Source organism: Prunus mume, linkage group LG7, assembly GCF_029339155.1.
Source record: "Prunus mume cultivar Tortuosa linkage group LG7, ASM2933915v1, whole genome shotgun sequence".
Classification (NCBI taxonomy): Eukaryota; Viridiplantae; Streptophyta; class Magnoliopsida; order Rosales; family Rosaceae; genus Prunus; species Prunus mume.
Window position 1 is genome coordinate 19,428,742 of NC_142704.1, and position 72,089 is coordinate 19,500,830.

The 72,089-nt window shown below is 36.5% G+C and overlaps 2 protein-coding genes, 1 long non-coding RNA gene and 7 pseudogenes across 6 annotated transcripts; 2 read left to right on the plus strand and 8 right to left on the minus strand.

Annotated features, from left to right (window-relative positions):
* LOC148915679 (labd-13Z-ene-9,15,16-triol synthase, chloroplastic-like) overlaps positions 1-602 on the minus strand; it is a 2,482-nt pseudogene extending 1,880 nt beyond the window's left edge.
* Positions 603-1,241: 639 nt separating this feature from the next.
* Positions 1,242-5,218, minus strand: LOC148915680 (flavonoid 3'-monooxygenase CYP75B137-like; annotated as a pseudogene). The gene is made up of 2 exons (XR_016121995.1): positions 4,053-5,218; positions 1,242-1,984 (listed from the first exon to the last, which is right to left on the minus strand). The product of XR_016121995.1 is annotated as a flavonoid 3'-monooxygenase CYP75B137-like (transcript).
* A 15,023-nt stretch (positions 5,219-20,241) lies between these two features.
* Positions 20,242-20,928, minus strand: LOC148915681 (flavonoid 3',5'-hydroxylase CYP75B138 pseudogene; annotated as a pseudogene).
* A 1,301-nt stretch (positions 20,929-22,229) lies between these two features.
* Positions 22,230-23,402, plus strand: LOC148915682 (protein FAR1-RELATED SEQUENCE 5 pseudogene; annotated as a pseudogene).
* A 22-nt stretch (positions 23,403-23,424) lies between these two features.
* On the plus strand, positions 23,425-24,543 carry LOC148915683 (protein FAR1-RELATED SEQUENCE 5-like). Its single transcript, XM_089041976.1, has one exon. It carries the CDS (start codon positions 23,425-23,427, stop codon positions 24,541-24,543), a length of 1,119 nt encoding a protein of 372 aa, XP_088898102.1.
* Positions 24,544-25,510: 967 nt separating this feature from the next.
* On the minus strand, positions 25,511-26,718 carry LOC107880486 (uncharacterized). The gene is made up of 3 exons (XR_016121997.1): positions 26,437-26,718; positions 26,010-26,063; positions 25,511-25,899 (listed from the first exon to the last, which is right to left on the minus strand). It is a non-coding gene; the product is annotated as an uncharacterized LOC107880486 (long non-coding RNA).
* Positions 26,719-45,691: 18,973 nt separating this feature from the next.
* LOC148915684 (cytochrome P450 monooxygenase 76AD94-like) lies at positions 45,692-46,063 on the minus strand. The gene has a single exon (XM_089041978.1). The coding sequence runs from the start codon at positions 46,061-46,063 to the stop codon at positions 45,692-45,694; it is 372 nt and encodes a 123-aa protein (XP_088898104.1).
* A 3,325-nt stretch (positions 46,064-49,388) lies between these two features.
* Positions 49,389-59,332, minus strand: LOC103337309 (flavonoid 3'-monooxygenase CYP75B137-like; annotated as a pseudogene). Its single transcript, XR_016121996.1, has 3 exons — positions 56,267-59,332; positions 53,550-53,592; positions 49,389-50,020 (listed from the first exon to the last, which is right to left on the minus strand). The product of XR_016121996.1 is annotated as a flavonoid 3'-monooxygenase CYP75B137-like (transcript).
* On the minus strand, positions 50,103-52,560 carry LOC148915685 (uncharacterized; annotated as a pseudogene).
* A 2,577-nt stretch (positions 59,333-61,909) lies between the features above and the next one.
* On the minus strand, positions 61,910-66,094 carry LOC103337255 (flavonoid 3'-monooxygenase CYP75B137-like; annotated as a pseudogene). Its single transcript, XR_016122159.1, has 2 exons — positions 65,088-66,094; positions 61,910-62,628 (listed from the first exon to the last, which is right to left on the minus strand). The product of XR_016122159.1 is annotated as a flavonoid 3'-monooxygenase CYP75B137-like (transcript).
* Positions 66,095-72,089: the final 5,995 nt, after the last annotated feature.

The following is a 72,089-nucleotide window of genomic DNA, read 5'->3' on the forward strand; positions in this document are numbered from 1 at the left end:
CCTGCAGCGTCCCTCCCATATCATGCGCTTGAGGTGTTGATGCTGGCCAAAATGCCACCTCCTAAATCAACTGCGCTGCCAGCTTGCTATGAATATAATTCAGAGACTTAGAACCTCTTCTTCCTCAGAGCATAGCAAGCATCAATGTTGGCATTGCTCAGCATGTGGCTCACGAACACCTTGCGCAACTGCCTCCAATCCGGCCCATACGTTCCAAACGCTATGTCGATGCCACCATGATGCAACCTGTGCAGCAACAGTAGCATCACGGTTGAAAATATGGTGTCGTGGTCACGAACCACTTGTTTGACAAGAGTTGGTGATGTGATCACAGCATAGTTTGCTACCAAGTTTTAGCTTGTAAATAGGCTGTAGGTTTTGCCAACTTTGGAAGTCGTGAAGGTTGGGGCCTAGAAAGGGAAGGTACTTAGCAGGGGAACGCCACAAGGGCCTGGTGGCATTGGAGGGGTTGGTTTCCTTGACTTTTTCCAAGGCAACAGGAACCAGAAGAGAGTAAACAGTAGGGCTAAATGGGTGAGAAAGATGAAGACTGCTTCATCTTTCTCAATGCTAGCAACAACATCCCAAAATGGTGACCACATTGTCTTCAACATTTTAATTGGTTTTTTCTAAATGAAAGGTCCCAACACACACACACACACACATATAGGAACTTTTTGTTTTTATTTTCAACTCCACCGGATAAAATAATGGTTAAAAATTTCAGATAAGTGCTGTATATCAGACAGAAATGGTTTTAATGATTCAGATAAGACTTTCTAGGAAAAGATGAATAATAATCACAAGTGCCAAATAGTTATGGTCAATATCTGAAAGTTTGGTGGAGGTTAGCTAGATCGGCTACATAAATATTTCTGGCATTATTTGTATATTTTTATTTATTTATTTATTAAAATTAGGACCATTATTCGATTTATGGCGGTGTGTTGATTCTTTGAACTGCAGATAAATCTGTTTCTTTATAGCGAGGCCACATTTACGATTGCCACGTGCCTATAGCAGCCCAACTGACAAGATCGATATGAAATGATATGCCTACATAATCTGAATATTCTTAACATCAACAAATTCGAGTGTTTTATCTTGACTTTTGTGCCTAGTTCCGGATATACATGTGCTCATTTATCATTGGGATCAATAATTCTTTGGTATGTGTAGAAGCTCATAGGCCTTGAGGCTTTCCATTACCAATGCTATACATGAATTTTCGAGAGAGGAAATAAAATTTGAATTAGTTCTCGATGTTAGACGGTCAAGTTGCTAATCTTAATTATTGATCAAGTTCATATAAACCGTAGTTTAAGTACAACTTCAATCATCAAAAGCATTAACATCTTTAAATATTGTAGGCTACTCATAGAGTGCTGGCTCCGATAGCCTTGGAGTTGGGATGAGAACCAGAGGTATCTTCTCTTCATCACAATCCCAAACTGGAAAGATCCAGCTCATCCCCCTGTGGCAATTTCCAGTCAAAGGAATGCAAGAGTGTAGCAAGTGTATACACCATCATCCTCTCAGCCATTGCTGTCCCAACACATATTCTTCTGCCTGACCCGAATGGTAAATAGTTGAAGTCACGTCCACTATAGTCCCATTTGCCATGCAAGAACCTGTCTGGATCAAAATCCAATGGGTTTTCCCAGTTAGAAGGGTCCCTATGAATAGCCCATGCATTAACAAGAACCCTAGAACCCTTTGGAATGGTGTAGCCTCCCAATGTGCATGTTTCACTTGGGCAGTGAGGGATTAAAAGTGGTAGGACTGGGTGCAAAGCGTAGAGTTTTCTACTGCTGTGTAAGTATGGTAATTTGGAAATATGAGTTTCTTGTACAATGTTGCCTTTGCCAACTACATCGTCCAATTCTTGCTTGGCTTTTCCCATCACCACTGGTTTGTTCATGGTTTCAGCAAATGCAAACTCAGCTGTGTTGGAGGATGTGTCAGTCCCACCAAGCATCATATCCTGCCCTCAATCGTATTGTTAAACATCATGTTAATGTGATAGTTTGTTTACAATTCACATGAAACAAGAGAAAGATATATATGCTTACACTCCACAAGGCACATTATTATTTTGCTAATCTTTTTGGTACCCTAAGATTTCAGGAGATTGTGAATTGAACTCAATGATCACATTAATTTGTCTAAAATTTGGTACCGTAAGATTCTCTTATCCTAAAATTTGTTATGGACACATCCTAATTCTAGTACCCTAAAATTTGTTATGGACACTCAATTACTCATTGTACCATTATTGTGTTTTTAAACTATACCTTCCCCCCATTGTTGTCGCACTTAAAGGAAGCTTGGATTTATTATAAAAGTTGCTCACTACACCAAGTCATTTTCAAAATATTCCAACTATAATCCTTAAAAATTATATTTTATTTCTTTGATACTTCAAAGGAAAAACTAATAATTATCCCAAAATAATGTTTTCAAATCCCAATTGAATACCCCCTAAAACTACTACAAATCAAAGCCAAAAAAAAAAATGACAACATAATATTTTTCAAAGTTGGTTAACTGATGAGAAATTGGAAAACTAACAATCATAAGTTTGGGCGAGTATGCTGCCAATCATTTTTTACCTCTTATCATAGTGTGTGGTTCTGGAGGAGCATGCATGCAAAAAGGAAGTTTGAGCTTGATGCAAATGGCCAAAATATCTTATGCTTTATATGATTATCAATCAAATAAAAAGTTATTTTATGTATCAATCCTTATATCTCCTTCCACATGAGAAATTATAGAATAGTACCGTATCACCACGTCAGCTTATAATACTCCTAATTAAAATTTTCCATGTATCAATTTTAAAAACAATTAAAACTTTATTTTATAGTTGGACATAAAACCCAACTATAACCCTTTGATATTAAATGGAGGCCTCCTACGGGTAATTGTTTCAAGTTGAACGTGGATGGGGCCACTGACATGGAGACGGGAGCTAGGGGAGCGGGTGCCATCGTCCGCGGACTCTCATGGAAATCGTTGGGCTCTAGCTATGCGGCACCAAGTCGGATCTCTCAGATTAGCAACAGAGCTGTATGCTCTAGTGGAATCTCTTTATGCTGATGTCTCTCATCATCCGAGATTGAATCATTCTGCAGTGCGCTTATGGTCAATAGTAGGAGGAATGCCTTGTCCGAGGGAGGTCCGTGGATGGAGGCGACGCTTCGTCAGTCCGCGTACTGCTGTTCGACATGTTCCTCGCCAAGCGAACAAGGCTGCCCATCGCATTGCCCGCTTTCACCGCGCGCGATCAAAGTTTGTCGCTCTGGTTGGATGTGGGTCCTTTGTGGCTTATGGATGCTGTTTATGATGATTGGCACGAGCCCACTGCACGTTTGATTTAATATCTTCATGCGTAATCGGGCATATGTGGCACTCTTTTTCCTCCTGAAGTTTTTCCCATCGGGTTTCTTTAGGAGGTTTTAATGAGGCCATACTACTACCATGCCGACATTCCTTTGTCATGTTGATTAATTGAATGAAGTCTTTCCTTTCAAAAAAAAAAAAGATATGTTGCATGTGCTTCCATGGGTTCCAGAGACCTTTCAGTTGTGTGTGAGAGAGAGAGAGAGAGAGAGAGAGAGAGAGAGAGAGAGAGAGAGAGAGAGAGAGGCAGTGCATGGTAAGGGGTTGTCGGTAGTAGGGCTCGAATCAGGATTCCATTCCATTCCAAAAAAAAATTCGAATGAAAATTCTTTCCAATTCCATTTCAAAAAAATTCGGAATTTCGACATCCATTCCAATTCGGAAAACTCGGAATTTTTGGAATTATAGGAAAATTTCGGAACTCACATATTTTGGAATATTTTTGGAAAGTTTTGAAAACTCATTGAAAATTTTAAACATGCCTGATGATTCATTATGTTAAAATTTTCCCAAAATTGAAAAATCATACGGAAAAACTCAAAAAACTATTATATAATATCACTTATATGTTGTTATCCATTACGAAATAGTTCATCTAGGTCTATTTGATCATCAAGTCATATAAATTCAATATCTAGTAGTTCACATACCATGAGCAGAGCTTTGAGGTGAGTCATGGTTAGAGGCGTCTTGGAATCTCCTCCCTCCTCTTTCAATTTCAACAAAAAAGTCAAAAAACCTTGACTCTCTTTCGCGCCTTCCTCCTCCATCTTCAGCCGTCGATCAATCATCTGCTCAAATATCCCATCAAACCTCCGGACCAGCCCCTCCATCTGCTTCTTTATACCCTGCAAATCGAACTGACCCAAACCCGGAAAAAAATCCGAAACATTTGGCCGACCTATGAGCCCTGTTATCTCCGACACCACTTTCCGAAACTCCGCCCCGAGCCCGGCCCTCTCCTCCCCGTCCTCCGCCGCGATGCAGCCGCCACATATCATGTTAGAGATGACGTTAAGCGACGTCAGGAAGATCTGCTCGCCCACGTTTACGGGCGACCCGGCCCGACCGTACAAGTACCTGACCGTCTTTCGGACCTGGTTTTGGCGGATCGATTGGAACCAGTCCAGCGCGGCGCCGCCGAGCATCTTCAGGATGGAGACCTTTCTCAGCATCCGCCACTCCGGCCTGTGCGGGGTCCACACGACGTCGGCCCCTCCGTAGAAGGCGATCCGGGCAGCTACGGGGACGTCACGGTTGGCGAAGGTAACGTCACGGTCTTTGAGGACCTCGCGGGCGGAGGAAGGGGAGTTGATGACGACGCAGGTCATGGCGCCGAGGCGGAGCTTGAAGATTGGGCCATAGGTGTGGGCCAGGCGGGCGAAGTAGGAGTGGAGTTCTGGGTCGAGAGAGAGAAGGTTACCGAGTAAGGGCATGCCCAATGGGCCTGGGGGCAAAGGTGGGATTTTGTTACGGGACTTTTTCATGCACAGCCATGCACACCAGGTGCTTGCGAAAATGGCTGAGAGAGTGTAGAGAAGAAGCCAACTCTCATAATTTCTGGTACTAGTTTTGAACCAATTCATGGTAAGCTTCAAATTGGGATTTGAGTTTTGTGTGAAGAAATAAAGGGAGAAGGGGAAGGACTCAGTGTGTTGCTAGTGAATATCCAGCGTACGATTAACTCAGTGGGGGCTACCAATGCGGTGGTTTTAATTTAGACCACATATTTTTGCATGCAAGTTGAACCTAAAGCACGGTTGCAAATTGCAATGCAATCAACTACCTCTTTATTTAGTAATAATTTTTTGTTGATTAAAAGAAAACCACATGATTTAAGGAAATTGGCAAGATAGTGATTAACTTTTCCATTAATCCTTGCTCAATTATTTTATATATTTGTCGTGGCATCATTTTTCCTATTTTATGTATCTGTAGCCCCTCATTTTGATGGGACTTTCCCACATACTTGGTGTTGAAGAATACACGAGTCCCACATTGGAAACTTAACAAAATAGAAAGTCTCATATAATAAATGGTTCAACTCCTAATAACACCGAGACTTTTTGTGATAAAACCTCACACCTATTGGGCTTTGTAGGTGGTTAAGTTGAGGACAATATCGGTGTTGTTGGTAGTGTTGGAAAAACAACAATCAGTGACTAATTAAAACAATTATATAAATAGAATTTATAATAAACTGTAATACAGAATACAATATATAAACAATAAATGAAACTGACTTGAACTCGAGATAGAGGCTTGCAGATTTGATACAATGTCCTAAAGACAGTAATTTCACCCCTTCTAGGTGCTTGAAGTTCTACAGGTGACTGCCTCCCAGAATTCAACTATCTGTATTCTAAGCCCTAGCACTCGGACTTAGAATCTGGCGAATGTTGTTTGTTTTCCTCTCAGACAAGATGAGATGCTTGTGAATGCTTTTTCTATATTGAACGTATGAGGTCTTATTTGATTTAAATAAACTTCTGAAACCTTATCAGAAGAGTCACAATTGTTAGAAAACAGTTAATGAAACTAATCCGAATTAATAAAAAAATTATTAATTCGAAACCCAAAAAATAATTTTAAATCTGAAAGTGCCCCAAGGCCCAAGGCCCATCTTTTTGACCATTAAATATTATATATTTTTATATAATATTCAAAGCCCAAATCATTTTTGAAGCCCAAATTGCTTTTACTTACTTCCATTTATTTATTGTGGCAGACTTCCACACTTATAAGAACCTCACTCTTTCTACTTTCTACCAATGTGGGACAAAGGTTCTTGAATTTCAGTCAAACTTCCAATAGATAGTGGGCCGATGACCCGTCTCTTTGAAATCTTAACATAGTATCAGAGTTAGGTTGGTTGACTAGGCCCGATTAAACCCAAATAAAAAACAAACTGAAATCAAACAAAAAAAAAACCCCAAATTGAATCAAAATCAAACAAAACCCAAATTTATTAAAATAAATAAATAAATAAATAAATAATAAAAAAGGTTGACTGATGTGGAATTAATTGCACGTGTGGTCCAATAAAAAGTGGTCCCACGTGAGGAGTATTGAAGAATACACGAGTCCCACATCTGAAACTTAACAAAATAGAAAGTCTCATATACTAAATGGTTCCACTCCTAATAACATCAAGGCCTTTTGTATAAGACCCCACACCTACTAAACAGTGGTTAAGTCACGATATCAATGTTGCTAGTGGCCAAAAATCCGCCCCTCCAAATCTTAACACTTGGGTCTCTTTGATTGGCCCAGATGTTTAGAAAAACACTTGAACCTTTTGGTATTATGTAGCCTCCATGGTGGTAGATTGAGTTACGCGACGTGGCACTAACAGGCAAAGGTGGGCCAAGCTTGCTGGGCAAGTCATGCGGTCCCACTTGACCGAGCCAACCCCTGTGGAACCAATGAGATGGAGCCCAATGGCATCACCTTAACGCCCGCCAACGGTAATAAGCCATGTGGCGCGCTCGTCGCTTCCGATCTTTTAAATCCAACAACTCGCTTTTTGCTTAATAAACTGGGAAAAAATTGAATTTTTTAAAAAAAAAAATTACCAAAAAATTATGGAATTTTTTTTCTATAAATACTTACTAATGTTGTTCACTTTCAACACCAAATCCTCATACATTTTCTTCTCCTATTATTTTTCACTTTCTACACAAAATTTTCTTCACTTTCAATTTTCATTTTTATTCACCATCTTATGACATCTTCCATCGAAGCCGGAGGAACGTGGACAACCATGGATGATGTTCTATTGTGTGAGTGTTGGGTCAAAGTCATTCATTGTCCGGTCACGGGCAATGAGATGAAATTCTGTGATATGTAGAAAAAAATTCATGCCGTATTTTGTGAAAGATCGGGTTCGACTCGTACGAAAATGGCCTTGGGTAGTAGATGGAAAATTTTGAATAAAGAGTTGGAGAAATAGAGAGATGAGTTGGCAAAAGCAAGGGACAACCATCGAAGCGGCAAAAATCTTGGCAATGATGTAAATTATTTGTAATTTCCGTTTTATTAAATTTAATGTCCTAATTATTTGTAATGTTTCTTGCATTTCCAATATTCTTTTTTTAATGTTTCTTGCATTTTGACTTTTTTTATTTTTTATTTATGTTTCTTGCATTTCCAATATTCTTTTTAATATTTCTTGCATTTGCAATATTTTTGTAATGTTACTTGCATTTCCAAAAAAAATTTAATAGATTATGCAAGCACAAATGTGGTTCGGTACCATTGGACAAGGCAAAAAATCTTTCAACCATCAACAATGTTGGGAGGTGGTGAAAAATTGCAAACAATTCAGAATTATTCCCACGGGTCCGACCGTTGTGTTGAACGAGACACCACTCTATAATTCAACAGCATCAGATTCACCTTTGGATTCCCCAGTGAGTCAAGACTCACCAATCCAAAAGGAGCCGAGGCCTATTGGTCGAAAGGAGGTGAAGGCGAAGAGATGGAGTACTTCCAGCAATGATATTGCAAAATTTTTGTAGCAAATTGCAAGGAATGGCACCATTATAATTGAATTAGACAAGAATAAAGATGTGGACGAAAAGACAATGAATGAAGAATATGCAAGAGAAAGAGAGTATGTACACAAACAAGACATTGAGAAGAAGGATGGGGAAACCATGGCCATGGATACAAGCCATATGTCCCCTGAAACAAAACAATTTTGGAAGCTAGAACAAATAGATGTTATGAGAAGAAGACTTTTCCGTGACGATGGACCTAACAACACCAATTGGTTAAATGATCAAAACCATTAAGTTAGTTTGATTGCCTTTTATTTAATTGTATTTTAATGTGTATTAAAGTAGTTGTAATTCTTGTCTTTTATTTAAGTAGTTGTATTGCTTTTCTTTGAGTGAATAAAGAAATCATTCAATAAAATACTTTGATATTCAACATATTGACATCAAACAAAACATAATAAATAAATAAAACCACAACCAAAGCATAATTAAAATACCTATATCTATCCACGCTCGAGCCATGGGTGACTTGTAAACCATGGCGGCAGCCTTGGTTCGATAGATAGAGCAAACCCACTACCATGGCAACTTGTTTATCTTCTTCTTGCTACACCCTTTTTCCTTCAACTTGTCTACGCATTCTTTCTTTAATTTCTTGCTTCGGCCTCTCCATGTATCTCCTCATGTCTGACATTTAGAGTGGAGTATGAAATATAAAATCTGAGAAATTAAAAGATAGAGATGATCTGGTGTGAGATGTATGAGCTGAGTCTCTGGTTTTATAGAGAGATTTAAAAGATTGGGATGACATGTGGTACGATTTTAGGGGATGAAAATCTTATCCGAAATATGAGATTTATATTTTATAATAAATATCGACATGTGGCATCTAAGAATCTGGTCCTAAAATCTTATCTGAAATTTAAAATTTAAAATTTACAATAAATATCGACACGTGGCAATCGAGAATCTTATCTAAAAAATTTATCTGAAAAATTCATTCGAATTATGAGATATGAATTTTATAATAAATATTGACATATGGGAACTGAAAATCTTCTCCAAATTAAAAAAAACCCCTAAAAATGAATAGTATTTGCCATTTGTTATTGCAATGAGTAGAAATGCACCTTGACTTTTGCAAGGGCGGCCACTATTCACATAAATAGTAACAATCATTGCCTCCCCTTGCCCTTTACCATGACAAATAAGTGAATGTACTCTTACATTGAACTTATTAATGTCATCGATCCCAATGTTACATAAATTGTAATGCCTCGTATATCTGCATCAACATAAGTCGGAGTGTATTTATTTGATTTAGCATTTTTAAAATGTAGGCATATCATTTCGTGTCGATCTTGTCAGTTGGGCTGCTACAGGCACGTGGCAATCGTAAATGTGGCCTCGCTATAAAGAAACAAATTTATATGCAGTTCAAAGAATCAAGACTCTGCCATAAATCGAATAATGGTCCTAATTTTAATAAATAATATACAAATAATGCCAGAAATACTTATGTAGCCGATGTAGCCGATGTAGCCGATGCCAGAAATACTTATGTAGCCGATCTTGCCAGAAATACTTATGCCAGAAATACTTATGTAGACCAAAACTATTTGGCACTTGTGATTATTATTCATCTTTTCCTAGAAAGTCTTATCTTAATCATTAAAACCATTTCTGCCCGAAATTCCTGCTATTTTCTTCTGGATATATAGCACTTATTTGAAAATTTTAACCAATCCGGTGGAGTTGAAAATAAACACAAAAAGTTCCTATATATATATGTGTGTGTGTGTGTTGGACTTGTTGGAGTGCAACACTCACAATGCAAGAACTCAAGGCCTTGCTCACGGTGCCTACTATATCCATTTCGTTTTTTTCTTTTTTCTTTTTTCTTTTTTCTTTTTTGGGGTAGAGATAAGATCCATATCTCATTTATGCCTATAGGTAGTTTAGTTTTATTTGAGAGACACATTGTAGGGTCCGAAACAACAATCCGAGCCGTTCATTCAAAGAGTATTCTTACAAGAAATTAGTAAAATTGAAAACCATTACGACATCTAATTGTTTGTGGTCAACAAAATAGTTGATTCAAGTGGTTCAAGAAAACACTAAAACTCCAACCATCAATTGAGTAGTCAAATGATATCAAATTCAAGTAATTTTTACAGAGATAATATTTGAAGAAATAATTAAATACTAGACAGATCGGATTATAAAAATACAATCTAGATGAGCCCCACAAAGGTGTCCCTCAAATAGAAATCTCTCCGTTGAAACTCTATGCATGTACAAATACCAAATACGTGATCAAAACTTCAAGTATATTGGACCTTTTTTTCTTCATATTATTCACTTTCAAGAAAAATGTCGTACTAGAATAAATGTTTTGACATTCATGAATCATATATATTAAGTTTATTAGGGTGACTAACAAGCTTGTCTTGTAATTGTGTACTTCTCATTACTAAAATTGAAAGAAGTTGAAAATACTTATAGGATGACTAAAAATGCCTAGAGGAGGGTGAATATGCCAATTTAATATTATAATCAATAAACAAAAATTAAACTTCAGTAGCAGGATTGATATGGCTTATCAATCCTGAAACGTGCTGGGCATAAAATAAAAGAACATGCAGAGAATTATTTTACGTGGTAAAACCCCACCTTTAGGGAAAATCCACGAGTCTCCACAGTCCAACACAAATCCACTATAGAACGATGATTACAAGAAGTACTCACACACTTATCCTAGATACATTCTTGATAATGTTTACCGACTTTTTCGTAACTCAACTTCTGTCATGAGGATGATCTTCGACACTCCTTATGTTGAATGCAGTAGGTCACGATTGTTTCAAGCTCGCCAGAGAAAAACCATCACCACAGTCTTGGTGCCCTAAACCGTATGAGTTACCGACATGCATATGAATGCAATATGAATGAAGAAATGATTTGATAAATCACCAAGTAGACAAGAAACACTTGATGACTTATATAAGAAAATAAGCACATCAGCTTTCTCAAAATAGATTCAATATTTTCAAAGAAAAACCAATATGTTGAAAAGCACCTAATCAAAAGAAACAACAATGGTTTTATTCCATACATGTTTCTCTCAATTGAGAGAAACCAAATGAGTACACTTCCTATGCAACAAGGATTCACAAAACCAATTCAACTAAGACTTCTAAACATCATGCAAAAAGGTCTCTTCATTAAGACGCCAACATAGCAGCCAAACAATTATCCAATTATCAATATAAATTCTAATTCCATTCACATGTTATGTGATGACGCCAACTAACGCAACATGTGAAGAAACCTAATGACTTTCCATTACAACCAATCTTTTAAAACAATATCTACCTAAACAAATTAATTAGACCAAACAAGTAAGAAATAATATCAAGAGATAAAATCTAATCCTATTAAAAATATGATTAAAATAAAAATACTTGATTGAAAATAACTCCAACTAGGAATCCTATATTGAATGCATGATTATGTTAGGATTTACCTGAAGTAAAGTTTCTCATATCGGTCAAGTCATGCCTCGGAAGTATGAGGTTGAACGAGTTGTGTCAAAACGTATATTAACAATTCTTCACACACTAATTTTCAACCTATACTAGAGTCTAGGAAATGATAATACAAATTTCATACTAACAGAAGTTCTAAATTCGAATTCCCCTCTTTGATTACTAAGTTGTTTTGAATTGTTTATAGGACGTTATCGTGGGTGGAAGTGATACCACTACAACAACAATGGAATGGGTGATGACTGTGCTGATGCAAAATCCAGAAGAAATGAGAAAAATTCAAGAAGAGTTAACAGAAATTGTGGGGTTGAACAACTTGGTGGAAGAGTTGCATTTGCCTAAATTACATTACTTAGATGCTCATCAAGGAGACAGTCAGATTGCTAGAAACGAGCCATTCAGAGTGAGGGCTTTTAAGAGATACAATTTACACTTTCAGTTTTCAAAGAGTCTCTCTAAACACTCTTAGAAGAATCATCTTTGTAAACACTGAGAATTTGTATTCGAGAGTTGCTTAGTTGCTGTTGTGAGTACTTTGTGAGTATATAAATAAAATTGCTATTTTCAGTTATTTCTATTTTGACTAAATTCATATAAGCATTATTTTAATTGCATCAGTTGCTTGCATTGCATTCCTTCCTTTGTTCTTCTTCTATCTCTTCTTCCCCTTTCTTTTGGTATAAGAGCCGTAAGAGTTACGGTCGTTTGTCTAAGTCTGCTACTCATCCCCGCCCAAGTGGCTGGTTTAAGCTTCTGAGTAGAATTTCTACAGTTGTCTTCTTCTTCTTCCCTTTTTCTTTCTGAGTCATTTGTTGATCTTTCTCTAAGGTCTGACCCGTGAGTCCTTTTTCCTGCTGTAAGTCCCTGTGGTAGTGGGCAGCGGGTGGGAGACAAAACTGAGAGAGGTTAAGAAGTTTCTTGTTGGGAAAACGGTTAAGTCTAGGAAGCCACTGTTTATCTTCTTCCTCAGAGTCTAACCCAGTTATTTGAGTAGTCATGAGTCGTCTATTTAGAACAAATTCCTGTAGTTCAAGCAGTTCTAAAACCAATATAAGTCGACTTCCTGAGATAGTTAATGAAGAACAATTTGAATTTGAGTCTAATAGCAAAGAACAATTAGATTTTAGAGATTGGAATATCCCTAAAGTCCCGAGTCAAAAAATTTATAAGAAACATTGGTTGCCTTCAAGTTTTAATAGTACCATACACGTCAAAACAGTTGAACAAGTATACGCCTTAAGTAAAGAACATGAAACCTGTCAGTTGCTTAATCTTGAGTCTGTAAGAAAACATAAGTCTGATGGTAATAATTTCTTGCATATAGGTCTAGTTCAAGTTGCAGTCCAAACCACTAACCAGATTAGGATTACAAGCCTCTATCCTTCTCTGCTTATGCGATGCCCGGTTCACTAAGTTCAGTGATAGTGCTCTAGGAGTCATTGAGTCTAGTCTGTGTAATGGTCCGGTTCATTTTGATTGTTACCCAGATTTCACTGTAAGTCTTAGTGATCCACACATCTTAAAAGCCCTCACTCTGAATATTAAGACCGAAGGTTACGATGTCCTCCCAGGCACCCAACCTTTAGCCTTAGTATACAGAATCTACTATAAGGTTACAGGCACTAATATAAATTTTCAAGCCCTAAATAAAAGCCCAAAAGACCAAACAGTTCTAATCCAGAGTCACACTGCAGATGCCCATATCCAAGTCCCTCATACCATCAAATGGTCAGAGGTTGCCCTTCCAAAAGATTGGACCCTAGTTGCCGAGAGCCAACCAGCTCCCATCCAACGTAGTCTAAGCAATTTAGACTACATCCAACAATACCTAGACGGCACAGTTAAAATTAAATTTGAAAATCAGCCTTTAAGAAAGTCTAATGTCCAGTTGCAACAGTTACCAAACCCTCGTCGATCGTAAGGCATGCCCCACTCGGCATTCCTTTACTGCCTCGTCTTCCATTCTAGAACGAGACCTAGAGTTAGAAAAGGCCATGATTGATTTTAAGCTTGAATCCCTGAGAAAATCCTCTCAGGTAAACCAACCTTGTTACGGCAAGGTACCAGTTGACCAAGAAGATAAGTCTGACTCACCCGAGTCACCAACCCAGTCCGATTTCATAATTGATAATCAATTAAGAACCCTTAATAAAAAATTTGTAATTAATTGGAAACGCCTTAATCAACACCTTAAGTCCCCAGAAAACCAGCATAGAAGAGATAGTTACCACCAAACCTACCCTGATAGAGAAGTCCGCGACAAAATCTTTAGTGAATGGAAAGATTACATGCGGTCAGCCAAAGTTGAAATTTTCTACCTTGATTTTATTGAAAGCCGATATATGTCTAATGAGTTAAAAACTTTAACAAAAGAAAAGTGGAAATTGATAGACAGAACGGTAGTTGAGTTTAGCCACCCACCAGTTGACACCATAGTTATCAGTCATAGAAACAGCCTTATACCCACTAGTCCTTTTAAAGCCGTTGAGAGCAACGATGAAAGTAGAAGGTTAATTGAGCAAAACAATTACACCAACCAGAGTCTAGTTATCATAGGGAAACAATTGGACACAATTGAAACAAAAATTGATAAAATTGTTAGTTCCCCAGAAGTCAAGTCTAAGCTAAAAGTTGAAAAGCCGTTAGTTCAATTCCAGGATCTTAAGTCGAGCCCCACTCTTAAGATCAAACCAACAATGAAGAAAATAGAAGAAATGTTAGAACAGTTGACACCAAAAGCTGAAAAATCTGGTCTTAAAACACTAGATTCTTTCGTCAATCCCTCTGAGTCTGAGCCTATGTCAACAGATTCCGAAACTAGTAACATTTCCAAAATAGAGCAAGCCTTTAGGAACCTAGAAGTCCAAGTTGAACCCAGAATTAAGAAAGTAGAACGACATATAAGCCCTACCAGCCTAACTAAGAATGGTATCCCAGACCAACTCCTCCAGACATTCAATTTGAAGAAAGAAACTTTCAAACCCAGTTTTCAAAGAAACTTTCAAACCCAGTTTTCAGTTTCTTCCGACAAATTATATGAATGGAATATAGATGGTCTGTCCGAACAAGAAATCTTTAATAAGTTGCAGCACATGTCCATGGTCGCCAATAGTTACATCACCAATCACGTTTCAGACCTGAAATTGTACCTGTTAGTTACCGGATTTACCGATACTCTCAGGTATTGGTGGGATAAGCATCTTACCCCTGAGTCTAAAAATTTGATCATACACGCCGTAAAACTTAATGAAGACGGTCTCCCTATCTTTGACGAACAAATAGGTCAAGGTATAGAAGACGGAGTCAACACTTTGTTTTACACGATTATTGAGCACTTCATTGGAACCCCTAGCAACACCACTGCTAGAATCCATGATCAGTTGAGTAATCTTAGATGCCCTAAGTTGTCAGATTTCAGGTGGTATAAAGATGTCTTCATCTCTAGAGTCATGCTTAGGGATGATAGTAATCAACCATTCTGGAAAGAAAAGTTCGTTAACGGTCTCCCAAACCTATTTGCCCATAAGATCCGAACCACCCTTAGTAATGAGCAGGGTCATATAGATTGGGATAGTTTAACATATGGTAATATTATAAGCACAATTAATCAAGTTGGCATGAAAATGTGTATAGATTTCAAAATTGGTAAACAGATACAGTCCGACAGGAAATCCGCTAAGTATGAGTTAGGAAATTTCATGCGAACAGATGGTCTTACCAGTCTTCCCCCGTCTAGAAAGAATAAGCCTAGTCATCTCCGTAAGAGTCGCCATTATTCTCGTAGAAAACAGTTTTCTCGACATAATGATGATTCACGTGATTTTTACAAGCGCAAGAAATACGCTCCCAAGAAAAATTGGTCTAAAAAGCCAAAAACTCAAAAGAATAGTCGCTCTAGTAAAAGTAAAGATAAAAGCAAAGTTAAATGTTTTAAATGTCAAAAATTTGGTCATTATGCGTCTGATTGTAAAGTCAAAGACACCATTAAGCAGTTGAAAATCACGAATGAAGATAAAGAAAAGTTAATCAAAGTTTTGGAGTTGCGAGACTCTGAAGCAAGCCACACCGAGTCTTCAATTGCGTTCTGAGACCGAGTCGACCAGTTTGATTCACAGTCAAATTCACCCACAATTCAAATTGGTTGCACAGATAAATGTTGTAATAGGTTAAAGTCCATTTCTGTTCTAACTAAACAAGAAGAACAGGAAGAATTGTTAATCTATTTAATAAGCCGAATAGAGAATCCAGAATTAAAATCTGAATATCTGAAAAAGTTAAGAAAAGTCATCAGTCAGGAAAGCCCGAGTCCTTCTACCCCCCAGCCTGTAAGTCTAAGTAATACCTTAGAAAAATTTGCCAAAAAGAAAGAAATTACCTTGCAAGATTTACAATTAGAAGTAAAAATGATAAAGAAAGAAATAGTTGAGTTAAAACAGGTCAGCCACAAGTTACAAACTGAAAATTATACGATTAAACAGGATTTAGTTCGCCTTCTAGAAAAGGAATCTTCTGAGTCTAGAAGTCAGTCAGAAAGTCCTCATCATTCCGATGATGAACCCTCTGATAGTAAACAAGCCGTAAATCTAATTCGCCAAGTCAACTTTAGAAAATGGTATTCTAAAGTCACCATATTTGTCCAGAAATTTGAATTCACCACAGTTGCCTTGTTTGATTCAGGAGCCGACCTTAATTGTATCCAGGAAGGTCTAATTCCTACTAAGTATTACCAGAAGTCTAGGGAATCCTAAGTACTGCTTCAGGAAAATCCTTTCAGTTGAATTACGAAATACCAAAAGCCCATGTATGCCAAAACAAAGTCTGCTTTAAAATCTCATTTGTCTTAGTCAAAAATATCACTGATGAAGTCATTTTAGGTTTACCCTTCATCTCCTTATTGTATCCCCTCCAGGTAGATTATGATGGTGTCATATCCACCTACTTAGGAGAAAAGGTTAAGTTTGAGTTCCTTTCTAAGCCTGAGTTGCACAACGTAAGAGCCTTACAGAAATAGTCAGTCTCTAAGTCCGTTCAGGTCATTAGAAAAGTCAAACAGTTGAATTTCCTAAAAGAAGAAATTAAGTTTAAATGAATTGAACAACAATTGAAAGATGAGTCTTTACAGTTGCAAATTCAACAATTTGAAAATAAGTTAAAAAATGAAATTTGTTCTGATTTGCCTAACGCTTTAGGTATAGGAAACAGCACGTTGTCAGTCTCCCCTATATCAAAACCTTTAGTGAGAAAAATATTCCCACTAAAGCTAGGCCAATCCAAATGAGTCAAGAGTTAATGGAATTCTGTAAAAAAGAAATCCATGAGTTGCTTCAAAAGAAAATAATTCGTAAGAGTAAGTCTCCTTGGTCGTGTCCTGCTTTTTATGTCTAGAAAAATGCTGAACTAGAAAGAGGAGTCCCAAGATTAGTCATCAACTATAAGCCCCTTAATTCGGTCTTAGAATGGATTAGGTACCCCATACCTAATAAACGAGACCTAATTAATCGATTAGAAAAAGCAGTTGTCTATTCTAAGTTTGATATGAAAAGTGGTTTCTGGCAAATCCAAATAGATGAGTCAGATAGGTATAAGACTGCATTTGTTACTCCTTTCGGTCATTATGAATGGAATGTTATGCCGTTTGGTTTAAAAAATGCTCCTAGTGAATTCCAGAACATCATGAATGAAATATTCAATCCTTATAGTCATTTTTCTATTGTCTATATTGATGATGTTCTTATCTTCTCTGAGTCTGTAGAACAGCATTGGAAACACTTGCATAAGTTCCTCCAAATTGTCAAACAAAATGGTCTAGTTGTCTCTGCCAAGAAATCAAGTTGTTTCAAACCAACATTCGATTCCTTGGTTTCAACATTTGTCAGTCGCAAATTTCTCCAATTGATCGAGTTATCCAATTTGCTGATAAGTTTCCTGATCAGATTCTTGATAAGAGTCAACTCTAGAGGTTTTTAGGATCTCTTAATTATGTTTCTGACTTTTACCAAAATCTGAGAAAACAATGTAAGCCCCTGTTTGATAGGCTGCAGAGTAATCCTCCTCCGTGGTCAAACACCCATACAAAAATAGTCAAACAGATAAAAGCCCATGTCAAGACACTTCCCTGTCTTGGTATACCCTCAGTTGATTTCTTCAAAATAGTTGAAACCGATGCCTCTGACATAGGTTATGGTGGCATTCTTAAGCAAAGAGCCTGTCCAAATTCTCCAGAACAGATTGTTCGTTTCCATTCTGGTGTTTGGACTCAGTCGCAATATAATTATAGTACTATTAAGAAAGAAATATTAGCTATTGTATTATGCATCAGTAAATTTCAAGATGATTTGCTAAATCAAAAGTTTTTGATCCGAGTTGATTGTAAATCTGCAAAACATGTTTTAGAAAAAGATGTCCAGAACATTGCATCTAAACAGATTTTTGCACGATGGCAAAGTATTTTGAGCATATTTGATTTTGATATTGAGTATTTGAGAGGGAGTGAGAATTCCATTCCTGACTTTCTTACAAGAGAATTCTTGCAGGATACACAATGGCACCTAAAAAAGATAAGCAGAAAGAGTCCACCAAAAAGCCAACCGAGTTGCCCAACAAAAGTCGTCCCACACCCAGAATCTTCCCCTTCCATGAGTCAGCCTAAGCTTGAGTCTCCCGCAAATAGTTCCTTTCCCTGTTGCACCCCAATCCAAGTTGCCTCTCAATCTCGATTGCCAATAAGTTCTCCGCCTTGGGCTCAACAATCGGTCAAGTCGGTCCTAGTTACAAGTCCACATTAGTCTCCAGCTATGACCCATTTGCAGGTCCTTCAGTTGCATTCAAGAAGTCGTCTCCCTATCTGCCTAAGAGTAATTCCCATTTATTTATCATCGAGCCAAATTATGATATTCATTCTGACCCAGTTGCCATTGCTAAGCATTATTTTCCTCCTGGTTTCCATTATATGCCTCCCAGCCCATATAAGTCCCTAAAGTATTATAGAGATATATTGCTTGAGACCTAATCAGTTGAAATCAAGCCGATAAGGGATCGAGATCATCCTGAGATCATCCTTTATCATTCCCTTTACATACACGGAGTCATAAGCCAAGAGTCCTTCAGTAGTCATCCCTACCAGTTGAAAACCCTCCAGTCGTCAAAATTACAATATAATTATTCTGATTATATTGAAGCCTGGTACACTATCTTCCTCCACCAGTCCGAGGATTTTAGCCATTCCTGGTTCATTAATTTTGACAATAAGTTTAAAAGTCCTTTTCCCTTCTGGTTCCTCCATTGGTGGGAAAAGCACGGCCCTTGATGAAATTCTCGATTCTGGTTTTGGCGCTCATCCGCCATTTCACCATAAAGCCAAGTTCACCAAAGTTGATCTATTCTTTCCTAAGCAGATGTTTCGCTTTCGGTACAAGGTTCCTGATACTCAAATGGTCTTACAGGTCACTATTGATACAGAGTTCTTGCCCGCCATAATTTTCATCCAAATGGTGGGATAAGTTTGAGGTTGTGGTACCAAATATGTCTACAATGACCTTCCAGCTTGATCCTGCCCACGCCTGCTCGATTCCGATCTCCCCCTGGATCTGTCACTTGCGCACTTAGTTAAAGGAAAGTCCAAAGCCGACATCAGAGAAATTGCCCTCCAGTTGCTTCATCAAGCCTCTCAAATGGATGATGATGAGGACAATGATTCTCCCTCGTCATCTAGTTGCCAGCCCATGCAAGAGCCAGAGCGATAAGCCCAAGCCCAAGAAGAAATCTTGGTATGAAGACACCTATATGAAGGCAACAGCCCTACGATGCCTATGACTTAGGTCCGACTAAGCGATTGCCGACACAATAATTGCCCGGTGGAAATGATTGCAGATCTTGTTAAAGCAGCCTCGCTTTCCGTGACGCCCGGTCCAGATTCCCGACAGTTCACCCAAGTTAAAGCAAAAGTTGCCAACAGAGTAAAAGTAAAGCAAAAGTTGCCCCGACATTTCACCCCAAGTAAAAGTTGCCAAAGCAAAGTAAAAGTAAAAGTTGCTCAAGACAAATTTGACAGCTGAATTGGGTTGTTCCCACGCTCTCATTATTGCCTTCACCACCCGAGTTACTTTCGGTTACCCTAGTTACTTTCTAGGTAACCATAGTTGCTTTCCCCTATATAAGCTGGCTTCGGCCTCAGTTGTAAGCAAAATACAATTTACACTTTCAGTTTTCAAAGATTATCTCTAAACACTCTTAGAAGAATCATCTTTGTAAACACTGAGAATTTGTATTCGAGAGTTGCTTAGTTGCTGTTGTGAGTACTTTGTGAGTATATAAATAAGGATGGTGGTATCTCTTGCCTAAATTACATTACTTAGATGCTGGGCTTGGGCCTTGTCCTGCCTTGGCAACGAGCTATTGCTAGAAACGCTCTAAGGGATGAGAGATTAAGTCTTTAAATACTATGCTCAGACTTCTCAAGGCAGTTGTTGAGAATTGAAATTGAACACAAAGAGAACATTATCTTCTTGTCTCATAATATGAGGATTCTTAACATCAATAGATTTGAGTGTTTTATCTTGTCTTTTGTGCATAATTCCAGGTATACGGAGCTTGCCCTTGCACAAGCACCGTTGCATCACATGTGCTCATTTATCATTGGGATCAATAATTCTTTGGTATGTGTAGAAGCTCATAGGCCTTGAGGTTTTCCATTACCAATACTATACATGAATTTTCGAGAGAGGAAATAACATTTGAATTAGTTCTCGATGTTAGACGGTCAAGTTGCTAATCTTAATTATTGATCAAGTTCATATAAACTGTAGTTCAAGTAGAAATTCAATCATCAAAAGCATTAACATCTTGAAATATTGCAGGCTACTCATAAGTGCTGGATCCGATAGCCTTGGAGTTGGGATGAGACTCAAAGGTATCTTCTTCTTCATCACAATCCCAAACTTCTCTAAAAGATCCAGCTCATCCCCCTGTGGCAATTTCCAGTCGAAGGAATGCAAGAGTGTAGCAAGTGTATATACCACCATCCTCTCAGTCATTGTTGTCCCAGCACATATTCTTCTGCCTGATCCGAATGGTAAATAGTTGAAGTCACTTCCACTATAGTCCCATTTGCCGTGCAAAAACCTGTCTGGATCAAAATCCAATGGGTCTTCCCAGTTAGAAGGGTCCCTATGAATAGCCCATGCATTAACAAGAACCCTAGAACCCTTTGGAATGGTGTAGCCTCCCACTGTGCATGTTTCACTTGGGCAGTGAGGGATTAAAAGTGGCAGGATTGGATGCAGGTGCAGAGTTTCTTTCACCACAGCTTGTAAGTGTGGTAATTTGGAAATATGAGTTTCTTGTACAATGTTTCCTTTGCCAACTACATCATCCAATTCTTTCCTGGCTTTTCCCATCACCGCTGGTTTGTTCATGGTTTCAGCAAATGCAAACTCAGCTGTGTCGGCGGTTGTTTTAGTCCCACCAAGCATCATATCCTGTCCCCAATCACATTGTTAACCATCAAGTTAATGTGATAGTTTGTTTACATTTCACATGAAACAAGAGAAAGATATATATATATATATATATATAGGGGGCGGATCCATGGCACCATATTTTTGACACAAGTTTTGACACAATTTTTGGGCCATTAGATTACTCCACTTTTAATGGTTGAGATTAAATCTGACATGACAAATAGTTTTAATGTTTTAAATAAACAATCATTAATTTTATTTTCTCTCTCCTAAAAATAAAATAAAATAAATTTCTCTCTCCTCCCTTTGTTTTTTTGGAAACGTAATCTCTTTTCTTGATACTATCCTTTTTTACTTGGGACTCTAATCTCTCTTCTTTATCACGCATACCCCTCTCTCTCTCTCTCTCTCTCTCTCTTCCTGCGACCAAAAAAAACCTCCACCTCTATCTTTTTTCCTTGTAGGCTCAATTGCATTGAGAAGCCATGACATGACTAGAGGATTTGTGGAACTCCAGTGAGCCATCTTGGTCTCACTTGTATTGGGGATTAGAGTACTCAGTAAATTATAGACCACTTCAAATCTTCGCCTCTCTTCAGAGCTGTGAAGCAACTAAAACTGGATTCTATTCATAGTTTCCAGAGTTAGCTTCCTGTGAGTTAAAGTTTTATGATTTTGATGTGATTTCAATTATGGGTACTTTCATTTTTGTTATTTATGCTGTTGTTTCATATTGGTTTTTGACGATTTTCATGCTAACTTTATATTTGCAAGGGACTATAAAGATATGCTGACTGAAGGTATGCTTTCTCTCAACACTATGACAGAGGATGGCAACATCGAGGAGGTAAGCTTTTCAACACTTGATAATATCTTAATAGATTATATGAGAGACTTAATATGCTATGCTTCTGGTAGAACTCAAAATTTATTGCTTGCTCCATATATATTGTGTGACTCTTGTTGGCTGGCTTTGCCTCAACCCAATTCATACTGTCATATTATCTTTAATCGATTTTCTATATGCCTATATTGATCTTTCAAGTTCTCAGCTCTTTGATTGAATCAGATGCTTGAATTTGAGATGTCAAAATAGGAAGATAATAATTATATTTTAAAATTAGTATGATAGTCTACTCCATTATATTTAATATTGCATTAACATATGTATTAATGTTTTTCTAAGTTGCATCATTAAGAAAGATTAATATGTTCAATAGGTAGAGCAGATAATTCAAGTGGAGAATGGTGAAAAAAGTACTCCAAAACAGAAAGTGGCACAATTAAAAGTACCATATGTTGGGATGGTATTTGACACAATGGAAGAAGCAAGAAACTATTATGAAGAGTATGGCCGACAAGAGGGATTCTGGATCAGAACTCGATCTTCCTCCAAGACACGAAGGCGTTTAGATGAGGTAACGAGTAGACAATTTGTTTGTGCACATGAAGGGAAATACATGCCCAAAAATACGTCACATAAGGCTTCAGAAGGGAATGATGAGAGAGACGCAAGTGATATTGAGAATATGAAGAGAACGAGTAAAAATTGTTCTACAGTGAAATGTGGATGCAAAGCAAGTATGAGAATTAAGCTTGATAGATGGTCAAACAAATGGAAAGTTTCAAGTTTCCAAGACTCTCACAATCACAAGCCAGTTACACCGGAAAGAAGAATGAAAATGAAGTCAAATAAGGTTATGCCAAAAGTAGCTAAAATTCTGACTGAAACATTTCATGAAGAAAATTTGCCAATTGCAAAAGTTCCTTCAATCCTTGGTGGCCCGCATATTGGTTTTAACAATAGAGATTGTTATAACCACTTGAGAAATGTCCGACATAGACAATTGAATGGAGGTGATGCACAGTCAGTCCTTACTTACTTTAGGAAGAAGCAAGCTGAGAATCCTCAATTTTTTTATGCCATTCAGTGTGATGAAAATGGAAGGGCTTCTAATTTCTTTTGGGTGGATGCTCGATCACGCTTGGCGTACCACTATTTTGGAGATGTAGTCACATTTGACATAACTTATAGGACAAACAAGTATGATATGCCATTTGCACCATTCACAGGAGTAAACCACCATTTGCAATCAATACAATTTGGATGTGCACTTTTACAAGATGAGACAAAGGTGACATTTTTGTGGTTGTTTGAGACATGGCTTGAAGCAATGGGAGGACGTCATCCAGTTTCCATTATTACTGATCAAGACTTGGCAATGAAAGGAGCAATTGCCAAGATTTTTCCTAACACTCATCATCGGTTATGTCTCTGGCATATTAAGAAGAAGTTTGCAGAAAAATTGTCACATGTGTATTTCAAGAAGTCCAAATTCAAAATTCACATGAAGAAATGTATTCGGTCAACATACAAGATAGAGGAATTTGAAGAAAAGTGGAAGGAATTGATGAAAGAATATGCATTGGATAATGATGACTGGTTGAACAATTTATATGACATACGTTCTTCTTGGGGTTCCTGTTTATAATCGTAGCATATTTTTTGCAGGAATGAACACTACTGGACGTAGTGAGGGTATTAATTCTTTTTTTGATGGATTCATTACACCAACAACAAATCTTAGAGAGTTTGTTGTCAAATATGACCAAGCATTGAAGAGAATCATGGATAGAGAAAGTGATGAAGATTTTGAATCAGAACACAAGTATCGCATTGTGAATGAAGGAGAATTCCTTTTGAAACATGCTGCGAAGTTGTATACTAGAAATGTTTTCAACAAGTTCAAGGATGAATGGAGTAAAGTTAATCTCTATAAAGTTGAAGAAATGCCATGTGACAACGAATATCATGCATACCTAGTGAAAACAAAACTTGTAGAGCATGAAGAGTTTGTGGTGATGTTAAATTTGCAAACATACAAAGGTATGTGTGAATGCCAAAATTTTGAGTTCGTTGGAATACTTTGTCGACATTTATTGAAAGTATTTGTCCGCCTTGATATAGATACACTACCTGACCATTTTATTCTTCCAAGATGGAGACAAGAAGCAAACAAATTTAGGATAATGGATTTTAAAATTTTGGTGACAAATGATGGTAAAGAAGAATCAGAGGCTTTGCGACTTAGCCATATGTGTCATCAAGCAACAAAGTTGGCTTGCATTGTAGCATCTTCAAATGAGGCATACACAACTTTCATGGAAGCTATAAAGGAATTGTCCAAGAAACTGTCAGAAAATTCTACTCAACATGCAACAATTCCTTCCTCAACAACAAGTGATCCATGTAGTACTAATATTGATTCCTCTCAATTGTTGCTTTTGGACCCCAATATCTCACAAACTAAGGGTAGAAAGAAGGATAATATTAGCGGTTCCAAAAGGATAAAAAGTGGAATTGAGTTGGCTCAAAACAAGAAGAAAAGAAAGTGTGCATTATGCAAAAAGATAGCACAACATGACAAAAGAAATTGTCCATCAAATCTGAAAAGAAGAAAGAATGAATCAACAAATCCATGTAAGTTTGTGCACTTTTTATTGTTGCTATTTCTAATAATAAGGTTTAAAAAGCTTATGTTTAACTTGATTATTATGAATCTAAATTCAAGCAATGAAGAGTTAGAAGACTTGTGCCAAGATGTGGAGAGTGATGACCAAGAATATTGTTAATGGTGAGTTTTTTTAATTTATAGCTTTGATCAATGAAGTATTTCACGGAATAAATTATCTGTTAAATAAGTATGGTTTGAATGAAAACATAGGTTAAAGTTTTTAACTTGTCCCTTGTATGATTATTTTTTTCTTCCCAGCTTCAAAGTTTCAGTAGATATCAATGTTTCATACTTGAATTCTGCTTACTATGGTGAGGAGGTTGAAGTTTAGGCCAAGGCTTTATGAGTTGGGAAGGCTGTTGGTGTTGCCAGTGTTGAGTTAAGGAAGAAGAAGACATGCAAAATTATAGCTTAGGGCTGTCATACCAAGTATCTTACTCTCACTAGCAAACTTTGAACAGCTTGGAAGTTGAAATTTTCCTCAGACTTGTATGGAATATTAAGAAGCCTTTTTTGCTTAGACTTGTGTAAAATATTGAGAAGCTTTTTGGTGTTGTCTGTATTGAATTTAGGAAGAAGAAAACAGGGGAAACATTGTTGTCAACTGGTGCTTCTCTCTACACTCAATTTCTTATGCTTCTGGATTCTTAAAAACTTTAGTTGGTGCTTCTTTCATACCCTTGATTGCAGCAACCAAAGAGACTCCGCCAACAAGAAAGGCTGGAAATTTCCTGCAAATGGTGAACACAATAATGATGGATGCTCTGTTACAGGCTTACAGCAAAATAATAACACAACTCTCTTCAAAAGACCTTATAGAATGACTTGCTCGGTGTCACACAACTGTGCACTCTATTGATGAATATCCCAAAATAGAGTGCTTTTTCAGCTCTCTAATTTCCTTCTCCATCTGTAAAAATGTGGCATGCCATGTGTTGGTTTAAATGCATTGGATCCAACACTTTCTTAAGTGTGAACTTTGAACCAACAATTCAGTGTTCCCATTTACAAATTTTGCTCATGGTTATAGTTCGAAGACACATACAAACAATGCTCAATAGCATCTCTCCTCGGACTGATACCAATTTGAAAAAGTTGTCAAAAACCATAAGATTCAATTGCTTAACTTATAGATCGGAACATGATACAATTGATTAATGAAAAAAAAAATCTAAATCAAGATAATTGAGTTGACTATTTGAGTCATAATTCATCAAAATTGTATTTGTCATCGTAATTCTACCCATTAAATCCGTCATTTGCAACATTTGTCATCTTGGCCTTGTCTGGCTCTAACCTCTTCACTGTATCCATTACTGTCATGCTCAAACTCTTCATCACGACTTTTCTTCTCATTTGACTGTTGCATATCACCATGACTGCCACATTTAGACTTTGTGCCTTCTTCAAATACAGGTGCATAACCCTGATTTTACATGCTATTCGATTTGTTTGGCTTTCAGTTGCTTGTAGTCTGTGCATCAGTTAACGAGACCTAAGATGTTGACAGAACATAATATGAGATTTGCACAGCATGAATAAAGCAAGATTGATTCTGAAATAAGAGATATAAAAGATGCTTACAAGCTCTTCATTTAGTTTATCCAAAGCATCATACTTGGTTTTTGAACTCAACCTCTGCAAGAACAAAATGTCACATTAGCAATAGAATTCTCAATCACCAGCAACCAGAAATAGATATTTAAGCATATCATTGAGCATACACACTAAGCTAGCCTCCGAAACAATATTGAAAAATATCAAAATTTACAAGCATACTAGCTGAGAGCCAATAGAAGCTGAAGGAAACTATCAGTCCAATAACTGCAAGCATAAAATTTCTCAACTTTGACTGTTGAGTTTAAAAATGAAACATAAACTAATTCATGCCCCTTGCAAATATAAAGTTAGCATGAAAATCATCAAAAACCAATCCAAAACAACAGCATGAATAACAAAAATGAAAGTACCCATAATTGAAATCACATCAAAATCATAAAATTTAACTCACAGGAAGCTAACTCTGAGGGAAACTATGAACAAAACCCAGTGTCAGATTGCTTCACAGCTTTGAAATTTGAACAGAACCCAGATTATAAAATCTGAAATCTTCACTATTCAAATCCAGATCTCAATAAAATGGAATGATTCTCAACTCTGTAATGAGAGACAAGGCCGGTTGACGTTGATACCGCCCAGACGGATGTTGAACATGAAAGGCCTATTTTTTCTTGTTAGAGAGAGAGAGAGAGAGAGAGAGAGAGAGAGAGAGAGAGAGAGAGAGAGAGAGAGAGAGGGGGTATGCGTGAGAAAGAAGAGAGATTAGAGTCCCAAGAAAAGAGATTACGTTTCCAAAAAAAAAAGGGAGGAGAGAGAAATTTATTTTATTTTATTTTTAGGAGAGAGAAAATAAAATTAATGATTGTTTATTTAAAACATTAAAACTATTTGTCATGTCAGATTTAATCTCAACCATTAAAAGTGGAGTAATCTAATGGCCCAAAAATTGTGTCAAAACTTGTGTCAAAAATATGGTGCCACGGATCCGCCCCCATATATATATATATATATATATGCTTACGCTTCACAAGGCATGTTATTTTGCTAGACTATTTGCCATGTATCATTTTTAAAAAGAGTGCTGCTAAACGAACCCTATAATTAATTGAGTACACCCTATGATCTAAGTACACCCTAATATTTTAATTAAAACGTAAAATTAACTAAGTACACCCTATTGAACTACCAAAAATACCCCTAGTACACCATAATACTTACTTGTAGCATTATTTTATAGTTGATTTTCAGCTTGATTTTTTTAATAGTGTTTATAAATCTTTGACTTTTCATATGGATTTATGCTTCTACTAAAACTGTTGACACTTTTTTTGCAATTCCAAGTTCTTGCAATCACCACCTCTTTCGATAATAGTGATCTTTTCACTACTACAAAAAGTGACAAAGACGACTAGAAAAAAACGACGGTCTAAGTGAAAACCGTCGTTGTTTTTTAAAAGACGACGGTTCTATAAAACCGCCATGTAATAACACCTTATACACCTAAAAAATGGAGATTCAAATGGTTGTTCATAAACAACGACGTACCTAATTAAAAAACCGACGTCTATTTGAAACAGGATTTCCGCAGTGTAAAATCAAAGCAAATAAAGAACGACGAAGTTATGAATCGACCGACGTAGAAAGTAAAGACGACGATTTCAAAAAAAGCCGCCGTTTTTATGCAGAAAATAACACGACCAAGTTTTCGTATAAGGCGCCATATAATTACAAATAAATACACGGCGGTAAAATACAAAATATCGCCGTATTAAATTAATGTACAACGACGGAAAATAAAAATATATCGACGTCTTTCTTGTATAGTTCTACGACGGTATCTTTAAATCTCACCACGTTTGTTTTTCATTTATCGACGTATTATAAAATTTAACGTTGTATTTATTCCCTTTATATGTCCTACCTTATATTTAAACCGTCGTCTTAATACGAATTTTTTTAATCAATTTATTTCTTTGATTTTGTTATCATACGTCATACTATATGTAAAGATGACGCTTTTTATATAAAAAAAACGTCGTCTATTATATGTAAAGATGACGATTTTTATAAAAACCGTCGTCTATTATGTGTAAAGATGATGATTTTTATAAAAATCGTCGTCTATTATATGTAAAGATAACGATTTTATAAAACCGTCGTCTATTATATGTAAAGACAACGATTAAAAACCATCGTCTATTATGTGTAAAGATGACCATTTTTATAAAAACCGTCGTCTATTATGTGTAAAGATGACGATTTTTTTAAAAACCGTCGTCTATTATATGTAAAGATGACGCTTTTTATAAAAATTGAAAAAACCATCGTCTATTATATGTAAAGATGACGCTTTTTGTAAAAACCGTAAAAATAAATCTATTATATTTAAAGATGACGCTTTTTATAAAAACCGTAAAAACCGTCGTCTATTATATTTAAAGATGACGCTTTTTATAAAAACCATCGTCTATTATATGTAAAGATGATGCTTTTTATAAAAAGCGTCTATTATATGTAAAGATGACGAATTTTTTTTTTTTTTAAAAGGGTCGTCTATTATATATAAAGATGACACTTTTTATAAAAAATGGTCGTCTATTATATGTAAAGATGATGGTTTGTTATAATAACCGTTAAATCATAATTTTCATTTATAACCGTCGAAATTTTTTGTCCCGTTACTTTATCTCTGAATGTTTATTTTTTTCGATTTTTGGTGTAGATGATCTCGAAGTATAAACAAACAAGTTTGACGGTTGGATCGTTGAAACTAGTTTCTTAGAATATGTATGCCATCAAAACAATATATTCACTAACAATTAAGAGTTTATTTATACTTTCGTTAAATATAACATAAGATTTTGTGGTATCCACTAGTGTAAATATTTTAAATTGAAGATCAAATTCAGTCATTGTATTCATATAGGGTCAAGGAGTGTAGCGGTAAAAAATCATCAAAATCGGAGTTAAAATAACCGTTAAATCATGATTTTTCATATATAACCGTCGAAATTTTTTGTCTCGTTACTTGATCTCTGAATGTTTATTTTTTCCGATTTTTGGCGTATATGATCTCGAAGTATAAACAAACACGTTTGACGGTTGGATCATTGAAACTAGTTTCTTAGAATGCGTATGCCATCAAAATAATATATTCACTAACAATGAAGAGTTTATTTATACTTTCATTAAATATGACATAAGATTTTGTGGTATCCACTAGTGTAAATATTTTAAATTGAAGATCAAATTCAATCATTGTATTGATATTGGGTCAAGGAGTATAGCGGTAAAAAATCATCAAAATCGAAGTTAAAATAACCGTTAAATCATGATTTTTCATTTATAACCGTCGAAATTTTTTGTCTCGTTACTTGATCTCTGAATGTTTATTTTTTCCGATTTTTGGCGTATATGATCTCGAAGTATAAACAAACACGTTTGACGGTTGGATCATTGAAATTAGTTTCTTAGAATGCGTATGCCATCAAAACAATATATTCACTAACAATTAAGAGTTTATTTATACTTTCGTTAAATATGACATAAGATTTTGTGGTATCCACTAGTGTAAATATTTTAAATTGAAGATCAAATGCAATCATTGTATTCATATTGGGTCAAGGAGTGTAGCGGTAAAAAATCATCAAAATCGGAGTTAAAATAACCGTTAAATCATGATTTTCCATTTATAACCGTCGAAATTTTTTGTCCGTTACTTTATCTCTGAATGTTTATTTTTTTTTATTTTTGGTGTAGATGATCTCGAAGTATAAACAAACAAGTTTGACGGTTGGATCGTTGAAACTAGTTTCTTAAAATGCGTATGCCATAAAAATATATTCACTAACAATTAAGAGTTTATTTATACTTTCGTTAAATATAACATAAGATTTTGTGGTATCCACTAATGTAAATATTTTAAATTGAAGATCAAATTCAGTCATTGTATTCATATAGGGTCAAGGAGTGTAGTGGAAAAAAACGTCTATTGTATGTAAAGATGACGCTTTTTATAAAAACCGTCGTCTATTGTATGCGTAAAGATGGCGCTTTTTATAAAAACCGTCGTCTATTGTATGCGTAAAGATGATGCTTTTTATAAAAACCGTCGTCTATTGTATGTAAAGATGACGCTTTTTATAAAACCGTCGTCTATTATATGTAAAGATGACGCTTTTTATAAAAAACCGTCGTATATTATATGTAAAGATGACAATTTTTTTTTAAAAAGCGTCGTCTTTTAAAACACGCTAAAAAATGGCCGCTTAAGTGAATTCGCGCTCGATAAATTTTCAAATTTTCACCCGTCTTTGAAAATCTTATCTCTCATTAACAAGCGTCGTCTTTTAAAACACGCTAAAAAAAGTCTACTTAAGTGAATTCGCGCTTGTCAAATTTTCAGATTTTCCCCCGTCTCTGAAAACCTTATCTCTCCCTCCTTGAAACCCTCCTGCACTCTCTAAAACACCCTCATGAAACTCTCTACAAAATCATCAAAAGATCGATATCAATGAAGGAGTTGAGAGATTGAGGTCTTAGCAAATCCATAAGATGTAGAGGGATGTTCTGTATTTGAGAATCAAAGCTGGTTGAAAGGTTTGATTTGAAAGTCACATAATCTCTTAATACCCTTCTATATCTTGCTAGTGAATTCTGGATTAGTCTCTTTGCGTTTTTGGTATGTTCTTTGTATCCTTAATTTCAGATTTTGTCTCTCTTGATTTGTCTGATTTGTTTACATTTTTTATTTATTTCTGGTTTCTTTTTAGATTTTCTGATTTGGTTATCAGGAGATGAGGAGGAAGCTTGCAGATTTATAACTTTTTCTTTTGCAGGTTTTCTATGTGAGTCGTATGTTTTTTTGTTGTTGAAAATTTGCAGGTTCTCGATGGTCTTTTTTATGCTCATTTTACAAGTTTTCTATGGAAATATGGACCAATGGTAAAATTTCTCTTCCACCTAATTTTTTATGTTTATAATCTTAGCTTTTTTTTTTTCTTCTCTTTGTCATTTTGATTTATTTACAGGGATGATGGAGGAGACTTCAGATTGTGCATCATTTGTATGTTTGGATGAGGAATGCTTGGATTAGGAGTACGTAAGTCTTGTTAGGAATTATGTTCGTTGTAGAATAAAGATTGGTTAACTATGTAATAACTATTGAATCTTCAAGTTTTATGAAAGAAACTATTTTTGATAAAGCATTATGGTTGGTTTTCTAGTTAAAATCGTTGCATAGCATCATAGGAAATCAAAAAGCATTATTGTACGTAAAGATGACGTTTTTATAAAAACCGTAGTCTATTGTATGTAAAGATGACGCTTTTTATAAAAACCGTCGTCTATTGTATGTAAAGATGACGCTTTTTATAAAACCGTCGTCTATTGTACATAAAGATGACGCTTTTTATAAAAACCGTCGTCTATTGTATGTAAAGATGACGCTTTTATATAAAAAACCGTCGTCTATTATGCGTAAAGATGACGCTTTTTATAAAAACCGTCGTCTATTGTACGTAAAGATGACGCTTTTTATAAAAACCGTCGTCTATTGTATGTAAAGATGACGCTTTTTATAAAAAAAGGTCGTCTATTGTATGTAAAGATGACGTCTTTATAAACAATCCACGACGGTTTTCATAAAAAATCGTCATCTTTACATACAATACACGACGGTTTTATTAAAAACAGTCGTCTTTCCTCCTATAATTAACGATCTTTACCTCTAAACAACGACGATTTTCTTTAAAACCGTCATCTTTACTGATAAACAACGACGGTGAAAAGCCGTCGTAGTTTGAAACCCAAATAGACGGCAGTCGATTTCACGACCGGGCGAAAACCTTTTACATGACGGTGGTTTCCCGTCGTCTATTTCGATTTTTGTAGTAGTGTTTATGTATGTTTCAGTTATATACTACTATGCTACTGTGAAATTTATTTGTTCTCAACTTTCCCAACCTCTCTAGGTGGACTATTCGTAGTTATTATCTTTGCTGATGATCCTATTAATGTTGCTTTTATTTTGATATATGCTACATAAAACTGGAATAATATCTTTGTAATGTACTAATAAGAGGCCAATTCATTTGTGTCCTTCCAAAACTGTTTTCTAATGGCTTGTTCTAAGCCCCACATTGAGGTGGACGTGCACGAATAACAAGAATTTTTCCCCCAAAGCTAGTGCTTTAAGGTGTACTTTTGGTATCCACTATGAACACAGAAAGAGAGAGACAAAAGGATCGATTTTGAGAAATATTAATCTTTTTATTGTTTGCTAGTAATGAGTTAAGATTCTCCTAACTCGAAGCGGTGGCTTTATTTTGCTAGCCAAAGTCTACGGCCAGAAATCAACTTCAGCCTCTTTCTTTCGCTGTCCCTGGCTGAACTCGCGGATCACAAATACGGGAACCAAGAAATCTCTTGATTAGGGTTGAATATGGTTAGTAGGGTGTACTTATTAAAATTATATTGTTTCACAATTTCATATATCCTTTTTGATCATTTTATATTAGGGTAAATAAGTAATTCAATATATACTTTTGTAGTAGGGCATACTTAATTAATTTTAGGGTTCGTTTAATAGCACTCTTTTAAAAACAATTAAAACTTTATTTTATAGTTGGACATAAAACCCAATTATGACCCTTTGAAATAAAATTTAAAAACTAAAGGGTCATTATGTAATAAGCCCTTGCAACTCTAATAGTCTATACAAAAATTCATCTACATATTTACTTCCAACCAAAATTCAATTTTGAAAACGGATGCCATGAAGGATAAAGTGGCCCATTTCTTATTACTTATTTACAGAACCATGCCATTTTTGTTGTCCAACGATTTTTCCTAAACAATCCCTCATATCTAGCCTTTCCATTATTATGGTGTTGCTTGGACTCAACAAATCAAAACATTCTCATAATACATATAATATATGTTCGTTCATAAATAATATATATATATATATATATATAGCTATACATATAAACCATAATTACACATAATAATTTACCTCTACATATTTCGTAGTAGGTATAGTATTCAAATGGTAGGTATATTGGATGACATATAATACCTAAATCCTAATTGTAAGTACATTAAAATTAATGTAAGTATATTGGATGTCATATAATGTAGGTATATTGGAATAGATAATTATGTACACTTTTTATAAGTTAAAAACAAGTACACTTTTCATACTAGGTAAATTATATTTTTTATAAAACAAACAAGTAATAGGTACATTATTTTTTCAACATAATTAGTATGTATAGTATTATTCATCTATATATATAAAGCAAAAGGCAGAGAATGATGAAACATTCAAAATACCAGAAAATGTCCTTTGCTAATCCAAACATTAAGAATTAAAATTACTAATTAAATGAGGATAATATGGTAAATTCACACTTTTTCATATTATAAAAAATTAAAATTAAAAGAAAAATCAGATAATGAATCCTATTTTTATGAAACACAACTACCCATTATTTTTTTTAATTCTAAAATAAATTTTAATTTTTTTTTTAAAAATGCCTCTCATAGCGCGGAAGCGCATGCGGAGAGGCTAGTAAACAATTATAAAGTAGATTATTAGTCATGTATAATTCATGAAAAGAATATAACATAAACATTTTTATTAAACAAACCAATTACCTAAATCTAAATTAATTGTTAAATTTTAAAAAATATTTCCAAATTAATTCTGACAACCATTTGAAGATTTTTCCAAATTCAACATATGTCATTATATACAATCGAATTAAAAACTGTTTCCATATTGATTCCTACATTAATATACAAAATGCAATAATGGCTTAGTTGGGGGTATTTTTGGAATCTAAAAAGTACAATAAATCAAATTTTATGCTTAATTAGGAAACTTGTTGAGTTGGATCCTAGTCATGGGTTTTTACTGATACAGATTGGGTATTATTTATAAGAACAAAAAGTGAAGGGTTGTAGGTACGGCAAATTGAATTTGAAGGATGTAAGCCAAATTTACTAAAAACTACTAAAAGATCATGAAAAAGATGGAACCGCCCACCCCGACCCAGTCTCCTACCGCCCCCTCCCTCTCTCTCTCTCTCTCTCTCCCTCCCCCTTCTCACGCAGTTCAACAACTTAACCATATATGAATCCTTCATTCTCACCCTTTCTCCTCTTTGAAGGTCTCACTCATTTGTTGACTACAAATTTTCAGATTGTCATCAAATCTGTAAAAGCTTGATGTGAGAGATGGGTGTGTGCTTCCATGGGGTTCAAGAGACCTTTCAGTTTGAGAGAGAGAGAGAGAGAGAGAGAGGCAGTAAAGGAAGGCAGTGCATGGTAAGGGGTTGGGTCGGGTGTAGGGCTAGAATCAGGGATTCCAATTCCATTCCAAAAAAATTTAGAATTTCGACATCCATTCCAATTATGAAAACTCGAAATTTTTGGAATTATAGGAAACTTTTGGAACTTACATATTTTGGAATATTTTTGGAAAGTTTTGGAAACTAATTGAAAATTTTAAACATGTCTAACGATTTAAAAAGTTAAAATTTTCTCAAAATTGAAAAATCATACGGAAAAGCTTGAAAAACTATTATATGCTATCACTTATATGTTGTTATCCATTATGAAATAGCTTGTCTAGGTCTATTTAGTCAATAAGTCATATCAAATTCAATATGAAACTAATCATTATGAGTAGTCTAAGTAATGCAGATAAGGAAACATTAAAGTTAAGCATTGGGATAGAAAGCACTTAAAGCTAAGCATTGGGATAGAAAGCACTTATCTCATTATTTTGGCTTTCAATAAGATCCATGAATTTGGAATAGTTTGGCTTTTAATAAATTTCATGTATTTGGAATACTTAGAGTTCTCAATGTATCTAGATTAATAGGGTTCAGTGAGGTTCATTAATTTGGGTCCAAAGTTTTTTTTTTTTTTTTTCTGTCAGTATGGTTGATAGTTGTTGAGAATTGATTGGTTAGGGATACATGGCATCCCCATGGCAAGAAGGTTTTTCCCCTACACTAGTCCGCGGATTTAGAACTAGTTCTGGCGAGATTTATGATATAGGGGTAGAAGACTCTTCAATTGGGGATGCAAGTCATTCTATAGTGATGGCCTAATATATGGCTCTTATGTGAGACCCTATTTCTTAATGGTTGGATCACATTGGTTAGTCGTTAGATCAAATTGATTAGCCTGATCTAACGATTAAAATATAAGGCCTCGCCTAAAGGTCATATATAAGGTCCTCACTATAGAATTCTGTTGGGATGCCTTTTGGCATTTGAGCTCTATATTTTTTAAGCCCAAAAGGGTACAGCCCCATTTAAGGCCCCCGTTGGGGATGGCCTGAGTTAAAAACTTTTTTAGATTAACTACACTTTAGTCCCTGGAGGTTTAGTGTCAGTATCGAAATGGGCCTCAAGGTTTCATTTTCATCCATTTCGCACCCAACATTTCAAAATATTACCCATTTACACTAGCTATTACATTGATTGTCAAAGTCAGACGTTAAATGCTGACATGGCAATCGTGGGACCCACCTCATAACCAAATAGCAGTTAGAAAGCGACGTCACGATGGGCAATTTGAAAAAAAAAAACAAACGGTCAACTTCGCACACGTTCCAAGGTGTACTTCGATTACGGCTTGGAAAAATAGAACAAACTCAGATGGATTGGATTCGTGTTTTGGAGAGCAAAGGAGCGAGGAAAAAAGTGGAGGGAAACTGCGAAGAAGATCTGATTGGTGGGCGAAATGGATGATGAGGCGCCGATGTGTTGGTGCGAAGGCTGCTACAATTCGAACCTCTTGGACATATTCGAATCCTGGGAGGCGATTTTCCATTTGTGCAGCAAAGGTACATGAGACTAAGAAGGGTTTTAAGGGTTGTCAATTCTGGGCATGGTTTGATCTAGCCATGTGTGAATGGTCGAAGGCAGTGATTCCTAGGCTTTTAAAATCGCGGAATAAGCTGGAGAAGTCAATGGCAAAGGTAAGACAAAGAGAAAAGGTTGTTTGGGTGTTTGTTGAGCCTATCCCTAGCAACTAAAATGAGTTATTAAAAACAACAACTTTAATTCTCGCAAGTGCACGAACTATTTATAGTATAGCTTATGTAAATACGAGGTTGATCCCACGAATAATGGTAACTTGGTTCCAAGTTAAATTAATTAGAATGCTAGAAAAACAAAGAACAATGAAACTGACTAACTAGCTAAAGGTAAGGTCGAACTCAAGGTCTAGGACATAATCCTAGCACCACACAAGCACTCGAAATGGGGGGTTTTATTATTGAAATGAAAAGAAGAAAGTGAAATGAAAGTGCTCGAAAGTAAACATTAGACAGATTGTGAAACAATAATTGAGAGGTGTTAGAGCCTTGGAATCCACCACTAGTTTTCCTATCCAAGTTATGAATGCATAGAAATTGACTCAATCTTCATCAACAATAGATTATTGCATACAAGCCTATGGTATCTAGGTGCAGGATGCATGATTCTCCTAAGGCATGTAATTGTGCATGGTATCTACACAACACTTGATCTCTAATATGCAACATAAGTATGGTATCTACTTAGAATAAAGCATACAAGAGTCATTAAGTTCTATGAGAATATGATAATCACACAAGTCCTAGAACATGGTATCTGTCCTATTCAACCTATGGTTATTAACCTCTTGAATGATTCTTAGGCCATTCATGTGTTGCTTGTGAAAGGAGAGTAGAATTGGTGAATCTAAACCCCTTCCCAACCTGTGCTAGATGCATAAAATCCTAGTTAGCTACTCCAAGAAAACATACATCAAGCACATAATAAATTGGAGATTAACAACTTGATAACGAAAGTAAGGAAATCAATTAACTATAAAATCATCCATAACATTGAATATTCATGACTAGGGCTTCATCATAAGCCCTAACTAAATGGATTAGTTAGACATAACTATGAATAAAGAAAATAAGAAATACATAGATAGAATAAAGAGAAGAGAAGAACTAGCTGGCAGCAATGTAGTTCCCAGGATAGCTCCAAGCTCTCTTCTTTCTTTGTGGTGAATCTGAATATGTGTATGAGAGTAATGGATGAAGTGAAAATGTGTATCTGACTCTCTATCTCCACCTTGAATGAGTGTGCAGCTCTCTATTTATAGAGTGCAATTTCGTCCTCCCCTTTGGCTGGTGAAGCACACCTCTCTTAGCTGCTCCCAACTGCTCCAGCTGCCCATACTTGCCAACTGCTCCAGCTGATATACTTGCCAACTGCTCCAGCTGCCAAATACATGCTTTGGTATGGTTTCTTTATGGAAAGCTTCACTTTTGTTCATCCTTCTGAGTTCCTGAGTTGATTTGACTCCCATGTATGGCTGCCCATGTGTAGCACATGGCTCTAGGGATGTAGCCACATTAAATGTGATGGCAGCCAACATGACATTTCTGTGAACTTGGTTCAGCCTTTGACGTGCTGAGGGCTCCAGATTTATCCAATTGGGCTGAAATTTGGATAAGTTATAATATACACCCATTGGAACAACTTCTATCAAGGATGTCTCCTCATCGATCCTGTGCAAGTTGCTGAAATGAGGCCTGCAAGATGACCTACGAAACTAAACTAACAAGGAGTGTGGCCCAAATTGGGTTTGTCTTTAAGCTCATATTCCTCTTATCCCAATCAGCCCTTAACGAGCATGGATTGCATCAAATGTGATCTCTTGCTGTCTTAAACTACAAAACACACAAACATAGGTAAGAGACTCAAAAATAAAGAGAAACTAACCAAAGTGACTAAGTAAAGAAGGCATGTAAATGTATGAAATTATGAACTTATCAGTGTTGTTGGTGGCTTCGTGGGTTTGATTTGCAAGCATCATTTTGGGAGGGATGTGTGGATGTGGAGTGAACAAAAATAGGAACTTGGAATTAGCTTCTGCCATTGAATGAATGTATTGTTTGTGGGTTGTTTTGTTGATTATGTGATTCTGTAAGTGTTGGGTTGTTAGTAGCAGTTTATAATGGTTTAATTGTTATGTAAGGGCTTAGGGTTTTAGGATTAAGGGTTATGGGGTAAGGCTTAAGGGTTTAATTGCTGACTTTTTGTAACTTGATGAAGTGAATGGAATGGCAAAAACAATGTAGTAGGGAAGTTAGAAAATGGATGCACCTAGAACAATGAAGTGAATGACCAAAATAATGAAGCAAAGTGGCAACCCAAAAACTCAGAAAATTCTGCATTCAAAATGGGCTCAAAAATAGCCAGATAATAACATTGCATATCGTACATATTTCATGTCCATTCAAATTCCTTCCAAAATGGCAATTTCAGTGGATGTATTTGCATTCACAATGGTTGAGGCTTATGTGAATGCCATTACATCCATAAAAAAAAAAAAAAAAAGCCAGCACTTATGTTATACATGACTAATTTATTAAAAACAAAAACCTCCGAATCACAAACTGCCAGTCTAACAAAAAAAGGTGAATCATCAAATAGCTTTTGCAGTGAGCTTCAATGTACGACATTTGATCTTGCAATTGAAACAGAAGTTGATGCATGAGGACATGAAGTTGAGGCTGGTTGTCCTTTCTTACTTGATTTTGGCTTCCTTTTTTGCACACGCCTTGGAGGCTTGGATCTTTGCTTTAGGGTGCTTGGACCAGCAGCTATAGTGGATGCGTCAGATAGAGTGGTCTACAACATAAAAACTACATCAGTTTGCAATAAAAGCTTAGGGTTATTAAGGGATAGAATTGAACAAGATTGAGTTGCTATACCTAGGTATTTTCAGTACCCCTCTTCCTCTTAGTTGCAGGTTTGGCTTTTGGGGGAAGATTCCTATGGCAAGTCCTCTTATTGTGCCCTTTTTTACCACATTGCCCACATTTGAGAGAGTCTTGTGTGTTGGAAATGCGAGACAATGCAGTTTCAGATTGGTTGCTTGATGCTCTCATCTTCATCTTGCCCTTGTGCTCTTCATGTTCTTTGTTTCTACATTTTCTTAGCCATCTAGGCTGTTTAGAGTAAGACAGATGAAGACATGGCGGAAAGTCAGTCTTATCCCTCATATCCACCCCTGTATTATAATCCTTCTCAATAGTCTCCTTGAATGACCTCACTGGCCACTGGGGATTGGACTTCAAACTGTCAACATTTTTCTTGCTTATCCATGTTGACTTCACAGTAGGGTTCTCCCATAGTTGTGTACATGTGTGCTCACCTACATATATCTTCACTTGCAATGTGTTGTCATGTTGCATTTTTGAAGCATATATCATCCACCCACAATCTGGGTCCCCATAAACTGCCTTCAACTTCAAAGCCTCATTCCTAATAAACACTACATCCCTATTCTGCAAGATGAAGTATTCTCTGACAGCTACCATAAACACCTTACAATTACTAAACAACATCCCAATCTCAAACTTTGGATCTGCCATGTCAATTGCAGCATTGAACTCTGGCCAATTCTTATCAACTTCCTCGTCAGAATTATACTTGGCATAATCCCTGCACTTAGAATCTTCATAATCCAATTCAACATCTATAGGCCAATCAGGGGCAGCTACATTCCCAGTTTCTTTAACCCCTATCCATTCAATTTGGCCATCCACCCATTCATTAAAAAAAAAAAACATCATCATCTTCATCTTCATCTTCATTGAAGTTCTTGGGAATCATATAATTTGAGTCCTCACTATCACAAACATCATCATCTTCATCTTCAGAGTCTGCAGCATTTTCCAATCTTCTTCCGCTTCTCAACATTATGGAATGCCTTTGAAACTCGGTCCTGACGCCATCAACCCTTCCTTCCACAACTTTGTCTTTATGGTGAACAGTCTTTGTCCTCCTCAAACTGCTGCATTTTTTTTTAACAAATGCACTCCTGACCCTATGTGACATGTCTTTCCTTTGCCCTTATCAGAACAACCTTGACTTGGCTTTTCTTGGCCCTTGTCAGAATTCTCCTCATTATTCACAGTGGCAGTTTCTTTGCCTTGTTTAGAAGCTTCATTAATCAACCCATCTTCATTCAACTCTTTGCCTTCTCCACCTGCTTCTTGATTTCAAACCTTCTTGATTCAACTCTTCTTCATTCAACTCTTCTATTACAACACTTGTTTTTTCCAACTTTAGGCAGAAACGAATTATGCACTTCCCCTGTTTTTCAATTTTGCCATATGCCCATTTTTTGACCTTTAAGTTTTCTACGCATTACACAAATTTTGTGTTCTGTATATGATTGGATTGAGCACAGAAAAATGAAGAAACTACATGGACCAAATGTCAAACATGGATACAAAAAAGAATAGAAGTCAGTGGAAACAAACACGTTGTTTCAAACAAGTAAACTGTTATACCTCCATAAAGAGCAAGTATGTTTATATATCGAGCAGTACGAAATAGTTGAACTTCACAATCTAAAGAATATGTATGCTAACAACGATTGCAACTCGAAAATAAAACCCAAAAATAGAAACAGTTTATGTTCCATGTAAGGCAATTAGCCATCGCCACCGACATTATCATATTCCAAAAATAGAAACAGTTTATGCTACACAGAATACCAAAACCAAATAGCTCTATCAAAATGGATGAATGTTCATATAAAGCACCCCCAGCACAGCTTCGATGTCTGCATCTTCATATAAAGGATTTCCTGACATAATTAAGGAGCACAGTGAATTCCCAAGTGATAAGTGAAAACTGAACTCAATTCACTGGCATTATCATATTTACCTCATATATATATGCCTCTCCCTTTAAAGCCTCAATCGCAAGCTTGAGTTGGTAATACGTGATCTTCGAATGGTGCATAATGTAGAGACTATAAATGAACACCTACAATTTCCCTTCTTTGGATGAAACAAAACAACAAACAAACACAGAATCCAATTGCATAAATCGCCAAAACCATTAAATCCACAATGGAACGGGAATAAAACCATAATAAACTAGCAATAAAACAGCACTACGATGCCAATATAATACCACTAACATGGCAATCCAACATCAATAAAATAGCAATACGATACCAATAACAACAGCAAAACAACAGCAGTTTCAAACAAAGAACGAAGAACATACTCCTTCACTGTTTCAAACAAGGAATCATTACAATCAAACAATTTTAGAGAAACCTATAAACCCTAAACCAAATTCAGAGAAACCCCTAAACTAATTTCATAGAAACCCATAAACCCTAAACCAATTTCAGAGAAACCCCTAAACTCTAAACCAATTTCGAAGAAACCCCTAAACCAATTTCAGAGAAACCCCTAAACCCTAAACCAATTTCGAAGAAACCCCTAAACCAATTTCATAGAAACCATACACCCTAAACCAACTTTAAAGAAACCCCTAAACCCAAAGAAAACCCAAAGAAAATGATGATGAACCGTGTCTTTTGGATGTGAACGGTGAAGTGAAGCTTCGATGAACAGACATCGCTGAGGGAGGAAGACCACTGCGTCAGAGAGAGAGAGAGAGAGAGAGAGAGAGCTTCATGAAAGTTGTTCATCTCTATGTCTACTGAAACATATCCAAATTTGGGTTTATTCGGACAAATTTTGAATCCTAAGAGCTGAAAACATCAGATGCACAGCGTCAGTAAAATGCTTATAGCAGCAATTCGGGCCTAATTCGGGCCTAATTCGGGCCTAATTTCAATACTCTAATGAATTTTATTTCTTCATGAAAGTTGTTCATTAGAATGTCTACTGCAACATATCCAAATTTGGGATCATTTGGATAAATTTGAATCCTCACAACATCAAACATCAGAAGCATACCAGCAACAGCGAAAGCTGATGACAGTGGCAATTCGGGCCTAATTATGTCCCAATTCGGGCCAGCTTCCAGTCATCAAATGAATATTCATTCTTCATGAAAGTTGTTCATTTGGATGTCTACTACAACATATCCGAATTTGGCGTCATTTGTATAAGTATTGTACCTTCAGAACACTAATCATGATTTCTGTTCATGAGAGCAGTGTATGACGACCAGTCAGTTGCAACCATGCTAAATCAGATTTCACATTGCTCAAATGGAATTAAGTTCTCCATGAATGTTGTTCCTACTTATGTGGAGAAGATATCCGAAATTTGCAGCAATTGGATCCATCTAGCATTTCCAGTTCATTATGCATCAAGACATGTTCGGAGGAGAAACTCAGTGACTGCAAATAAAGTCTCACTTCATTGATGGAGGAACTTCATCACAAGTGAGTTGATTCAAAGAAGAATAAAATAATGTTGTGGTAGATGGCAACAATTTAATATTCTCTATGATAAAGAATATTAAAACAAAGGAAAGCTCAACATACACGTGAAAAGTCTACACCAAGGTTGAAAGAAGAATAAAATAATATGTAAGTGGGCTTAAAGAATGAATAAAACAAGAAGTAGAGATGATGATCATTATCTCTCCATTTCTTTTTGTCTTTTAGGCAGCTACTTTTGGCTGTCACTCACCAATCAATGGCAAGTGGATGAATACTTTGGATTTCTTTAAGTCTAATAGTGATAACTTTTGTCAAATCACATCAAAGCCTTTTAGCAACTTTTTTGAGTTTACTTATATTTGCACGCAACCCACTCACCAAAACCAATGGCAAGTGGGTACTTCAAATTGACTGCTAGTCCATTTAACCAACCTCCATTCTCTATAAATTGAAGGAGAAATCATCAGCAAAACACACACAACTCAACCAACAAAAACCAGACTCAACGTCTATAAACCCAGCTCAAAAGCTTGAAATAGCCTTCCTTTTTCATTATCTGAATTTCCCAGTTGACAACTCCTGAGGAATTTTCTTTATTTTGCTCTACCAACTCTTGGTATGATTTTTCCTTTTAGAAGATTGAATAGAGAGATCTTCAACAGGCCCTTAAGAAGCGATCAGTCTGCCTGAGCCCATCATTCGGGGGGCCCAAATTTTTTTTTATATAGTAAGTATTATATTAGATTATTATAACTAATAACTGATTTAATATATTGAAAAGAAAAAAAGAAAACCAATGATCTGCTGGTCTGTTCCAGTCCTCAAGAAGAGAGAACGCTTTTGTGCACCCATTTCACTCATCCAGGTCACTTTTTCTTCTTCTTCTTCTTCTACTTCTTCTTCTCATTCTCCTTCTTCCTCTTCTTCTATAGAGTTTGAATCCTCTCCTAAGCCTCATCTAACTAAGTTGCTCCTTGTGATTCGTGAATCTTCTACAGAGTTGTGAATCCCTAAATTAAATTTTCCGTTGGTAGATTAGGGAGATTCCAAAAATTCAAAATGTGGGCTTTTATTCAGTGCAAAATTGGTCCTTGTTAATTGAAGGTAATTTTTTATGATTTGATATTAATTGAAAAGGGAAATATGTCTTCTTTTTTTTGTTTGTAGATTTGTGAACTCATGTTGTATATTTGCAGGAAAGCTCTAATTGATTGCAAATTTGGAAATATCAAGTTTGTTTCCGTGGAGGATTTACGAAGGGGATTTCTCAAGTGGAGGATTTCTCAAAGGGGATTTCTCAAGTGGAGGGGGATTTCTCAAATTTCAGGTTATGTTGTTCTTTGTTTATTCTTTGAAGTATTAAAATTGCATTGGCTTTCCTTGTATTGTTTCTATTTTCAAGTAACAATGTTCCCTAAGAAACACCCATCTGGAAGTCAAAAAAGAAAAAAAAAAGATAGAGAGAAGAATTAACTCTAACTCAAAAGGGAGCTTTTGGATAAATTTTTTCAAAACCAAACAAATAGTTCACTTGATAACTCAACTGAAGATTTAGTCAATGAATCTGAGCAGCAAAATCATGTTGAAGAATTTGTAGGAATTGATAATGATTTAGTCAATGAATCTGAACAACAAAATCAAGTGGAAGAATTAGTAGGAATTGAGAATGATTTTAATGCAGAGGTAGGTGACTTAGGTGAAGATAAACATGTTGAGAATGAAGATTTTGATCATCTTTGTAATAATGAAGACACTGAACCTGAGGGAGTTGAACCAAGTTTTCCTTTAAACATTTTTGATCCTAGAGTTTGGGATAATCTAGATGAAAAAATGAGAGCTTTACTTGTGGAAAAAGGTCCTGCAAGAGATAATAATATCAAATTTCCCAGGGATGGAAACTGTAGACATTTTTCCTCGACTTATTACATGAGAAAGTTATCAAATGGAGAAACACATGACATAAAATGGCTAGTATACTCAAAGGAATTGGATAAGGTATTTTGTTTTTGCTATAAGTTGTTTAAGACAATGTGTTGTAGAAGCCAATTAGCAAACAAATGACTTCTGATGTTGATGCAAATGATTTGTTTTCAGAGTTACAGGTGCTGCAATATCTTTTACCATCAGCAATAAACACAACACTTGAAATTGTAGAGTTTGTAAAAGATATGGACTGTTTTCCAATTGTTTTGATTGCCTATAGAATATTATTGACTATGCCTGTGACTATAGCATATGCAGAAAGAAGCTTTTCTAAATTAAAATTATTGAAATCTTATACTTGAGGTCTACCATGTCACAAGAAAGGCTAAATGGGCTAGCAATCTTATCCATTGAAAAGGAGATGTTAGAAAAGCTTGAATTTGAAAGCATCATGGAGGATTTTGCTTCTCAAAATGCAAGAAGAAAATCATTTAAATAATACTTTTTAAAGTGTAATTTTGTTGTTTTTCACCTTATCTTGTAGGTGGTGATGATATTTTGCTGGTTGTTGAGGATGCAAAGGGATTTCAAGTAAGTTGCTATTGTTTGCTTTGGCTATTGAGGAAGAAAATACATTTTTGTTTTGCTGGTTGCTAAGGATGCAAAGAGATTCAAGTAGGCTGCTGCAGTTTGCTTTGGCTATTGAGGATGTAAAGACATTTTTGTTTTGCTGGTTGCTAAGGATGCAAAGAGATTTCAAATAGATTGATGTTGTTTTGCTTCAGCTATTCAGCATTTAGAGAGAAAAAAAAAAATTTGGCTGGTTGCTTGTTGCTTGTTGCTGGATGAAAAAGAACTTTTTGAATTGTTATAAGTATTTATCTTGTTTATATATTGTAGCCTTTTATTCTAAATTTTTATATATTGATGTTTGAATCGATACAATTTCTTTGGCTTGAATGTTAAATTTTTAGTTAATTTGAACAGGTTAAATCTTGGTTAAAAAATCAGAGTGAGTTCACTACTATGTTTATATATATATATATATAGGGGCCTAATTTTTACTTTTGCCATGGGCCCTGAAAAATTCAAGACCGACACTGATCTTCAATCCCCATTTTAATTTTATGTACCAGGCCTGAATAGAGAAATCTTCAGGCTATGTTGTTTATGTACTTCCTTTTTCTTTAAAGTTGTCTGAATAGAGAAATATTTCGATAAACTTGTCATTTCCATTATTGTTCAATTTCAACTTCTGTCAGTTACCATTTTCGCGCTAGATGAATTGAGGCATAGAAAAGAACCTTGTATTGGGTCAGTTCCCCGCCCAATCCACAATCGATTAATTAAAGTCAATATTGGTGCTCATTTTCCAATCTTACCATTTTCAATCTATTGCAGTTTTTCACTGCCAACAGTGGCACGCCTTCTCAATTGCAACAAGCAAACTCCACGGCCAAACCCTAACGTGAATGGCCAGCGAGTCCTTTTCGGGTAAACACCTTCCTTCCATGTTTTTGTTGAAGACCCTCATTTTCAGCTGGAGGCATACTCATCTAGATTTTGATGGCAGTAGTGAAGATCTTTTGATGTGAAAAAGCCTTACATTGTTGCCTCCTAATCCCTTGTATATCAAACACTGCAAGTACAGGGAAAAAGTCTGAAACTTTCTTCTTTGCAAGCAACCCCATAATTTCTGTCACCACCTTCCGAAACTCAACCCCAATATCAGTTGCTCCCTTCTCTTCTTGCCGCGTCCCGCCCCATATCATGCACTTGAGTGTGTTGATGCTGGTAAAAAATGCCACCTTCCCCAAATCAACTGTGCTGCTAGCTTTGCCATAAATATAATTCAGAGACTTGTGAACCTCTTCTTTCCTCGGAGAATAGCAAGGATCAATGTTGGCATTGCTCAGCATGTGGCTCATGAATGTTAGTGAGATCCTAGCTTAATTAGGAGATTTATTTCCTAGTTTATTAGGACTATATTTCTTTCCTTTTGTGCAGATATTGTGTAATTAGGATTTTATCTTGTTTCCTAGTTTGACTATACTAGGGTTACATTCTTGTATTATAAATACCTCATTTTGTTTGACATGGCATCAGAGCCAACTTTTTTGGTGACTTGTGTGATGTGCCCCATATTTTTTTTCTACCTGTGCCGTGTGTGCCCTTTTGGGTTTATGTGTTGTGTTGTAGTGTACGTGCCTCTATTGTGTTTGTGTCATTCCTTTCTTCGTGCATCTGCTGTATTTGTGTCTTTGCTGTGTTCCGCTGTGTACTCTGCCGTGTTTGTGCCTTTACTATCTTCGTGTCTGTCTTCGTGCATCTGCCGTATTTGTGTCTCTACTGTGTTCCGTTGTATACTCTGTCGTGATGTGTTAAGTTTTTGCTTCAATCGTGGTGAGAACTCCATTGTTGGTGCTTTATTCTTCTCGCAAATTTGTGTGTTTCGACTCTATTCCAGTCTGGCTCCAATACTTAGATAATTGACACTGGTGCTTCTAATCATATGACTTATGATGCTAATTTTTTTGATAAGTTGTCTAGTAACACCCGTGACCCATACATAACTAGTGCTAATGGCTTGCCCTCTCCAATTACTAGCGATGGCACAATCTCTCTCACTCCTACTCTATCATTGTCTCATGCGTTATTAGTTCCCAATATCCATTGTAACTTGTTATCTGTTGGTCGATTACTTGATAAACTTAATGCTTCTGCTACTTTCTATCATACACATTGCTCTTTTCAGGATTTTCAGACTCACGAGATGATTAAGCAAGGTAAACAGATATGGGGAGTTATATAATTTGACATTGCCTTCTACACCAGTTCGTGATCGTGTCGTTAATACTGTTCAAAGTTGCAGTGTCAAAGACAAAGAGCAAATTTGGTTATGGCATCGTCGCTTGGGACACCAGTCATTTGGCTACCTTAAGCATTTGTTTCCATTTTTATTCTGCTCTTGTGATGAGTCCAGTTTTAAGTGTCAGACATGTATTTTGGCCAAGAGTCATCGCATTGTTCCTTCTTTGAGTGATAGTAAAGCTGCAAAGCCTTTTGATTTAGTGCATAGTGACCAAATTTCTTACATTTCCAGCATTCAATTTTCTTTTTGTCGGTGGTCTTTTTAAATTTGTCATCCTTATCTTGTCCACGTACTTTTGACCAATTTTTCTTGGGGTGAAACTTTCTTTTACTATAAAACTCATCATTATGTTTAAAGGAATGTCGTTTTCTTTGAAAATGTCTTGATTTACTTGATTGATGCTCATAATTTCTATGTTTGATTTTTTTTTGGAGAGTGGAATAGAAGCTAAACCATATTGTTCACAAAAGTCTCCTAAGTCATATTTGGCGGATTTTCTATCTGACTGAATTTGTTTACCAATTTTCATATCAACACACATTTTCATTCCAACTTGATTAATTGTACTAATTATATTACCGTAGGTTAGACTATCAGCGTCTATATGACCCTGATCATTAATCATGACTGTTCGTATATTATGGGCAAACAGATTAGGGAGACCATTAATGAATTTTTCTTTCCAAAAGGGTTGATTACTGTTGTCTCTAAGATGACTCTAGATATAAAGACATCTTTGTACCATCTGAAATCACTTAATTTGGGACATCTAAGGTTACTAAGTTGATCGTGAATTCTGGTTGTAGTGGTACTAGATGTTCCTTTGAAATGTTCAATGATTGTATATAATAAGGTATTGACTCTATCTTCAATGCATGTACCTAATCGTTCATTGAAAATGGGAAGACCTTCTTCATTAAGTTTTACTGCATGTATGATTTGTCGTTTTGACTCTTCAGTTAAGTGTTTATCCCACCAAGAACGTAAAGTTCCGATGAATCTTGTTTCTAAAAGGGGAACAATTTCTGCCTGTCATAAATTGTGATTGGTAATGTAACTATTGGCTACCATGGACATGTGTTGTAACTTGTTTAGGATTTCTTGTTCTGATTGACCATCGATATTCCATTCATAAAGTTTATCAGATGAGACTGAAAATTGACTTTGGGAATTTCTTTCTTCAAACTGGATGTCAGGGGGAGTTGGTTTGCGATACCAATTTTTTGTTAGACTAGTAGGATTAACTTTGTTTCTTAACCTGCTAAGTTTCAAATTTTGATAAGTGCTAACTTCTAAATTATTAAAGGCTTTTTCAATTGTTGCTATATATCACTAGAATTTGTGTTACTACTGGATATGGATTCAGTGTCAGAGCAATTGGTTTGAGCAAAGGATTCTAACACTTTGAGACCAGGAGGTTCGGGCTTTTCTTTTACTGGGGTTAACTGTTTGAGCAATTACTTCAATTTTTTCGATTGTAGGAGTTGTCCTAAGAGTAGAGCTTGGCTTTAGGTCTTGGAATTTTACTAAAGGTTTTTCTTTCTGAAGCTTGGGGTTTGTTTCGTGATGGATTAGCTTGTCGACCTTTGTTTCAATTTTATCTAATTGTTTTCCTAAAACTATTAGGCTTTGGTTTGTATAATTATTCTGCTCAATTAATTTTTTATCATTTGGCTTAGGGATTTTGAAAGGACTAGCAGTAATTTTCGCATTTTTCTGGCTTATAACTATAGCTTCGACCGGGTGGTGACTAGCTGTGACTTCGGTGTTATCTTCCTTTTTCCATTTTTCTTGAGTTAAAGTTTTTATTTTCTTCTTTTGATTAACATTTTCAACAAAATCAAGATAAAATATTTCTGACTAGGTTTTTAACATATAACTTTTCCATATATATATATATATATATTATCCTAAGTTGTCAAATGCAAAGCTCAATATATATAGTATTTCAGAATTTTGGGAGGGCCAAGGCCCTTGCAGGCATAAGCACACATCCGCCACTAGCGATGAGAGATTAAGTCTTTAAATAATATGCTCAGACTTCTCAAGGCAGTTGTTGAGAATTGAAATTGAAAGAGAGCGTTCTCTTCTTTTCTCATAATCTGAGTATTCTTAGCATCAACAAATTTGAGTGTTTTATCTTGTCTTTTGTGCCTAATTTCGGGGTATACGGAGCTTGATGGTTGTTGGTTCATGTATCCCAACACCCTGGCTCAAGTATGGTTGCATCACATGTGCTCATTTATCATCGGGATCAATAATTCTTTGGTATGTGTAGAAGCTCATAGGCCTTGAGGCTTTCCATTACTAATGCTATACGTGAATTTTCGAGAGAGGAAATAACATTTGAATTAGTTCTCGATGTTAGACGGTCAAGTTGCTAATCTTAAATATTGATCAAGTTCATATAAACCGTAGTTTAAGTACAACTTCAATCATCAAAAGCATTAACATCTTGAAATATTGTAGGCTACTCATAGAGTGCTGGATCCGATAGCCTTGGAGTTGGGATGAGAACCAGAGGTATCTTCTTCTTCATCACAATCCCAAACTTCTCTGAAAGATCCAGCTCCTCCCCCTGTGGCAATTTCCAGTCAAAGGAATGCAAGAGTGTAGCAAGTGTATATACCATCATCCTGTTAGCCAATGCGCTGTCCCAACACATATTCTTCTGCCTGACCCGAATGGTAAATAGTTGAAGTCACGTCCACTATAGTCCCATTTGCCATGCAAGAACTTTCCTGGATCAAAATCCAATGGGTGTTCCCAGTTAGAAGGGCCCCTATGAATAGCCCATGCGTTAACAAGAACCCTTTGGAATGGTGTAGCCTCCCACTATGCATGTTTCACTTGGGCAGTGAGGGATTAAAAGTGGCGCGACTGGGTGCAGGTGCAGAGTTTCTTTCACCACAGCTTGTAAGTATGGTAATTTGAAAATATGAGTTGCTTGTACAATGTTGCCTTTGCCCCATCACCGCCGGATTGTTCATGGTTTCAGCAAATGCAAACTCAGCTGTGTTCAGTGGCGGATCCAGGATTATGTGGCCAAGGGGGCTTAGTGTAAAAGTTCTGAAATTTTTCTATAAAGAAAATAATGTTAAAAAGATAAAAAGATAGTACTTCCATTCATAATTCATAACAAAACCAATAATACAAGTTACAATTGTCCACGACGAGTTTTCATATTCTGAAAACGTTGCATTATAGTTTCGTTATCAATACAAGCAAAAACATCTCTCTCAATATAAACAATCAAGCTATCATTTAACCATTGATATCCCATTCTTTGCGAAGTGGATTTTTAATAATATTCATGGCGGAAAATGCCCTCTCCACTGAAGCAGTTGCAACCGGTAAAACCAAAGTCAATGTAAGAAGCAAATACACATAAGGAAATATTTCATGCATTCCTTTCTCCACCATTTTTTCCGCAAGACTACTAATCCCTTCCAATTGAGAAAAATCAATACTCGAACGCATATGATGAATATAAACACCAAGTTGATCTTCAAGCATCAATAAGTCTCTATCCGAAAAATCATAAGGATAAAATTGAGCAAGACGAACTAGCTTTCGTTTGTCAAAAGCTACAAAGTTATTTTTCGGACTCAAGCATGCCAAACAAGTAAGTAACTCAGTACTTACCTCGTTGAAGCGATCATTTAGTTCCACAAGTTGTCCATCAATTACATGAATAAACATCTCCACACGATAACGATGATAATTTGTCTTCATTGGAGCATTACGCCGTGACCTCCCTGGAATTACATATTCCTCATCCATGGTAGGAACTATAATATCATGTTTGTAACAAAACAAAGATGCTTGCTCAACCAATTCTTCAAACTCATTATCCCTCATGAACTGCAGGTTTTCCTTGCATGTTGTCACTAAACTCATTGCACTCACAATGTCTTGATCTTTCTTTTGCAATGCTAGAGACAAAGTGTTTGTTATTCCCAATATAGCTTTCATTAAAAATAAGTGAAACACAAACTCAAAAGATTGTATTTCTCTCCATAACTTATAGGCTTCACCCGAACTATCATTAGGATTATCATCAACAATCATTTGAAGCACATTCACCACAGATGGGAACATAGAAATGATACTAATCAACATACCATAATGTGAGTTCCATCGTGTATCGCCGGCACGTTTGAGAGTAGTTTCTTGATTTAAGCCCCGCCCCGTTATAAGACAATCTTCTTCAAAAGCTCTCACAAGCTCTTCTTGGTATTGTGCTCTAAGTGCATCCCGACGCTTACAAGATGCTCCAACAACATTGACCAAAATATTAGCCGTTGTGAAAAAAGAGTTGACATCAATGTTTTTCTTTGCTACCGCAACAAGAGCTAGTTGAAGTTGATGAGCAAAACAATGAACATAAAATGCACAAGGTTGTTCTCTCAAAATCTTTGTCTTAAGGCCATTGAACTCACCTCTCATATTACTAGCTCCATCATAACCTTGTCCTCATAGCTTGGAAAAGCTCAAATTCGCAGAAGAAAAGAATTCATCAATGGCTTCCTTTAGTGCACTTGAAGTAGTATCGGTCACATGTTGAACCCCCACAAACCTTTCAATTATTTGTCCTTTGTCATTCACATAACGAAGCACCATCGCCATTTGCTCCTTTATTGAAACATCACGTGCTTCATCCACCATTATGGAAAAATATCTATCTTTTACATCACTCAAGATAAGACCAATGGTTTCTTTAGCACAAGAATTGACAAGATCTTTTTGAATTGAATGAGCTATTAACTTCAAATTTCCTGGAGCATTTTCCAACACAACGGCCTTAACTTTTTCATCATGATCCGCAAGAAATTGCAAGAGCTCTAAATAATTCCCTCTATTACTTGATTGGGCACTTTCATCATGACCACGAAAAGAAAGACCTTGTCGCAACAAATACCTAGTGCACTTAAGTGATGCATTCAAGCAAGTGCGATAAGCCGTGCGAGCTTGGCTTGTTTGCTTGATGACAATTGTTTCAATGTGTGTAGTTTGATGCATCAAATTGTAAGCAACTTCTCTAACTTGGTTGTGAACACTACCAACCGGTCCAACATGAAGATTAAATCTTTCTTTCGCCTTCTTCCAATTATTGAAGCCTACCCCAGTGAATGCATCACCACCCACTTGATCAAAATTTGATTTGAAGAGATAACAATGAAGACAAAATGCAGCATCTTTAGCAATACTATATTCCAACCAATCATGATCATCAAACCAATTAGCAATGAAGCGTCTATTAATTCCTGATTGATTAGTTTGTGGGAATTTATAACTTCTAGGTTGACAAGGTCCCTTTTGTAGATATGCTCTTCGAATCTCATCTCGAATATTAGGACTATAATCCACCATTCGAGTTCTTAGTCCAGGGTCTGCCTGAAGATTAGCTAAGATCTCATCTACTTCAATTGGTCTTGCATTTGAACTACCCGGATTAGACGGAGAAGGACTATCCGTAGATAATTTTCTTTTAAAGAATCGTTCCATAAATCTACAAATCAATTAATTCAATCAATCATTAATTTTTACCCAAATTATCATATGAATATGAAAATGTCAATAACCCACTCTCAAAATTCAATATACTCCATAAACCCATATCAATCAATATTCAATATACTAAATTATCATATCAAATATCAATTAATATTCAATATACTCAATCAATTCACATTTTCAATCAAGCATAAACTCAATCAATCTACATTAATATGATTATCACTATGATTCATATCATATCCATAAATTTCATTACATACAAAAAATATCAATATTATTCATATCCATAAATTTCAAGCATTAACTCAATAAAGCATAAATTCAATAATCATATAGCAATAAATTAAACATTTTCCATAAATTTCATATCAACAACAACAATAAATTTCAATATCAACAACAACAATATATATATTAAACATTTTCCATAAATTTCATATCAACAGCAACAATAAATTTTAATATCAACAACAACAACAATATATATTAAACATTTTCCATAAATTTCATAGCTAAGCTTACTTGTAGTTGAAAACAATGGAGGATGGAGGTGGACGGCGGCGAATGGCGGTGATTGGTGGCCCAACGAAGAGTTGATGATGGAGGTTGTTGGAGGTTGGGAGGTTGGGAGGAGAGGTTAGGGTTTGAGAGGGTGGGGAGAGGAAGTGTGAAATTGGAAATGAAGGGTTTGGGGCTGCTGTGCGATTCGCAAGGCTGTTGTTCGTTTTTTTTTTTTTTTAAGCGGCTCAAAGCAGCGTCGTTTTTAGGCCAGTCATTAAAAAATTTGGTGAGCCTTTGCCAAGCGGCGTCGTTTGGCAAGGCAGTTTTAAAAAAATTACGCCTGTGCAGCGCGCATAAGCGCAGCGCAGCTGTCTTCCTCTTCTCTGGGACTTTCATCGAGCAGATGGCGTGCATCCAAGGGGGATTCAGCAGCTGTCCAAGGGGGCTTCAATGGAGTCCCAGGCCATTTTCCAACCTTCCAAGGGTCGTCAGGCCCTGTTGTCCCAACGTGGATCCGCCACTGGCTGTGTTGGAGGATGTGTCGGTCCCACCAAGCATCATATCCTGCCCTCAATCATATTGTTAAACATCATATTAATGTGATAGTTTGTTTACAATTCACATGAAACATGAGAAAGATATATATGCTTACGCTCCACAAGGCACGTTATTTTGCTAGACTATTTGGTACCTAAGATTTCAAGAGATTGTGAATTGAACTCAAAGATCACATTAATTTGTCTAAAATTTGGTACCGTAAGATTCTCGTACCCTAGAATTTGTTATGGACACATCCTAATTTTAGTCCCTAAAATTTGTTGTGGACACTCAATTACTCATGATACCATTATTGTGTTTTTAAACTATAACTTCCCCCTTTGTTGTGGCGCTGAAACGAAGCTTGGATTTGTTATAAAAGTTGTTCACTAAATGAAGTCACTTTTAAAATATTCCGACTATAATCCTTAAATATATATTTTTTTCTTTGATACTTCATAGGAAAAACTAATAATTATCCCAAAATAATTTTTTTCAAATCCCAATTGAATACACCTCTTAAAACTAAACTACAAATCGAACCCAAAAATAATGACAACCTCATATTTTTTCTCAAAAAGTTAAGTTAATCTGGATGAGAAATTGGGAAAACTAACAATCACAAGTTTGGCCGAGTATGCTGCCAATCATTTCTTACCTCTTATTATAGTGTGCAGTTCTGGAGGAGCACCCATGCAAGAAGAAAGTTTGAGCTTGATGCAAATGGCCAAAATATCTTCTGCTTTATATGATTATCAATAAAATACAAAGTTATTTTATGTATCAATCCTTATATCTCCTACCACATGAGAAATTATAGAATAGTACTATATCACCACGTCAGCTGGTGATACTCCTATTTAAAATTTTCCATGTGTCATTTTTAAAAACAATTAAAACTTTATTTTACAGTTGGACGTAAAACCCAACTATAACCCTTTGAAATAAAATTTAAAAAATAAAAGATCATGAAAAAGCTGGAACCGCCCACCCCAAATCTGTAAAAGCTTGAAGTGAGAGATAGGTGTTGATGGTAATTGAATTTCAATGCTTAAGATATGTTGCATGTGCTTCCATGGGTTCAAGAGACCTTTCAGTTTTATAGAGAGAGAGAAAGTGAGAGAGAGAGAGAGAGAGAGAGAGAGAGAGTGAGAGTAAAGGGAGGCAGTGTATGGTAAGGGGTTGGGTCGGGTGTTGGGCTGGAATTAGGATTCAATTCCATTCCAAAAAAATTTGGAATGAAAATTCTTTTCCAATTCCATTCCAAAAAATTTCAGAATTTCGACATCCATTCCAATTCGGAAAACTCGGAATTTTTGGAATTATAGGAAAATTTCGAAACTTACATATTTTGGAATATTTTTGGAAAGTTTTGGAAAGGTTAAAATTTTCTCAAAATTGAAAAATCATACAGAAAAGCTCAAAAAACTATTATATGCTATCACTTATATGTTGTTATCCGTTATGAAATAGCTCGTCTAGGTCATTAAGTCATATCAAATTCAATATGAAGCTAATCATTATGAGTAATCTAAATGAGGCAGATAAGGAAACATTAAAGTTAAGCACTGGGATAGAAAGCACTTATCTCATTATTTTGGCTTTTAAGAGCATCTCCACCCAAGTTGTCAAAAGCCAGGTGGGGTGCTAAATGGCTAGAAAAGGTGGCTCACTCATATCCACCCGAATTGCTATATCCGAAGGGCTTCCATATGCTTTTCTCTTACCATATTTTCATTGTTTTTCATTCATTCTTTAATAAAATAATAATTTTAGTTAACAGTTTGGGTGGAATAAGAAGTTGTCCATAATGTTAAATTGCCATACAGGCCGTCAAATACAAATTTAATGTTTTTTATTTGACATTTCCCTTGGAAATGCTCTAATAAGATCCCTGAATTTGGAATAGTTTGGCTTTAATAAATTTCATGTATTTGGAATACTTAGAGTTCTCAATGTATCTAGATTAATGGGGTCCATTATCTAGATTAGTGAGGTCCATTAATTTGGGTCCAAAGTTTTTTCTCTCTGTTAGTATGGTTGACACCTGTTGAGAATTGATTGGTTGGGGACACTTACATGGCATACCCGTGCCAGGGAAGTTTTTCTCATATACTATTCCACGGATTTAGAACTAGTTTCAGCGAGTTTTATGATATAGGGCCCGAAAACTCTTCAACTGGGATGCAAGTCATTCTATAGTGAGGGCCTAATATATGGCTCTTAGGTGAGACCCTATTTCTTAATGGTTGGATGACATTAGTTAGTCGTTGGATCAAATTGATTAGCTTGATCTAACGAATAAAATTTAAGACCTCGCCTAAAGGTCATATATAAGGTCCTCACTATAGAATTATGTTGAGATGCCTTTTGGCATTTGAGCTCTATATTTTTTAGGCCCAAAATGGTACAGCCCCATTTAAGGCCCCCATTGGGGATGGCCTGAAGTTAAAAACTTTTCTTTTCAAGGTTTAGGAATATAGCTATATTTGTTTTTGGTGGTTAAGTGGAATATGTATATTCTAAAAAATTTTCTATTTTTTCCTAATACATATTGGTTCAGTATGGAAGGTTATGAACAATACGCAAGTGTTTGGATTGAACGAAATTTCCAAAAGCAATATCAAAGGTCTGAATTGCATCATCTGGACATTTAGCTTTTGTATGTAAATCAAGTTTTGAAGAATAGTAGTTCACGTACCATGAGCAGAGCTTTGATGTGAGTCATGGTCAGAGGCGTCTTGGAATCTCCTCCCTCCTCTTTCAATTTCAACAAAAAAGTCAAAAATCTGGAGTCTCTTTCGCGCCTTCCTCCTCCATCCTCAGCCGTTGATTAATCATCTGCTCAAATATCCCATCAAACCTCTGCACCAGCCCTTCCAACTGCTTCTTTATACCTCGCAAATCGAACCGACCCAAACCCAGAAAAGAAATCCGAAACATTGGGCCGACCTACGAGCTCCGCTATCTCTGACACCACTTTCCAAAACTCCGCCGTGAGCCCGGCCCTCTCCTCTCCGTCCTCCGCCGCGATGCAGCCACCACATATCATGTTATAGATGACGTTAAGCTATGTCAGGAAGATCTGCCGCCCACATTTACGGGCTACCGGCAGCCTTGACCGTCTTTCGGACCTGGTTTTGGAGGATCGATTGGAACGAGTCCAGCGTGGCGCCGCGAGCATCTTCAAGATGGAGACCTTTCTCAGCATCCGCCACTCCGCCCGTGCGGGTCCACGACGTCGGCCCCTCGTAGAAGGCAATCCGGGCCGCTACGAGGACGTCCACGATTGGCGAAGGTAACATCACGGTCTTTGAGGACCTCGCGGGCGAGGAAGGGAGTTGATGACAATGCAGTCATGGCGCCGAGGCGGAGCTTGAAGATTGGGCCATAGGTGTAGGCCAGGCAGGCGAAGTAGGAGTGGAGTTGTGGGTCGAGAGAGAGAAGGTTACGGAGTAAGGGCATGCCTAATGGGCCTAGGGCAGAGGCAGCCCATGGGTTGTGCGAGTTGTGCGACCGCACAGGGTCCCCAAAATTTAGGGGCCTCCAAATTTTTCCAAGTTAACCCATTAAATTAACTAAAACATGAAAAAAAAATTGAAATATTAAATATCACCCCACAACACCACATGCAAGGCATCAAAACCAAAATTGAATTGAATATTAATTATCAACAAATTCTACGACTTAGAGAGTAGAGGTCCTAATTTAATTCATTTTCCTCTTCCCAACTCTCACGTTGCAACTCTTCTTTTTATTTATTTATTATGGTTTAAAACATGTGTTTTCCTCTTTCCAACTCTCAAGCTGCAAAACCATTATAATATTCTTTTCTCTTTCAGTAAGTCTTTCTCACTCTCCTCCATCAAAATAAAGTCATTTCTCTTCAGTACCAGTGTACCACCCTCTTCCATCAAATTTTGGATTGTAAAAACCCAAGCTTTAGCCCTTTCCCCAAAATCACAGTTCTTTTCTCCCTCCCTTATTCACATGAGAATTCACCAAGCATTGAAATTGGAAAATCAATTTATCATCTCTGTGATTTGGAAGGGTAACTAAAGAAATTTTTCTAGGAAGTCCTTTTCGAATGTGTTCTTCCCATGTCAGAAATTTTTGTTTCTATATGGATTTTTTTTTCCTACTTGTATATATAGGTCATCGACATCCATATTTGCACAGGGCCTCCAAAATCAATGGACCGGCTCTGGCCTGGGCAACGGTGGAATTTTGTTGCGGGACTTTTTCATGCACATCCATGCACACCAGATGCTTGCGAAAATGGCTGAGAGAGTGTAGAAAAGAAGCCAACTCTCATAATTTCTGGTACTAGTTTTGAACCAATTCATGGTAAGCTTCAAATTGGGATTCGAGTTTTGTGTGAAGAAATAAAGGGAGAAAGGGAAGGACTCAGTGTGTTGCTAGTGAATATCCAGTGTACGATTAACTCAGTGGGCTGGTTTTAATTATAATTAAACCTAAAGCACGGTTGCAAATTGCAATGCAATCAACTAACTCTTTATTTAATTATAATTTTTAGAACATGTTGATTAAAAGAAACCCCATTTTTCCAATACAAATTTATAAATAAACCCAATCCTAGACATGTATTTATAAAAAAACCCAAGCACTATTTAAACATAGAAACACACCCAAAATCAACCCCAAAATCAACTTTTTGGGTGTGTTTATAAATGAGTTTTGAGTGTGTATAATGATGAGTTTTGGGTGTGTTTATAAAGTGTTTTGGGTGTTGGGTTTTTTTATAATTTCAACCTCTATTTTGGGTGTTTTAGTGAAACTCCCTTTTTCCAATTTGGTGGGATGAAGACCATGGGCATGATTTCCCATATCACCACCATGTTTACCCCACAGATCCTGCTCCATACCGACCCAAAATCTATGGCTCATTTGGTTTCCTTCACCTCCCCTTTGATATGGCCTCATCATCCGTGGTTTGTAATTGCAAACTTTGAACGTGTTTTGACGCATATTAACTGGAAGGTGTGTAGAGCTTCAGCTCGGGTGCTTCCACCACCTCCTTCCAGGTTCTTGGTTCATTTCTACCTAGCTGTGGAATGGGTTTGCTCATTCTTGTTCTGTTGGCTGCTATCTTTTGGATGTATTGGTTGGGTTAATTCTGGATCTGTTACGGAATCTCGGGTGGGCTATGTTTTGAGGGATGTTTGGCTTGGTTTGCTGACCTACGGATATTTGGTTCTTCATGGTGGTGATTGGTGGTTTGTCCATCTACAGTCATGGAATTTCTCTTTGTTGGTGGTGGCGACTTGGAGTTTCTCTTTGGCTGTGGAGGCGGCTAGGTTTTCTATGTTTTATTTTATGTGTTTTATGTTTAATGTGGACTTTATGCTAAATATGGGTGTAATGCCTCCTTGTGGGCTATATGCCTTTATGTGGACTAAATGTCTTTTTGTTGGTTTTCAACGTTTTAGGTTTTGGCTCAGGAACATGATCTTCATGCTATACTGTATTGGTTTTAGCTAGATTTGTTCCTGTTTGTTTTCTGGCCGGTGTTTTTGCTCGATTTTGCTTGTACTGTTCTCTATCCCTTTGGGGATTTGCAATGAATTGCATTTTCGACCAAAAAAAAACAAAAACAAAGCTCCAAAAGGAACTCCAACAAGTCCAACACAAACATATATATTAGGAACTTTTTTTTTTTTTTTCAACTCCACCGGATAAAATTAGGGGTGGCATTCTAGACCGAAAAACCGAAAAATCACAAAAACCAACCGACATTTAACCACAATTGAACCGCAATCGGGAAACCGAACCACATTTGTTGCGGTTGCGGTAGTTGATTTTCACAACTTGCCTTTACCGCAAACTGCGACTATATTTAAAAATATATATATTGCATTTTATTGTAGGTAGCATTGGTGCTCAAACAACACAACGGAGTCCTTCAAATCCACTCACCACCACCCACACTTGAGTTTGTAACATTTGTGCATTTCATTTTCCTTTTAGTTTGTAACTTTAATTAACTTTGAATTGGATTTTTCCTTTGGGTTGTAACTTTAATTCATTTTGCATTTCATTTTCCTTTTGGTTTGTAACTTTAAAGGATTTGGAATTGGAATGCTTGAGAAGTTGAGGTTGTGAATGCTTGAGAAGTTTAACTTTAATTGAAATGCTTGGAATTATAACTTTAATTTTCTTTAGGTTGTGAATGCTTGAGAAGTTGAGGAGGTTGTGAATTTATATATGCTTGAGATGTTGAGGTTGTGAATTTATTTCTTTAGGTGTGAATTTATATTTTAGGGTTAAAGTATGCTTGAACTCAAAAGGCTTCAAAAGAAGCATCAAAACTAGGCCTAAAATGTGGAAGATTGGATTTTTATGATATAAAAAGAATTTGCGGTTTTAAACCGCTAATTCACGGTAACCGACCGCTTTTTGCGGTTTACATAATGCGATAAACCGCAAAAAGCGGTTGATTTGAGGTTTCAAAAATCACCATATCGCAAAAATCACGAGATCTCAATCCCTGCCCATATAAATCTGTTTCTTTATAGCGAGGCCACATTTACGATTGCCACGTGCCTGTAGCAGCCCAACTGACAAGATCGACAAGAAATGATATGAGGAGGTTTTACAATTATGCTTTCTATTATTTATTTAAATTTAGCTAAAAATATATAAAAGTTATTTTAGGAGCTCTCTATAAAATTTAAACTCCAATCATGCTCTTTAGTTTAGGGAGTCATAAATGTTATAACTCTTTTTTAATTGGTCCATCTCTATTAAAAAATAATATATAAAATGGTTAACATTAATTAAAAGTTTGAAATACTCATTAAATAAACGAACATTAAATTATAGAGAACCACTAGGAGTCCTCTCTCTCCTCAGATTTAGGAGCTCCTAGAGGACTCCCTATTTTAGGAGGTGGATAGGGAGTGTGGCTAGAGTTGCATTTTTACAATTTCTCCCTAAAATTTGTCTAAAGAGGTGGTTTAGGGAGCCTATTGTGGATGCTTTAAAGGTATCCTTATTTTAGGAGGTGGATAGGGAGTATAGTTGGAGTTGTATTTTTCTAATTCCTCTATAAAATTTGACTAAGGAGGTGATTTAGAGAGCCCATTGTGGATGCTCTAAGGAGGTATTACAATTTATGTAGCATTGGGATCGATGACATTAATAAGTTCAATGCATGGGATGTGATGGAGCCAAGATTTTATATGTGGGGGGCCAATATATTAGGGTTTATGGTTGATTCCTTTCCTAGTGTTAAGCTTGTAAATAAATAAATAACCGGTTATCTTTGATTTCCTATTTTCTTAAATATACTTGTGAAAGAAAGATTTGATTGACTGTTTCTTTTAATTTTTTATTATTAATTATGTTGGTGGGATCCATGAGTAACTTAGCCATTTTGCTAAGGAAATAACCTTTTAGTTGGAGGAGGAAACGTAAAATCCCTTATTCTCTTTATTGTGAGGGGCCACTTAGCCATTTTGCTAAGGAAATAACCATTTATCCTAAGTTGTCCAATGCAAAGCCCAATATATATAGTATTTCATAATTTTGGGAGGGGCAAGGCCCTTGCAGGCCTAAGCACACATCCGCCATTGGGGATGAGAGATTAAGTCTTTAAATACTATGCTCAGACTTCTCAAGGTAGTTGTTGAGAATTGAAATTGAACACAAAGAGAGCGTTCTCTTCTTTTCTCATAATCTGAGTATTCTTAGCATCGACAAGTTTGAGTGTTTTTTTTCTTGTCTTTTGTGCCTAATTCTGGGGTATACAGAGCTTGATATGGTTGTTGGTTCATGTTTCCCAACACCCTGGCTCAAGTACTGTTGCATCACATGTGCTCATTTATCATCGGGATCCATAATTCTTTGGTATGTGTAGAAGCTCATAGGCCTTGAGGTTTTCGAGAGAGGAAATAACATTTGAATTAGTTCTTGATGTTAGAGCATCTCCAACTAATATATCAAAAGTGCCATATAAACATTTAACGGCTAGAAATTACATCTCACATCACTCCAACCGAATTGTCAAAGTGATGTGAAATAAAGGCTTTGGAGGTTTAGCCGTTACTTTTAACATTCCAAAAGTAAGATGTCAAATGAATATTTTATTATTTTTTAAAGACAGCTGTTTGTTACTTTCATTTTTTATTTTCCTTTTTTATTTTTTTTCTTCTTTTTCTTAAATGATTTGACTGTTACAATAATTATTTATTTGACATATCGGGTGGAGTGTAAAACTGTGTAAATGTCAAATTGTCACATTAGCCATCAAATTTAAATTTAATGTCTGGTATTTGACATCTCCCTTGGAGATGCTCTTTGATGGTCAAGTTGCTAATCTTAATTATTGATCAAGTTCAAATTGTTAGCTTGATATAAACCGTAGTTCAAGTACAACTTCAATCATCAAAAGCATTAACATCTTGAAATATTGTAGGCTACTCATAGAGTGTTGGATCCAATAGCCTTGGAGTTGGGATGAGAACCAGAGGTATCTTCTTCTTCATCACAATCCCAAACTTCTCTGAAAGATCCAACTCCTCCCCCTGTGGCAATTTCCAGTCAAAGGAATGCAAGAGTGTAGCAAGTGTATATACCACCATCTTCTCAGCCATTCCTATCCCAACACATATTCTTCTGCCTGACCCGAATGGTAAATAGTTGAAGTCACGTCCACTATAGTCCCATTTTCCATGCAAGAACCTGTCTGGATCAAAATCCAATGGGTTTTCCCAGTTAGAAGGGTCCCTATGAATAGCCCATGCATTAACAAGAACCCGAGAACCCTTTGGAATGGTGTAGCCTCCCACTGTGCATGTTTCACTTGGGCGTGAGGGGCTAAAAGTAACTTGGCCCGACTGGGTGCAGGCGCAGAGTTTCTTTCATCACAGCTTGTAAGTATGGTAATTTGGAAATATGAGTTTCTTGTACAATGTTGCCTTTGCCAACTACATCGTCCAATTCTTGCTTGGCTTTTCCCATCACCGCTGGATTGTTCATGGTTTCAGCAAATGCAAACTCAGCTGTGTTGGAGGACGTGTCAGTCCCACCAAGCATCATATCCTGCCCTCAATCATATTGTTAAACATCATGTTAATGTGATAGTTTGCTTACAATTCACATGAAACAAGAGAAAGATATTTATGCTTACGCTCCACAAGGCACGTTATTTTGCTAGACTATTTGGTACCCAAGGATTTCAGGAGATTGTGAATTGAACTTAATGATCACAATAATTTGTTTAAAATTTGGTACCGTAAGATTCTCGTACCCTAAATTTGTTATGGACACATCCTAATTCTAGTATCCTAAAATTTGTTATGGACACTCAATTACTCATGATACCATTATTGTGTTTTTAAACTATACCTTCCTCCTTTGTTGTGGCGCTGAAAGGAAGCTTGGATTTGTTATAAAAGTTGCTCACTACACCAAGTCACTTTTAAAATATTCCGACTAAAATCCTTAAAAATTATATTTTATTTTTTTGATACTTCAAAGGAAAAACTAATAATTATCCAAAAATAATCTTTTCATATCCCAATTGAATACACCTCCTAAAACTAATCTACAAATCAAAGCAAAAAAAATAAAAAATAACAACCTAATATTTTTCTCAAAAAGTTAAGTTAATATGGATGAGAAATTGGGAAAACTAACAATCACAAGTTTGGCCAAGTATTGCTGCCAATCATTTTTTACCTCTTATTATAGTGTGTGGTTCTGGAGGAGCACGCATGCAAAAAGGAAGTTTGAGCTTGATGCAAATGACCAAAATATCTTCTGCATTATATGATTATCAATCAAATAAAAAGTTATTTTATGTATCAATCCTTATATCTCCTACCACATGAGAAATTATAGAATAGTACTGTATCACCACGTCAGCTGGTGATAATCCTATTTAAAATTTGCCATGTGTCATTTTTTAAAACAATTAAAACTTTATTTTACAGTTGGACATAAATAACTATAACCCTTTGAAATAAAATTTAAAAAATAAAAGATCACGAAAAAGATGGAACCGCCCACCTCGACCCAATCTACGCCCCCTCCCTATCTCTCTCCCTATTCTCACGCAGTTCAACAACTTAACCATATGTGAATCCTTCATTCTCATCCTTTCGATGGCTACCCCAAGACCTAGTTATATTTCTCTCTTTTGAAGGTCTCACTCATTTGTTGACTACTAATTTTCAGATTGTCATCAAATTTGTAGATGTGAGAGATGGGTGTTGATGGTAATTGAATTTCAATGCTTAAGATATGTTGCATGTGCTTCCATGGGTTCAAGAGACCTTTCAGTTTGAGAGAGAGAGAGAGAGAGAGAGAGAGGGAGGCAATAAAGGGAGGCAGTGCACGGTAAGGGGTTGGGTCTGGTGTAGGGGTAGCATTTTAGAACAAAAAACCGAAAAACCGAAAAAATCAACCGACATTATACCGCATTGGAACCACAATAGCTAAAAACTGACCGAACATTACGGTTTTAGAAACAAGATATTTTGCTCTATTTTTGCTACTCTTTAGCTCTTCTGACTCTAGCGGTGCTGAGTATTTTGCTCTATTTTTGCTAATTAGTTTTTTAATCTCTTATGGACTCTCAAAGAAACAGGATATTGGGAAAACTTCAGTTTTCGTTTATAAAATTCTGGGCTCTTTTACTTTTTTGGGTTTCACCCATTGCTTTTTCTTCTGTTTTCTGATTAATAAGAGAGCAATTTTCATATAAAAACGAATTTTTTTTTTTTTTTGGTTGAGAAATTGATATTGGTTGGTTGATAAATCAATGATGTGTTGAATCAAAGTGCTGAAAAAGCTAACCCAAAAAACAAAAAAACAAAAAAAAAAAAAAAACAGAGCAGAAGAAACCGATGCCCCACTGTCAGAAGAATCAGAAGGTGATATATAGGGGTCGAACTCTACAGCGGCTCCAGAACGTGTTTTGTTTGTTTCTTTCTTTTTCATTTTTTCCCTTTTTTTTTTTTTTCCAGAAAATGTGTTTTTTAATTAATAGAGTAAAAAAAAAACTATATATGGATTTTAAAATAAATTTTTTCTCCACTCTTATATTAGATCTAATGGTGGACGACCACAAACTCCTTGAACTACAAGAGTCCAGGAGAACGGGACACTTATATGCTATCACTTATATGTTGTTATCCATTATGAAATAGCTTGTTTAGGTCTATTTGGTCATTAAGTCATATCAAATTCAATATGAAGCTAATCATTATGAGTAGGCTAAGTGATGCAAATAAGGAAACATTAAAGTTAAGCATTGGGATAGAAAGCACTTATCTCATTATTTTGGCTTTTAATAAGATCCATGAATTTGGAATAGTTTGGCTTTTAATAAATTTAATGTATTTGGAATACTTAGAGTTCTCAATGTATCTAGATTAATGGGGTTCATTAGCTAGATTAGTGAGTTCATTAATTTGGGTCCAAAGGTTTGAATTGAATCATGTGGGCATTCGGCTTTTGTATGGAAATCAAGTTTTGAAGAATAGTAGTTCACGTACCATGAGCAGAGCTTTGATGTGAGTCATGGTCAGAGGCGTCTCGGAATCTCCTCCCTTCTCTTTCAATTTCAACAAATAAGTCAAAAAATCTTGACTCTCTTTCGCGCCTTCCTCCTCCATCTTCAGCCGTCCATCAATCATCTGCTCCAATATCCCATCAAACCTCCGGACCAGCCCCTCCATCTGCTTCTTTATACCCTGCAAATCGAACCGACCCAAACCCGGGAAACGTCAGGAAGATCTGCTCACCCACGTTTACGGGCGACCCGGCCCGACCGTACAAGTACCCGACCGTCTTTCGGACCTGGTTTTGGCGGATCGATTGGAACGAGTCCAGCGCGGCGCCGCCGAGCATCTTCAGGATGGAGACCTTTCTCAGCATCCGCCACTCCGGCCCGTGCGGTGTCCACAAGATGTCGGCCCCTCCGTAGAAGGCGATCCGGGCAGCTACGGGCACGTCACGGTTTGCGAAGGTAACGTCACGGTCTTTGAGGATCTCGCGGGCGGAGGAAGGGGAGTTGATGACGACGCAGGTCATGGCGCCGAGGCGGAGCTTGAAGATTGGGCCAAAGGTGTGGGCCAGGCCGGCAAAGTAGGAGTGGAGTTCTGGGTCGAGAGAGAGAAGGTTACCGAGTAAGGGCATGCCCAATGGGCCTGGGGGCAAAGGTGGGAGTTTGTTGCGGGACCTTTTCATGCACAGCAATGCACACCAGATGCTTGCGAAAATGGCTGAGAGAGTGTAGAGAAGAATCCAACTCTCATCATTTCTGGTACTAGTTTTGAACCAATTCATGGTAAGCTTCAAATTGGGATTTGAGTTTTGTGTGAAGAAATAAAGGGAGAAGGGGAAGGACTCAGTGTGTTGCTAGTGAATATCCAGCGTACGATTAACTCAGTGGGGGCTACCAATGCGGTGGTTTTAATTTAGACCTCATATTTTTGCATGCAAGTTGAACCTAAAGCACGGTTGCAAATTGCAATGCAATCAACTACCTCTTTATTTAGTAATAATTTTTTGCTAGTGAATATCCAGAGTACACTCAATGGCAAGATAGTGATGAACTTTTCCATTAATAGTTGCTCAATTATTTTATATATTTGTCGTGGCATCATTTTTCCTATTTTATATATATCTGTAGCCCCTCATTTTGATAGGCGGGGTTTCCTCCACATTATCCATGATTTTTTTTTATATATCTTGACTTTAATAATCATCCCATCTTGTTTTATTTGTTTTGTTTTGTTTTGTTTTGTTTTTTCTGTTTCTTTGAACATCCCATCCCATCTTGTTAATTAATTAAGTCATTGCTGGCCTGGGAGGATCCCTTATTAGCTAGGGAGAAGGTTTTCGGTGGATTAAGTCTGACCGCGTCGCCTATGCAATAACTCTCAAGAAAAATTGGATATCAGTGTGAGGTGAATTGCTCTTCACTCTTGAATTGATCTTGATCAGGCTCCACATGAACAATATGATCATCACTGGAGTGGTGCAATGACTTATTCAAAGAAAAGATCCACATTGCTACAATATCCGTTTGATTGTTTGCTGCATGCACGTTAGCATCGATGTGGCCTATTTAATTTTAATTAAATTAATTTGATGAAATGATGATGCATAGACCTAGTTTGATGGGATAAAAGATGAGACAATGTCATTGTTTTTTATTTAAAACACTTAAGTTGAATTTGATGACCGATTGGTTATACTTCACCGAAAATGTTAACAAGTAGTATTATTTTATATATATATATATTTCAATATATTTTGAGGTCGAAAGACTTTTAAAAAAATTTATAAATAAACCCAATTCTAGACATGTATTTATAAAAAAACTCAAGCACTATTTAAACATAGAAACACACCCAAAATCAACCCCAAAGCCAACTTTTTGGGTGTGTTTATAAATGGGTTTTGAGTGTGTGTAATGATGAGTTTTTGGTGTGTTTATAAAGTGTTTTGGGTGTTGGGTTTTTTTATAATTTCAACCTCCATTTTGGGTGTTTTAGTGAAACTTCCAAAAAAATTACAACAACAACAACAACAATCAACCACACCTTTCACTTCTAAATCAAAGAAATCAAGCTTCATTTTTCCACAGCAGGAGACTTTAGTTTGGCCTTCCAATATCCTCTCATGGGTTTTCACACATCGCTTCTTGGCGCTCATCACTTGAGCCTCCAAAGATCACACCTTTCTCTCTTGAACTCTTCTCGTAATCTCGCTTGCGCTTTCCTGGGTTCTCCAAGGCTTCCAATTGCTTTTGCATGTCTTTAGAATAAAAATTTACCATCTTTGATAGCTTCATTCTCTTCCTGCAATCTCCGAAGTTGGCATCGGTTCTCCTCTGCCATCTTTGCCTATCCTTTTAGATCTTTTGATCTCATGCTGACACTCATCAACCAAATTCCGATGTGCGCCAGCTAAGCTCTCGATACTTGCACTTCATGAGATTTGCAATGGGTGATGCCCCACTTGCAATAGATGCCACACTTTGCACGCTCGGTGCCATGGCATCAGCTCACTAACCATTGTCATCCCTTGTTCCCGCACACACATCAAGTAGGAGTCACCAAACTCCTACGCAACTCTAATGGCAACTTCGTTGTCAAAGAGTAACGATTCGTTAACTCTCACTAGACCTCATGAGGAAGCAAAGTAGGGCATCTAGATAGGTACAACTCATTGCCCCCTTGTCTGTGTTGGCGGAGCTAGGTTGAGATCTAGAGAACCTGGGGAGGAAGACGCCATTATATTTCTGATTTCTTTTTCTTCTCTTTTCTCTTTTCTTTTTCTTCTTTTTTCTCTATTCTTCTTTCTTCTTTTTCTTCTTTCTTTCCTCTCGTCTACGTGTTTGTGATTTTATCATGCGTTCATTTTTTTAATAGACAATTATCATCAGCAGAACCCCTTAATTTTGCATTTCTTTTCTGACACGAGTCCCTTGAGCTTCTTCCAACAAAGTCGTCACAACTTCCCAAAACGCAATTATGTTTACTTGGGATGAATGCATGCAACTCACCGGGAAAGGAGGGGCTGTTTTTCCCTCCTCCATTATCTTTCTCTAAGGAAAAGGAGATGTTGTGAAAAAATCTTTAACTCATCTCTCATTTCCTCTCCTCCAAATACTCCCCCAAAAATCTTTTAGTAAAATTTGTGAAAATGTCAGGGAAGACAAATTTGGGTTGTAAAAACCCAAGCCCTTCGCACAAAACCGTAGTTATCTTCCTCATCTAATGGGTTTTTAGGTTTTTTTTTTTTAATGTTTAATTATTCAAGTTTTCGCTTGGTTTCATTTTCTTGGCTCTCCACATTCGCAATTATTCGATCCTTTGAGATTTAAAAGGAAGGCAGAAAGTTCAGACCAGAAAATGAAAATATGGATTGCAGGTGAGAATTGAAGGGAGGTCAATCATGGGAGATCTTTGAGATTTTTCTTTGATATGCCATCATGGTTGGTGGGCAAGCACCTAGCTTTTCTGGATTTTTATACTTGGTGGATGTTGGGTTGAGTTCAAAGTCAACTTATACTTCAAAGAACTTCCTTTGATCATTGTTTGATGATTGGACTTGATCAATTAAACTTAAAGCTTTGTATATAAAGGCTTCATCCTCAGTTATACAAAAGGCATTATCTATTATAATCTCCTTCAGATTCTATAACATTTGTTTTAAATGCTCATCAATTACAAGTCCTTGTGCCTGCCATTTCTGCATCTGATGTTAATTCATCTTACATCTGATATATCCACTTTCCATTCCATCTAGTAATACACATCCTATGCAAACTTGAGCTAAGAATGGAATTAGCAAACTGAAACCTTTTCAGATTATCAATGTTACCATACTACCATTCTGTTATTTGCTGCAGATGATGAACCTTCTTCTTATCGCATATTGCTCAATCTCTGCTAGGTTAAAGCAATGCATGAAGAACTTGAAGCATTAAAAATGCAGGGAACTTGGTCTCTAGTGCCATGTCCTTCCCGGAAAAATATAGTTGGAAGTAAATGGATCTACAAAATCAAGCACAATGTCGATGGTTCAATTGCAAGGTATAAAGCTCGTTTAGTGGCACAAGTTAGCCAACAACAGTCTGGATTTTAGTGAAACTTTCAGCCGATTGTCAGACATACAACTGTGAGGCGATACTTAGTTTGGCAGCCATGAATAAGTGGAGCTTGCGCCAGTTAGATGTTAAGAACGCATTTTTACATGGTGATGCAGGGAAAGGAAGTTTACATCGGCAGCCTCGAGTTTTGAAGATTCCCAACATCCAGAATTTGTGTGTAGGTTGGCCAAGTCCTTCTATGGCCTTAAACAGGACCAAGGGCTTGGAATGCCAAGTTTACAGGTTATCTTCCAGCCTTAGGCTTTAAGTCCTCCGTTCTGACCCAAGCCTGTTTGTCAAGCATGAAGGTTCGATATTGTGATTTTACTCATGTAGATGATATTATTTTGGTGGTTCAAGTCCTCGGTTGGTTTCAAAGCGATTATTGATGATTTAGAAGCTGTATTTGACATGAAAGACATGGGCAATGGACTTGCTTATTTTTAGGTCTTGGTGTCTTATAATTCCACAGGAGGTATCTTTGTTCATCAGACCAAGTAAAGCGAGGATAACCAATTGTAAAGCTTGTCCAACTCCTTGCAAGCCACATAATCAGGTATTAAGACGAGAGGCAGCCATTAAGCTGGTCAACTTTGTATCGAGTCTTGTAGGTGCCTTACGATGTTGGCATTCACAAGGCACGACTTGTCATATTAGTCAATACTATTTGTCGATATGTGACTACACCTCTGAAGCACATTTTGATTTGGTCAAAGCGTAAATTGAGGTATATTCAAGGTACCATACAGTGTGGCATTCACTTCCTACAGGCCCTTGGCATCTGCAGACTGATGATAAGCTGATTGGAGACTTGAATACGCAGTCTACCACAGTTTGTGATATTTCTTGAAATAATCCTATTTCTTGGCGATCTAAAAGCAGGATCATGTCTAAGTTATTGAAAGCGAGAATCGGGGCATTGTGTCAATCTGTTTGCTTTAGCTTGGATTCGAGGTCTTGTTGGATTTGAAAGTATGCTTACAGGCCTCCTACAATTTCATGTGATAATTTTTCTGCTTTGGCTCTTAGTTCTAATCCTATATATCACTCACGCATCAAGCACCTCGACGTTAATTTCCATTTCATGCGCGAAAGGGTGCAAAGGAATGATCTTCTTTGTCCATTATATTCCTCTTGAAGAACAACTATCTGATATCTTTACAGTGTAATTAGTTAGTCTGTTAAGCATTAGTTATTGGCTAAACATCTGATATAAAAACAACATCTCTCTGTAATTGTGAATACGATTGAAAATCAAAGAAAGCAAATTCTCTCTTCTTCCCTGAGTTCTTCTTCAATACTCATCTTCTTCCTTCAGTCTCAATTCTTCTTCCTTATACTGTTATCAAGTTTTACTTCAATTGGATGTTACCCTCCATTTTCTAATTGTTACCACACCACTTGGTAACAATATTTTGCTTAAATAAGCTAGGATTTCAGCTGATGGTTATTGGATCCCTTTTAAGTTGTTAAAAGTCAAAGAAAATGATGAAAGTGGAGAGAAGGGCCAAAGAACTTTAGCAAAGGTGGAGTTTAATATTGATATGTGAGTTAGCAAGGAAATAGGCAGCCAAGTAAGGAAGGGGATTGGCTGAGACATCCAACATTTTCTACACTTTGCATTTTCTGAAACAAGGGAGGAGAGAGGAGAGCAAAGGGCGGCAGCCAAGTAAGGAAGGGGATCAGCTGAGACATCCAACATTTTCTACACTTTGCATTTTCTGAAACAAGGGAGAGAGAGGAGAGCAAAGGGCGGCAGCCAAGCAAGGAGGCTATGAAGGAGGAGAAGAACTCTTCCACCATTGAAGATCTTGTGCCTTCATCTTCACAAAATCTGTAACTTCTTTCTAGTTTTATTTCAAGTTGTATTTACTATGAACATGATGAACTAAACCCCATAGCTAAGGCTTAGGTTGAAGCCCTCAACAAAAATACTCTATTGTTTTGATGCATGAGTTTATGGATTTCTAGATGTTGTTGATGAATTCCTCTTCACTAAATTAATTTATTCTTGATGTATGTTTCCTTTGATTGATCACCCTTGAAAGTATGCTTTTTAGATTGTTGGGATTATAGGTATCTTCATGTTTTCCTAAGCAACTAATGGATGAAGTAAGAATCATTCATGTGAATTGGTTTCTCGAATGCTTAATGTAAAAACCATACTATTAAGGTTCTTGTGATGTTCATATTCTCTTCAAACTTAATGGGTTTCTTTACATGATTAAATCGAAGTACTAAACAAGCATAGATTGATTGTGTAGAAAACATAAGTATTGTAGCACTAAACACACACTTTACTTATCTTAGAGAGAATCAATGTGTCCTAAACCACTAAACCCGGTCTTAATTGCAAACATCTTCATCAATGTATCTAAAATTCATAACTTGAGTATACATAAACATGAGTAGGATTAGGGTGGATTCCGAAAACCCTAGTGTTTGTCACCATATTATATTACACTTTGTTAATCACATTTGTTGATCTTGTTAAAATTAGAGTTTGGTTACATTTAAGCATTAGAATTATGTCACTTGAATTAAAACCCCACCCCCTCCTCTTTCTCTTTTGTTTTGTATCTGTGTTGTTTGAAGTCTTGAGTATCCTTTCCACCAAATTCTGCTAACTTTTGTATCTGTTTTTGATATTTGGCTCACCTGAAGTTCTTCATTTTTCCATGCTGATTCCAACCATACAAAGAATGTAAAAATTGGATTAACGGTTTGAAAGTTACAAGTAAAAAAGGGACAGTGGCTGGAAAACATAGGAAGTTCATAAATTCATCTCTAACTTAAAAGCGATTGATCACTTCCCACAAGCGATCAATCGTTTAGTTTGTTATCTAGATAATTTCCTCTCTGTCCAAGCGATTTATCGCAGCTACAGTAATGG

Coding starts and splice junctions, on each gene's coding strand:
- LOC148915684 (XM_089041978.1), bottom strand. CDS start 46,063: ATGAGCCACATGCTGAGCAATGCCAACATTGATCCTTGCTATTCTCCG.
- LOC148915683 (XM_089041976.1), top strand. CDS start 23,425: ATGAACACTACTGGACGTAGTGAGGGTATTAATTCTTTTTTTGATGGA.